Source organism: Quercus robur, chromosome 8, assembly GCF_932294415.1.
Source record: "Quercus robur chromosome 8, dhQueRobu3.1, whole genome shotgun sequence".
In the NCBI taxonomy this organism is placed as follows: Eukaryota; Viridiplantae; Streptophyta; class Magnoliopsida; order Fagales; family Fagaceae; genus Quercus; species Quercus robur.
This window is the reverse complement of record NC_065541.1, coordinates 2,891,973-2,964,061: the sequence shown is the minus strand read 5'-3', so window position 1 is coordinate 2,964,061 and position 72,089 is coordinate 2,891,973. Positions and strand designations below refer to the sequence as shown.

The window sequence follows — 72,089 nt, the reverse complement described above, 5'->3', positions numbered from 1 at the left end:
GTCAATCAAGCTTTTTGATTTTCTAATTTTTTATGTGATTTTTGGATTTTTGACACAAGAAACAAAAAGATTGATAAAACCAAATTAAAAATATTCACAAGTAGACAAGCAAACAACCAACATCAAAAACAGCAAGCAAACCAAACAAACATTGTCACAAAGCATAGGAAGTATTAATGCATGGACATGCTGTAATGCTTATGCATGAGTACCCTTTTTCACCCACACGTCACTTGCGTTTGGGGTGATTTCCTTATAGGATTGGGTACGGGAGTTAGGGCTTTCAAACTTTCGTGAGAAGCTTTCCATGCAGTTGGTGAATGCACCAATCATCTTCATCACGTTCATCATTCCGGGATCTCCATTTTGATCCCTAGATTGATCACCTGCCCAAGTTCTCCTATCATTTCTGGGTCCTCCTGACCTTTGAGGAGTTGCACTGTTCTTTGCTCTCAGCTTTTGGCAATTTGGTCGAGTATGCCCTTGAAGTCCGTAATAATGGCACACATAAATTCCTCTAGGACCTCTTTGTGGTCATGGACGTGACTTGGCACGAGATTCAGACCTGCCCACAGACTGATTACGGGGATTCAGCATCCGTTGGTTCACCACATTCTTCTTCTCCTCCACCTCGAGCTTCTCACCAGTAAGGTCAGCTACAACTGGATCTTTGGCCTTTACAAACTTCACTTCTTTAGTGACATTTCCAGATGAACTACTTCCTCCGGTATATCCCAATCCGGATTTGTCTGAAAAGCTCTTTTGAGATGATATAACATCATCTAGCTTCTTGGTGGTGACCCTATCTATTTTAGCATTCGCTTGCACAACCTCATTCTCAAGAAATCTCACTTTTGTGTAAGTTTCGGACAACTCACCATTCAGTGTTTCTATCTCACATTTGGCCTCCCTGTATCGAATTAGGAGACTTTTGTAGTCCTCCTCAGCCTTCTTCATTTTTCTCACAGCAGCCTTGGCCACCCTTGTGTACTCACCCGACTTCTCCAAGAGTGAGTTATAATTCTCTTGAAGATTTGTTGTGCTTTCATCTTCTTCAGCATCTGATTCTTCAACAATTCCTAGTGATTCATCATCACTATGTTCTCCAAGGTCTCGTACAAGCAGATTCAACTCATCTGAAGACTCAACATGAGCAATAGTCATAAAAGCCGAATAGTTCCCCTCTCCATCACAGCTCTCTTCAGATTCTGAGTCAGACGAATCCGAGTCACTCAAGGTCGTGGCATACACTTTACCTTTCGATTTCAGATAATTCGGACATTCCTTCTTAAAGTGTCCATGCCCGTTACATTCGAAACAAGTGGCACCTTGTGTGGGTTGGGATTCTTTTCCATCTTTCGTTTTGAATTCTCTCTTCTCCCTTCCAGAACTTTGGAATTTTCTTTTATCATCAAATTTGCCATTATTTTTGAATTTCAAGAACTTTATGAAATTTTTGACAAGGTATGCAACATCTTTGTCAACCACATCTTCTCCCGATGAGTCTTGATCTTCTACCTTCTCATTAATGGTCTTTAGAGTAAGAGATTTACTCTTCCGTTGATTGGGCAGTGACATCTCATAAGTTTGCAGAGAAACAACCAGCTCCTGTACTTTGATGTCATCAAGGTCCTTGCTCTCTTCAATTGCTGTCACTTTAGCACAAAAACTTTCCGGCAATGATCGAAGGATCTTCCTTACAATTTTTGAGTCCTCCGTTTTCTCCCCCAAGTTGAACTTACTGACCACCACCTCATTTAGCTTCCCATAGAAAGAGTCAAAAGACTCATCTTCACTCATTTTGAGCTCCTCAAACCGAGTGGTCAGCATTTGCAACTTGGTGTCTTTCACTTTCTTCGTGCCTTCATAGGTGGTTTCCAAAATCTCCCATGCTTCTTTGGTAACGGTAATATGAGAAATCCTGTGAAATTCATCTGGAGACACACCACAGAAAATAGCATTGAGTGATTTATTGTTAGCATTAGATGCAGCAAGTGCTGCCTTATCCCATGTGGATTTGGCTGCCTCAGGTTTGGTCCAACCAATCTCAACAGCATCCCAAACGGATTCATCAATAGAACACAGAAAAGCTCTCATGCGAACCTTCCAAAAAGCATAATTACTACCATCAAAATATGGAGGTGCATTTAGGGATTGAGACCTATCCATCTCAAAAGGGAGTCAAGGATCACACAATGGTAATGAAACCAATAGCAGTGTACCCACTCTGATACCAATTGAAAGTTCAAAAACGTGTACAAAACACCTTTGAACGTTTAGACCCCCAAATTACAACTTAACCAATACAAGCAATATGTCAAACAACTAGTGTGCGGAAACTTAACACATGCTATAATACGAAATTGGTTAAAGACTATCTAAGCCATAACAAAATAAAACCACAGCAGATAATAAAAAGGCAAAGATAGAGAGGAAGGAAGATGCAAACACAAAGACAATACGCGATGTGTTATCGAAGAGGAAACCGAAGTCCTCGGCGAAAAACCTCTCCGCCGCCCTCCAAGCGGTAAACAATCCACTAGAAAATACAGTTGGGATACAAGGACAGCAATAGACCCTCCAAGCCTAATCTACCCAGTGCACCTAAGCCCTCCAAGCTTCTTGCTCCAACGAGGTTGCGCCGATCCTTTTTCTTTTCTAGCTTCCCGGATTTCGCTACTAGACCGTAGCATCAACCAATGAAGATTGGTTCCTTCCTAACTGCTTCCTAGAAACCCAAACAACTGTCTCACAATGATGATGATGGTGAGAACCAGGTTTGGTATAATGCCTCTCAAGGATTTGACAATGGAGAGGAAGAGAGTTGAGGAATTTGAAGAGACTCTAAGGTATAGATTGTGGGTGAAACAATCTGGTTTTTCTTTAGGGTTTCTCTCTCAAAATTCTCTCTGGAAGCTCACTTTCAATCGTGGGTAAAAATGGTATTTATACTGGAGTGGGAGAGGAATGTGAAACGTCAGGTTTTACAAAACAGGGGTGGCTCGCAGCTTGACCTCGCGGCTTGACTAAGTCGCGAGATCCAGTCGCGAGTTAACCGTATGGCCAGTTGTCCTGTTTTGTCCTGTAGTGCTCCAACTAGCATGACTGTTCATCTTCCAGCATGCTTGGCACGTGTGCTGCTTCTGACGGCTTGCAGCCGCGAGTCACCCGCGAGTCCCAGCCTCGAGTCTCTGTTTTCTTGCACACTCTTGAGCAATCTTCACTCTATCTCACTCACTACCCTTACAACAAACCCACCTAAATACAGGGTTACTAAATGCTGAATTACAAGCAAATTTGGTACGGAATAAAGCCAATTAGATGGTTGAATAAATTCAACCTTACAATATTTATTTCAACAACACATTTATAAAAAATCGATCCATACATTCCACAAGTTAAAATTAAAACAATTATCCAATTCAAACTCCTTCCATACAATAATTGTTTGCAACACATACAATAACTTAAGATGTTTTATAACAATACAAAAAATGTAGCATAATATAATTAGAACCAATGGAAGATGTCCTCATATGTCTTCAAATAATGCCTAAAGGAAATCCCCTAAAGCCACCAATAAGAAATCTGCACAAATATAAAAACACTACTACATTAAAATCGTAAAGTAAAAACATTAACTATATTATAAGAAACATTTCTGACAATGAATTAAGAGTAGCCACACCAATAAATTAAAATCACAACTCTTAATGTATAAGTTGTAGAAAGCAAATATAAATTTTCAAGTGTAATATAATACAATTAGTTTCAAATGATACATAAAAAATGAAGTGTTTTAACTTAAAGATAAAGTACTTACCAATAAGTGATTTAACTTGAAGATGAACCACCCCCATAGGTAAAAGCGTCATCATAACCCTTGCTCCTCAAAAAATTAAGAATATTCTTTTGGACCTCATCTTGCTTAGCTCGCACCTCTTGCTCCTTAGCTCACTCCTCTTCATCCCTAGCTCTTGCCTCTTTGAGCTCAATTATTTCACTTTCTAACCGATGAATATACTCCACCGGGGAACTAGATGAGGCAGTGGTTACTAGAGAAGAGGAAGGTCTCATGCCAAGTCCTTTTACAATACCGGATTTCTTCTTAAAAACCAAGTTTAAGATCTCCTCTTGTGTAGGGGGAATTGCATTAGGATCTTGACAATGATCCTCTTGCACTTTGAGAATAGTTTCCTACCATGCAAGCCACCCGCTTGCTCCAACACAACAACCCACCACAAAACCAATCACAAACATCACAAATACAATGCTTACAAGTATTGAAATTGAATAAAGTAATATTCATCACATCTAATTAACAATATTCATTCACATTTGTAAGAATTGAAAAACACTCCCAATATATATTTAAATCACCTTATAACACTATGCAAGCCATCCGTTTGCTCCAACACAACAATCCACCACAAAACCAATCACAAATATCACTAGTACAATGCTTACAAGTATTGAAATCGAATAAAGTAATATTCATCACATCTAATTAACAATATTCATTCACATTTGCAAGAATTGAAAAACACTCTCAATATGTATTTAAACCACCTTATAACACCATGCAAGCCACCCACTTGCTCCAACACAACAACCCACCACAAAACCAATCACAAACATCACAACTATATGCTTACAAGTATTGAAACCAAAATGCTTACAAGTATTGAAATCAAATAAAATACTATTCATCACATCTAATCAATAAGGTCCATTCACATTTGCAAGAAATTAAAAACACTCACAATATGAATTTAAACCACGTTATAACACCATGCAAGCCACCCGCTTGCTCCAACACAACAGCCCACCTCAAATCCAATTTCCAACATCACAAGTATAAAGTTTTATAAGTTTTTAACTAGAATTTACTTACTTTGCTCAAGCTAAGTTTATAACTTTCAGAAAAAAAATCCAAAGTTAACTTGTGTTCTTCACCTTGTTCCTCACAATTTCTTCAGCCACAAAAGAGAGAGAGCTAGAGATAAAAGAAAGATAACTTTTAGTTAGCTTTAGCCCACATACAAAAGAAAGAAAGAAAATTTAATCCTAGTATCATACAAACCCAATGGTGGTAATAAAACTGGTTGTGAAGGACAGAAAAGCACAAAAGCAAACAACTCTTGCCCACACCTGCAGAGATTTGATAAGAATGTCAAATAACCAAGACCAAAAAAAAAATAAGAATAATATATTCAAGGATGCTACTAGGCCATTGGCAATTTGAAGTGTTTTGTTGTAACATAATATTCAAGTGCCCATGACTAGCTTAAAAAGGAGGCATGTAGAACGGAGACCATCCTTAAATTTAAACACTAGCTAAAATCTTGTGTGCAGATATGATGCTAAGTCAAGGATGCATTGTTTAGAATGGTACAAATGTCAAGTAACATGACCTAAAGTCAAATACGTTTGATAAAAATGAATAATATATTTAGAGATTGTGTTACATTGGGTGAATCCATAATCAAAAGATCAAGACTTGGGATCCATGACACTCAGCCTGCAACCAAGTAACAAAAGTAAAAACCAAGAACCCACAAAACAAGATTTGGTAATTTAACAAGAGAAGGCTTTTGCATGATTTAGGAGTTTAAAAAGAAGAAGACAATACAAACAAACCATCCTCAAGCTTTTAACATCACTAATATCCACTAGAAATGAAAAGTAAAGATATGAAAACAAACATGGAGCTGATCATATTTTCCAATTCTGCAGTAGAAGATATCATACACATGATGCCAACAAACTTGTACATAACTCATCATACATCACATTTGGCTGCACAACACAATAGAGATGTTCATAGCAATCTCTCTCTCTTTCTTTCTCTCAACCAAAAAAAATTGTCCAGAGCAAACCCATCAAAATTTAGCAAGCCTTGCCTCCATTATGATTTCACCTCCATTTATAAAGCATGTAGGAAATTATAGCACAAAGCTGGAGAAAACCAAAAATCAAGAAAACCCATTTCTCAACCATAAAAAAAAATCCTATAAAAATCACAACCATCTCATTGAAACCAATAGCCTAAAACCAATCAAATAGAAAATGAGATCAAATACCCATTTGTTGACAGACCAAATTTAAAATCTATAAGAACAAAAAGATTATAAAAAGAAAAAAAAAAGATCTCAAAGTTTCTATCTCACCATCACCGGCGCGAAGGGGAGGCGAAGCGTCGCCGACTCGAAGGGGAGGCAAAGCGTCGCCGGCACGGGGGAAATCAAAGCATCGCCAAGATTGAAGCGTCGCCGAAGCGGAGAGATTGAAGCGTCGCCAATGCGGAGAGATCGAAGCGTCGCTAATGCGAAGAGATCGAAGGTGAAGCATCACAGGAGGAAGGAAAACCGTCGTCGGTGCGAAGGTTGAGTTCATTTATCGGCAATGGTTGGGCTTATCAGTGACGGTTAAGTTCGTTGGGGTTATTGGCGACGGTGGGCTATTGGCGATGGTTGGGTTATTGGCAACGGTGAGTGGGCTTATTGGCGACAGTGAATGGCTTATCAGCAACGGTTCATCGGCGTCGCTTTGTCGAGCTCCACTTCAGGTATTTTTTGTTTTGGTTTCTCTTTTTTTGACCGAAAACTCTAGAAGAATGGTTTTTTTTTTTTTTTTTTTTTTTTTTTTTTTTTTTTTGCTGAGTGGGTGAATGGTTTTTTGTTTTGCTGAGTGGGTGAATGGTTTTTTTTTTTGTGTGGGAATATTTATAGTGGTCTTTAGCGACAAAATGTTTTCGTCGCTATTGCCCACTTCTAGTGACGAATTTCTGTTTCGTCACAAAAGGAGCTAGAATTTGTTACACTTTTAGAAACATATTTTGTTAAGATTTTTATTTTCGTCACTAAAGAAACCATATTTTGTTATGATTTTTAGCGACGAAATTCAAATTTTTTCGCTGCAGCATACTTTTAGTGATGAATTGTGATTTCATCACTAAAAACATATAAGTGCAAAACTATTATTGTTTTTAGTGATGAATATTTTTTGTCACTAATTCTTCCTTATAGCAACAAAAGGATTTTCGTCACTAATACTGTTAGGTTCTAAAGTTTAGGATTTTATGTATTTAGAACTCTAATGTGTATTGTTGGCAAACCATGATCAAAACAATGTGTTTAGAAGTGTTTGAAGCTAGCTCAAAGTTGTATGTCAATGTAAAGTTGGAATCGAGTTTAAAGCAGGAAGCACTGTGGCTTTCGGCCTGGCTCGATCGATCGAAGCTTAGGCTCGACCAATTGAAGCTCAAGCAGATCGCTTTTCTACAGAATTTTCCAACTCAGCCCTATTTGTTTTAAAACGTTTTTAGGGTTTCTTATTTGTCCTAAGTATAAAAGGCAAACCTTAGCCACGTTTTAGTGTTGCTCATATTGCGGTTTGTGTAAATCTCTTGTAAGATCTAGAGGAGCTTTCCTTTACACAAACTTAGGGTTTTCAAGGAGGAGATATTTTCTACACCTTGATGATCAATTCAGTTGCTGCCATTAAAGCTTAAAGAATACACAAGCGGGGGTGCTTGTAGCTGGTGGGAATCTAAGAAAGAAGGAGTCCGTGGATTCGGAGCTTGCACGTGGTCGTGTCAGTAAGTTCTACTGGTTGGTAGCATTCGGAAGTCGAGCGGGGGTGCTTGTAAGTCCTTTTGTATGAACTTCGATTCTTTCAAGATAGTGGATTCAAGTTTACCTTGAGGATAGTTAGGTCAAATCATCCCCAGGTTTTCACCGGTTTAGTTTCCTAGGTGATCATATCGTGTGTTATTTATTTTCCGCTACTTTGCATGATTTGATCTTTATTATTGTGATAACCTAGACTTGTTTAATTGGACTAAGTAACAACTTGGCTAATTACCTAGGTTTAATCAATTGTTTAAGAGGTCTAAAAACCAACAAGTGGTATCATAGCGGGTTGTTCTTTTGTTTTAGATCTTTTGATCTAAGAGCTGATCCTTGACCCCTGTTGTCATGGATAATTTGAAGTGTCTTTCTGATCATGTTTCTGCTCATGCTTCTGCTGATTTTATTGATGCCTGTGAAACTCTTCGTAAGGAATTATTGAAATCTATGAAAATTGCTAAGAAATTCAAGGAAGAGTCAAAATTGGCTAATCTTGAAAAAGAGGAATTGGTTGTTAGATTAGATGAATCTAATAAAAAGAATGAATTTTTGAGAAATCAAATTTCCTCTCAAGATGAGAAGATGAAAAGCTTGGAACAAGAGTTAGTTGAATCTAAAGCTAAAATTGAAAATTTGACTTGTACCAAGTCTGCTGTTGATAACAGAAGTATTTCTGTTTCTCTTAAGCCTAAAACTGAGAAAGTTTATATCCCTCCTTTCAAGAGGAATAATAAAGAAAAGGCTTATTTTGCTAGGTTAGACAAAGGTAATAGTTCTGATGTTGACGCTGATGTTTCTAAACCTATGTCTAAACCTACTGTTAGAGAGCATAATAAATCTGTTTTTGTGCCTACTTGTCACCTTTGTGGTGTTGTTGGTCATATTAGACCAAGTTGTTCTTTGTTGAGGCAAAAACCAAAATCTGAGACTAGACTTGTTGTTAGGAATACTGATGTTCCTAAATTTGTTCCTATTTGTCACTTTTGTGGTGTCTCCGGTCACATTCATCCTAATTGTCATAAACTGAAATTTAAGCAATCTGTGTTTCAATCTAGGATATGTGATGATATTTCTCCTGCCATAAGTCCATATAAATTGTTTCATATTATTTTGAAAAATTTAAGCTTGTTGGCTTGTGAAAGGAATTTGCAGGATTTCAATCTGTCTCAGAAAATTGGTGTAATCCCTCAAATACACTCTGCTTCACATGGATTTTCACCTACAAAGCCGAAGACTCGTGCTAGATGGGTGAGAAAAGATTCTCTAAAGTGAGTGTTGCTGACTTGTCCCTGATTTAATTCTTTCAATTGTTTATGGACATGTCTTGTTTTTGTTTTTTTGGTCGTTTTGTTTCTTTTAGAATATTTTTTTTATTTAATAAAAAAAAATCCAAAAACATTGAAAAAATTTCAAAAAGACAAAAATATTTTATTTTTTGTCTTGTTTTATTTGTTTTGAGGATTACATGAATTATGATATCTCTCTTGATTTAGAACATGCTTGACATTGTGGAGAAACTTGAAAGCTATTTTTGATTTTATGTGAGTATGTACTAGTTTGTACATATACTCAAGGGTTAATTAAGAAATTGATATTTCTTGTTTGTGTACCCTCTATAGCTTAGTTAAGCACTGTTATGTATTGCATTTGCATTGATCATTTAGCATAATGTGTGTTTTTTGTTTTTGGTCATAAATTTTTTTAAAACCAAAAAGATTTTTGTGTTTTGTATTTCACATCTTGGATTTATAATCAAGGATTGGCCATATTATCTTTACATAACAAGTTTATGTATCTTGTTTAGCTTTGATGAGCTTACTTATTGCACTTTACTAGTTGAAGCTTTGTAGTGCATGTTGTGTGGGAGATGTTTATAGTTTTTGATCACTTTGTCTTGATCTTGAAGTCACATGTCTTTGACTGTCAGACTTGAACCTTTTGAGAAAGGCATAAATAACCATCTCACCACTGTTCACTAGCCAATCATGAACACCTTAGTGCATATCATAAGATTTTGTGCTCAAGAAAGTGTAGCACATGCACAAAAAAACATAAGGTGAAGCCTCGGTTTAAATTGCTTAATACTTAAAATTGGTGTGTACTATTAGGCTTGATGCCAAACTCACATGACTTAAAATTGGTATGTATATTATGAGGCATAAATACAAGAAACTTACATGATTGCAAGCTTATGATCTAGGAGATGTGGGAGTTATATGATGTAACTCTTTAGGTGATAGTCTCTTTTAAATTCTATGTGATAAATTTTGTAGACTTTGTGATTGATTGCTATTCACATATCACCTCACATGTATCTCAAGCTTTTGCTAGTTGCACACACTACACAAGTTACTCTTTGCTAAACTTGGTACATTATATTGTGTGTGATCTTGTTATGGCCATCCAAGATTAAAGTTCCTTGATTTTGATGCAAAATGTGCTTATTGTTTGCGTTTTTGAGACAAATTGGTTGAAAAACTTGTTTTTGGAAGATCTGGGTTGAATTCAAATGTTTTTTTGAAAAAATTTTAATCTCATACTCATGCATTTCATTCATGAAATATTGTGCTTTGAGGAGTTTCTGCATTTAATTACTCTGTTTTTCAAAAAATTTGATTTTTCCATGCATCATTTATGTTTAGGATTCACATGCATTGCATTGTTTTTGTATCCATCTTGCAGTTTTGCAGTCATATCTCTCATTGTTTCACACATAACATGCATGCGCTTTGCTAAATTGGGTACTCAACTTGATTTAAAAAATCGATTGATTAATTTTTGAGTTATGTACTTTTTAGTATATGCTATTTTTATGTGTGAACTGTAGAAAATATTTTTCTTAAGAGATATGATGGATAATTAATGTGCAAATATTTTCTTTACTCATGCAATTGTTTATGGGTCACATAGTGCCATGTTTGCATTTTTATTGAAAGAGAGAATATTTTTCTTCATGTGTATCCTCAACTTAGTTTTTTTAAACTTGGTTTGTGTCTTTTTCTTTATCCCCACTCCCTTTATTTTTCCCTAAAACTGTTTTTTCCAAAACTTGTTTTGTTTTTCCTATTTTTATAGAGGGAGAAATTTTTTTTAACCCTTGTTGTTCATAGGGGGAGTTGTTGCTCTTCGTAGGGAGAGTTGTCTCTATTTTTTATAGAGTTTAATTGTTTTGTGTTCCTTTGATTGTCTTTTTTCTCTTGACCTTTGTTACTCTTTGTTTGAGTTATCTTTGTCAATACATGACAAAAAGGGGGAGAAATAAATGAATTGTGGGTTACCTGTTTGTTTTGTTTAGGGGGAGTTAACATTGTTTTTGATGTATCTAACTTAGGGGGAGAGTTAGTTTGCATATTTGTTGATTTACTATTTTTTTTTTCTGTCACACATGCGTTTTTGCGTTTGTTGAGTGTTTCAGGAAATATACAAGTTGATTCAGTTGTGCTGCTGTCTACACTTGCAACTGATGGATAGTAGTTAGGATTGAATTTGGTTTATGAGCATTATTTTGTAAAGGACTTTTCATTTTGTAAACTTTGAGCTTCTAAGTTGTGTTTTGTCACGGATTGCCAAAGGGGGAGTTTGTTAGGTTCTAAAGTTTAGGATTTTATGTATTTAGAACTCTAATGTGTATTGTTGGCAAACCATGATCAAAACAATGTGTTTAGAAGTGTTTGAAGCTAGCTCAAAGTTGTATGTCAATGTAAAGTTGGAATCGAGTTTAAAGCAGGAAGCACTGTGGCTTTCAGCCTGGCTCGATCGATCGAAGCTTAGGCTCGACTGATCGAAGCTCGGGCAGATCGCTTTTCTGCAGAATTTTCCAACTCAGCCCTATTTGTTTTAAAACGTTTTTAGGGTTTCTTATTTGTCCTAAGTATAAAAGGCAAACCCTAGCCACGTTTTAGTGTTGCTCATTGTAAGCGACTAAATTTCTCAGTTTGAAATGAATCAAACAAGTAAAATAGTTTCACAAATGCGAATTTGTATTGATGATTGTGTGGTACAATTCTCTGTAATTACAAAAGAGTGATCCTCTGATTCGATCTCCTTAAAAGATTTGTTGATTGGATTTGTAGTAATGTGATTTTGACTTGAACACCCAATGTACTTCAATTTGGCTGAAGAATGGTTCGAAGATCTTTGGAACAGAATTACAATGAATTTCTGGCTATGAGCTTGTTGGAAATCCTTTGTTCTTCACGTTCTTCATGTTCTTCGTGTGTTCTTCGTCTTCGAAGGTTTGTGGTGGAAGTTCTTCGGGGTTTTAGAGGTTTGAATCCGTTGAGCTTCACTGATTTGTGATTTCTTGAGGTTTCTAGAGGCTTTTGAGCTTGATTCCAGTGAACTTTGAGATTTAGGAATATGATTTGGATGATTCCTCTTCGAATGTTCTTTGTATTTGAAGGTTTGTGGTGGAAGTTCTTCGGGGGCTTTGGAGGCTTGAATCCATAGAGCTTCACTGATTTGTGATTTGTTGATATTTTCGGACACTTTAGGCTTGATTCCCGCAAACTTTAAGACCTAGGCAGATAGTCTGGATGATTCTGCTTCGAATGTTCTTCGTATTTGAAGGTTTGTGGTGGAAGTTCTTCGAGGCTTTGGAGGCTTGAATCCGTAGAACTTCACTAATTTGTGATTTGTTGATGTTTCTGGAGGCTTTCGAGCTTGATTCCAGTGAACTTTGAGATCTAGGCAGGTAGTTTGGATGATTCTGCTTCGAATGTTCTTCGTATTTGAAGGTTTGTGGCGGAAGTTCTTCGGGGCTTTGGAGGCTTGAATCCGTTGAGCTTTACCAATTTGTGGTTTTTTTTGGAGTTTTTGGAGGCTTTTGAGCTTGATTCTAGTGAACTTTGAGATCTAGGCAGGTAGTTTGGATGAAATCTCTTCGAATGTTCCTTGCATTTGAGGTCGAAGTTCTTGAAGTTGCTGGAGGCTTCAAGGCTTGATTCCAGCAGAGCTTCAGGACTTCTCCATCTTGGCCCCTTCTGAATCTTGGTCCCTTCTGAATCTTAGTCCCTTCCAGAGATCTCCTCCAGCTCTTCGTCTCTTCCTGAGATCTCCTCCAGCTCTCTCCAAATGCCTTAGGAAGGCTTCTATTTATAGGAGTTTGGGGGTGGGTGAGCGACACGTGGCGGAGTCTGATTGGTGACACATGTCACAGCTTGATTAGTCCGCTTATGTCATCGCTTACACGTGCGAGGTTGCTTGTGTCATCGCTTACACGTGCGAAGCTGTTTGTGTCATTGCTTACACGTGTGAAGCTATTTGTGTCATCGCTTACACGTGCGCTGATGTGTGATTGGTTTTTGCATGACACTTGGCAAATTTCTTTTGGCTTCTGAATAGTGATAGCAAAACCTAGCAGCAGTACGTGGTGCTTTGTAATTGGCTGTATTTTGTGGACTTGGTAATGTGACGTGTTAGCTTGTGATAGGTCGGGAATTTTCCTTCTTTACAAATGCCCTCTCGAGACTCGTTCACGCACACAGTCTCGGAGTGTGGTGTGGGAATGAGTTTCGAAAAATGGATCTTTGGTACTTGACTTTTTAAGTGAAGTAGTTGAAGGTGGTGGAACTTTCAGAAGGATGAGATAATTTCCGAAGAGTAGACCCACCTATATGAAAGGCTTTGATGAGACTGAAAAGGGGTCTGCAAGTATTTGAACGTACTTGCGTGATGGAGCCTTCCCGGTAGAGGTTAAGTGAAAGTAATTTCAGGAGAGTATTTTGGATTGTTGGCGGCGATCACAGGGTGTAGAAGATGGGGAAGATGAGAGAATGGTGGCTGGGTACAGCATGCAGAGTCATGAGGCTAACCTCGTGTTTTTAAGAAGTCCAGGTGAAGTAATTTTTGAAGAATATACCTTGAATTACGGCGAGGACATGTGGGAAAGTGGTTGAATGTGCATGCGTAATTGTTTCACTCAGTTTAAGTTGAGGTAATTTCAGAAGATTATGGATTCTGGGTATGCTAGTGGTGGCGGTGATGAAGATGAAGCAAATGAGTGAAACATATGACACCTTGGTGCTGGCCCCGTATGTTGGGGATCCTCTGGTGTAGATGTTTATGGGAAGTACACCTTTGGATATGGGACTGACTGCATGCTGAATGAGGTCTGACGGTAAGTAGTAGAATGTGCATGCGTGATGGGACCATGCCGACGGATGTTAAGTTGAAGTAATTTCAAAAGAGTACTTTCTAAAATACTCCAAGCTGAATTTAAGTTGGAGTAATTCCAGAAAATGTGTTTTGAGGTACCAGCAACGATGACCTTTGGATCCCACAGTGGTAGGGACATGGAATAAGGCTTTGGTGACCATTTACCGGCACCAAAGGCTGAATTCTGATGAGCTGGTGCCTTAGAGGTTGTTTCAAGTGTTGGATGGAAGACAATTTGTAGGATACCCCAACACTTTTTACCATCTTCACCTACTGTGACTTGTTGGAAAAGCACAGAAAAATGAAAGATGGAGCTAACTTGTGATTCTGGTCTTAGAAACCAGCCAAGTTGCTGTTTGTTCCGAACCATTGCTTCTGCTGGAAGACCAAGCAATTGGAAAGAGACTACAGGAGCCCTGAGGTTAGGAACAGGTGTGTCCGCCGGACTTGGATTTCCTGGCCAACCAAGTCCGAGGAAGCATGGAACCACAATGCAGACCTTGTTATGACTAATTTTATGGGCAAATGCGGTCATTAAGGGGAGAAACAAAATTTGTTTGGATCTCAAAACTGCAATGATGTTGTTAATAGGGTTTCGGCCGAACCATGAGAGGGTTATGAAGCAAAATCGGTTGCTAGATATTGAGAATGATGAGGCCATAGTTAGAAATGGCTGTGAAAAGGAGGATTTGAAAATCTGAAAGAAGCAAATCTTCATTTCATGATTCAGTGTTTTTGTGTGTGTTTTTTTTTTTTTTTTTTTTTTTATGATGAGTTCTTGGTGAACCCGGCCCTCCTATTTATAGTAGAGAGATGAAGAATGGTAGATAGGTAGTTGAGAATGGTAGTTGAGAATTTTTGGTGAGAACGGTAGGTGGGAACGGTAGGTGGGAATGGTAGGCACCGAACGAAAATGGTAAGTTGGAGACTGGTAGGCATCGAATAAGAATGGTAGGTTGAATTAATGACCCAATGTAATTTCAAGTTCCAACACACTTGTGAGAGTTCATTTGTACTTTGAAAGAGAAGTCTTGATGAAGTCTGGAGAATAACCCTGAGGAGATCCCAATTAAATGAATGAATCTCAAATTTTGATGTCAGGAGCTTAAGTTTTGGACACCGTCAATACTTCAAAGATGTGGGTTTGATTGGTGATCACCAAGTCCAAAACAAATAAGTGGATTTCAAAATCAGAATCTTTGTGAAAGTCCGAATAGGACAAGCTTTGCTCGAACGTCTTGATTCTTGGTCAAAGTTCACTTTAAAGCCAACAGTTGTAGAATCACACTATTTGAGCAATTTTGGATTCTCAAATGAAGAAATAGACCCCAAATTTGGAATGTACACGCAAAATTGAGCAAGACAAGTGTGGCTTGAAAATTTTGACTTTAGGTTGATTTCAACATAAAAGTCAACTATCTTGGAATCGAGTCATTTGTACAATTTTCGAGTCTCAAATGACGGAACAGACTCCAAAATCGGAATGTACGCAAAAAATTGAGCAACATAGGTCCATCTTAAAAATTTTGACATTTGGTCAACATTTGCACAAAAGTCAACTTTTTGGAAATTGGACGTTTGCACAATTTTCGAGCCTCGAATGAAGAAATGGGTCCCAAAATCGGAATGTACTCGAAAAATTGAGTGAGAGAGGTCCGTTCTGAAATTTTTGACTTTTTGGTCATGGTCAAAGGTCCGCTTGGTTAAAGCACTTTTTCTTTCTTTTCTTTTTTTTTTTTTTTTTTTTTTTGGGTAGGCGGTTCGGATCCGGGTCAAACCGGGTCGGTCCGGGTCAAACGGGTCAGACCGTAGTGGGTAGTGACGTCATCCATGACGTCATGGCGCTGAAGCGCGCGTCAGCGCTTGGAGCGTGAACGCGCGTGAGAGTAGGGTCGGCGCGTGTGAGCGCGTGAGTACTGATGGAGGCACGTGTTCGTTGAGGCAGCCTTTCTCGGACCTTCCAGAGGCGCGTGGTGGCGCGTGGCTTATCGTTTGGGCCTGGAATTTTGGGGTTTTGTAGATCGGGGCACGCTGGATCTCCTGGTGTTGTCCATTTTTTGAAATTACGAGCATATTTGCGTAGGATTGAAGGACTAAGCCACGGATCCTCGTGAGCTCGTGGCTGCGTGTGGGGGCGCGTGGAAACTCATTGGAGGATGATCTTTCTGGGTTTTGTAGATCGTAGTCCATTTAACAACCCTGTGGTATTGGTTTTGTGAAATGAAGGTCGGATTTGCGCAGATTTTGAAAGACTATTCCCTTGGTCACTGTGTGTTCGTGGCCGCGCATGAGAGCGTGTGGATAATCTACTGAGTCTGATTTTCTCTGGGTCTTTGTAACTTGAAGTCCCTAGAAGATTTCTGTGGGTTGATTTTTGTTAAATCTTGTCAGAAGTTTGAGAAATGCAGAAGAGGAGGCGGCAGGCATTGTTAAACTTGTTACCATTTTAGTCCACTCTACGCTGGCTGCTCTGTCAGAGGGGTGACTGCGTTTAGACTTGAGAGTCAAAAGGTAGGTGGTGAGCCACCATTTTTTTGTTTCTCTGCATTGAATGCCATCTTTTATTTTTAAAATTTGGTGCAGACTTCCCTGACCTTGAGTGCATTTGAGTTACAAAGTTTGACTTTGAACATTTTGGTGACAGCATTTCTCCTCTCTTTTTTTTTTTTTTTTTTTTTTTTTTTGTCTGTTATGACAAAAATTTTCTATATAAAGCCACTCGGGTATGCATTAAGCTGTGCAAGCAATCTCTAGTAGGTAGCATGATACTTTTGAGTGAAGAGAAATTATGCAGAAAAATTATGCCTTTTTTTTTTTTTTTTTTTTTTTTTTTTTTTTTAACTAACCCTTTTCTTTTAACAGGCTAGTGATTAAAAATGGAGTTCTCTCTCTTTGTTGAAATTTTTTTTTTTGGTTAGACGTGCCATGAGATTTTCTTCTGACAAGCTCTTTGTTGTTGCTTGTTTTTGTTATGCAGCACGCTTTCCTTGGCAATTAAGCTGCACCAACACTTGTCTTTTTAATGCAACCATCTCAAGAGTCTTTGCAACGTAACCACATCAAGAGTCTTTACCATGAAGTCGTGCCAGCATTTGTCCTTGTACTGAAGCAATATTTGCACTTGCATCTACTATGAAGTCGCACCATTATTTGCACTGAAATCATGCCAACGTTCATCTTTGTCACGAACCCACAACAACACTTTATCTTTGCCATGAAGCAATATTTGCACCGAAGCCGTGCCAACGTTCATATTTGTCATGAAGCAATATTTGCATCAAAGCCGTGCCAACGTTCATCTTTGTCACGAAGCCACAACAACACTCCACATCAGCACTTGCACCTACATTGGTATTGCACCAATATTCAGAGGCAACATAGCTCAGACATCGAAGATGCATAGCACTGTAGCCAGACATCAAGATTTTGGCGATGCCAACAAGACGTTGAAGATGCAAGGAGTTGCTAACAAAATCTTGAAGATGCAAGGAAATGCCAACAAAATCTTAAAGATGCAAGGAGTTGCCAACAAAATCTTGAAGATGCAAGGAAATGCCAACAAAACCTTGAAGTTTCAAGAAGAACGCCACCAAGACTTTGACATTGCATAGACATGCCCTTGAAGGAGAAATGATGCAACACCAACTTCAGATGCTGGAGGAAGGTGACATTGTCCAACTTTTGGAGACATGATGTGAAACTGCACCACTCAGAAGGGAGATGATGTGGTTCAAATTTCAAAGTTGTGAAGTGGCACAACCTAGAAGAGAGACGATGTAGCTTAGACTTGTAAGGTAGAAGAAGATGCCCCCAGGAGATAAGTGATGCAAAGCATACTTCAGAGATGTGGGAGGATGTCCACATAAGATGAGTAATGCCATGAAGACTTCATTTCTTGCAAAAGAAGTTGGAGATTTTATTTTTCTCCACAACCAAGCATCAACTTACTTTCATCATCATTTCAAGGAAAGTTAAGCAACATCAACTCCTTACAGTCTTCATTTTCTACTTCAATGATTTTTTATCATCCTATTGAGCAGTCGACTGTCTTTAAGTAATGTTTTGCCAACCAAAGGGACCTCAAAAGCATATTGATGACCGTTGGAAAACTCTTCAAGCTAGACTAGCAATCCTTTTTCTTTTCATGTGACTGAACTTAGTGACAAGTACTAAGCTGCCTACGTACCCCGGAGAGGGATCAAGTCATCACGTAGTTCAAAAGATTTTTTTTTTATTATTAATTTTTTATTATAATTTTTTTTCTTTTCTTATGTGTTTTTGCAAAAAGGGGGGCGCAGTGTGTAATAGTGGGTATCATCACTAATCGAACCCGAGACCTTGGCCTCAAGGGAGACGCGGGCGTCCAACCGCTACGCTACACTCGCAATTGGTGACATGGAGTGAGATTAATTTCTCCTTATTGGTACGCTTTCAAGGGTAATGGAAAGACATCATGTACTCTTGTAGCGCTACAGTGGGTAGTTTAAGCTCTTTCCGAGGAGCAATCCTTGATGTTCAAGCATAGAAGTGTTTAAGGAACTTCCCATTGATGGGGCCGATCTTTGCATCATCATTGTTGATCAACTTGTGAGCTTGGTTAGTGTTTGCCCCTTGCTTGAGAGTTGGAAGTACATCGCAAGCAACGGTCACATTGTTTGACCCGACAACTTCATCAAAGTCTAAATCAATCTTGTTTTCTTTGGCAAGCTTTATGATTTGTTCTTTGAAGATGAAGCACTTTTGGATTGGGTGGCCAATGATGCGCTTTGTGTAGGGTTTTGAATATGTGAGAGAACTTGTAGAAGAACCTCTATATTGTGCTCGGATGGTATTTGTTATCATGTCTTGTAATTGTTGGACTGACAACGAAGCAACTGAAGTAGATTGTTCTCGTCGGGGAGTGTTTTCAATTTCTCTCCCTTCGTCATCTTTCGCAGATGTGAATTTATGACCATGGCTTGATTCACCAAGATCTTGTATTTCGAGTTTGTTCATTAAAGTTGCAATTTGAAGGTCCTTATCTTCAAGTGCTTTTGTGAGAAGGACGACCCTTTGTTCCATTTCGGCCATCTTTTCTTCCATGGTAAAGGTGTTAGTCATCATGACTGACACAACTTCCCAAGATGATGGAGAAGGAAGTGAATTGAAGTGAGCACGTGAAATCTCATCTTTTGGGTTCCCTTCGGTGGGAGAGAAATCGTGCGACCAACTTTCTGTGAAGGAAGAAGGGGATTTGCCCTTATACTTGAGGTGTTCCAAGGTGGAGATATCCTTATTGATGACCTTGTTTCTTGTAAGAGGGTCTAAGGAGATGATTGTCTGGACCTTGGCTTCCTTGGTTGATTGAGATTGAAGTTGATTATGAGCTTTAGGTTGGCTACAATTGATTGCACCAATGCAGTTGTTGGTGGTAGCCATACCAAGTCTAATTGAAGTAGCTATTGTTGAAGCTTGAATGTTCTTGCTAGAGGCCATTGAAGTTGGTAGCAAGACGATGTAAATTTCTTTTAAAGGAGAGTGAGATGAGAGGCAGAGATGTCCCACCGGGCGTGCCAGAATTTGTAAGCGACTAAATTTCTCGGTTTGAAATGAATCAAACAAGTAAAATAGTTTCACAAATGCGAATTTGTATTGATGATTGTGTGGTACAATTTTCTGTAATTACAAAAGAGTGATCCTCTGATTCGATCTCCTTAAAAGATTTGTTGATTGGATTTGTAGTAATGTGATTTTGACTTGAACACCCAATGTACTTCAATTTGGCTGAAGAATGGTTCGAAGATCTTTGGAACAGAATTACAATAAATTTCTGGCTATGAGCTTGTTGGAAATCCTTTGTTCTTCACGTTCTTCGTGTTCTTCGTGTGTTCTTCGTCTTCGAAGGTTTGTGGTGGAAGTTCTTCGGGGCTTTAGAGGTTTGAATCCTTTGAGCTTCACTGATTTGTGATTTCTTGAGGTTTCTAGAGGCTTTTGAGCTTGATTCCAGTGAACTTTGAGATTTAGGAATATGATTTGGATGATTCCTCTTCGAATGTTCTTTGTATTTGAAGGTTTGTGGTGGAAGTTCTTCGGGGGCTTTGGAGGCTTGAATCCATAGAGCTTCACTGATTTGTGATTTGTTGATATTTTCGGACACTTTAGGCTTGATTCCCGTAAACTTTAAGATCTAGGCAAATAGTCTAGATGATTCTGCTTCGAATGTTCTTCGTATTTGAAGGTTTGTGGTGGAAGTTCTTCGAGGCTTTGGAGGCTTGAATCCGTAGAACTTCACTGATTTGTGATTTGTTGATGTTTCTGGAGGCTTTCGAGCTTGATTCCAGTGAACTTTGAGATCTAGGCAGGTAGTTTGGATGATTCTGCTTCGAATGTTCTTCGTATTTGAAGGTTTGTGGCGGAAGTTCTTCGGGGCTTTGGAGGCTTGAATCCGTTGAGCTTTACCAATTTGTGGTTTTTTTTGGAGTTTTTGGAGGCTTTTGAGCTTGATTCTAGTGAACTTTGAGATCTAGGCAGGTAGTTTGGATGAAATCTCTTCGAATGTTCCTTGCATTTGAGGTCGAAGTTCTTGAAGTTGCTGGAGGCTTCAAGGCTTGATTCCAGCAGAGCTTCAGGACTTCTCCATCTTGGCCCCTTCTGAATCTTGGTCCCTTCTGAATCTTGGTCCCTTCCAGAGATCTCCTCCAGCTCTTCGTCTCCTCCTGAGATCTCCTCCAACTCTCTCCAAATGCCTTAGGAAGGCTTCTATTTATAGGAGTTTGGGGGTGGGTGAGCGACACGTGGCGGAGTCTGATTGGTGACACATGTCACAGCCTGATTAGTCCGCTTATGTCATCGCTTACACGTGCGAGGTTGCTTGTGTCATCGCTTACACGTGTGAAGCTGTTTGTGTCATCGCTTACACGTGCGAGGTTGCTTGTGTCATCGCTTACACGTGTGAAGCTGTTTGTGTCATTGCTTACACGTGCGCTGATGTGTGATTGGTTTTTGCATGACACTTGGCAAATTTCTTTTGGCTTCTAAATAGTGATAGCAAAACCTAGCAGCAGTACGTGGTGCTTTGTAATTGGCTGTATTTTGTGGACTTGGTAATGTGACGTGTCAGCTTGTGATAGGTCGGGAATTTTCCTTCTCTACACTCATATTGCGGTTTGTGTAAATCTCTTGTGAGATCTAGAGGAGCTTTCCTTTACACAAACTTAGGGTTTTCAAGGAGGAGATGTTTTCTACACCTTGATGATCAATTCAGTTGCTGCCATTAAAGCTTAAAGAATACACAAGCGGGGGTGCTTGTAGCTGGTGGGAATCCAAGAAAGAAGGAGTCCGTGGATTCGGAGCTTGCACGTGGTCGTGTCAGTAAGTTCTACTGGTTGGTAGCATTAGGAAGTCGAGCAGGGGTGCTTATAAGTCCTTTTGTATGAACTTCGATTCTTTCAATATAGTGGATTCAAGTTTACCTTGAGGATAGCTAGGTCAAATCCTCCCTAGGTTTTTACCGGTTTAGTTTCCTGGGTGATCATATTGTGTGTTATTTATTTTCCGCTGCTTTGCATGATTTGATCTTTATTATTGTGATAATCTAGACTTGTTTAATTGGACTAAGTAACAACTTGGCTAATTACCTAGGTTTAATCAATTGTTTAAGGGGTCTAAAAACCAACAAATACTATCATAGCAATACTTAAAGTGACGAAATATTTCGTCACTAAAAATTTCAACTTTTAGTGACGAAATATTTCATAGTTATAGATTAATTAAACTCATGCCAAAATTTCCCTCCACTAGCGCCCATTTTTCAGATCACAATAGCGAGAAATGTATTTTTCGTCGCTAAATGTTATAATATTTTTCACTATTAGTGACGAAATTCATATTTTGTCACTAAAGCTGTATTTTTAGCGACGAAAAATATTTCCTCACTAATTTTCGTCTGTAAAAATACATTTTGTTGCAGTGATACTCTCTTAATGCCTCAACCGCATGTGCTATACTAACCCATTTCCATTCCACGTATTTGTAGATCAACAAACCTTTAGACAATTCAAAGAGTACAACCACTCAATCATCTGTAACCAAATCAATACTGGTCATGCCCCAAGCCGCGTAGTCAACTAATCTAAGAAGGGTGGAGAAATGGCAGAAAGTGCAGTCAAGCTACTTATACAAAATTTGATCCCATTGTTAGCCCAAGAAGCGTCATTGTTGGAGGGTATCCAAAGCAAAGTTGCTAACATCAAAGATGAACTTGAAAGTATTCAATCATTCCTTAAAGATGCAGATGCAAGGGCCAAGATAGGAGGCATGAGCAACGTTGCAATAGCATGGGTCAAGCAGGTAAGGGAAAAAGCTTATCACATTGAAGATGTCATTGATGAATACATGCTTCATTTTGAAAAACATCCTCAAGGTCAAAGGCAATGCTTCCATTTACTATTGAAGGTTTTTCACTTTACTATAAAATTGAAACCAAGACATGTGATTGCCTCTAAGATTCAAAATATCAACAAAGTTCTCAAGGAAATTAGGGAGAGAGGTGAAAGATATGGCTTCATGAACTTGGAAGGAGCATTTAGCAATGACACAAGATGTGACACATGGCATGACCCTTGAGTAGCATCCCTTTTCATTGAGGAAATAGAGGTTGTGGGGATTCAGTCTCCCAGAGACAAACTGATAGGTTGGTTGGTAAAAGGGCCATCTAATCTAATGGTGATATCAGTGGTCGGCATTGGTGGCCTTGGCAAGACCACCCTTGTCAAGAAAGTGTATGACAATGAGAATACCACACTTCAATTTTTGTGTTTGGATAATTGTGTCTCAATCATACAAGATTGAGGAGCTATTAAGGGACATGATAAAGCAAGTTTTCAAGGCAAGGAATGAGTTTGCTCCGAGGGAAATAAACATAATGAAACAGACATCACTGATTGAAGAATTGAAGCAATACTTAGGTGACCAAAGGAATGTAGTAATTTTTTATGATTTATGGGTTGTAGAATTTTGGAGACATGTAAAGTATGCTTTCCCAAAGAATGGAAAAGGTTGTAGAATAGTGATCACAACCCGGAGTGAGGATGTAGCTCCTTCTGACAAAGAATCTCCATATTATCATGTGTACAAGCTACCACTTCTACCTTTAAATATGGCCTTGGAGCTCTTTTGCAAAAAGGTGTTCCAATATGAAAGGGGGAAATGTCCTGATGATTTTGTTGAGTTGTTGCGTGCCATTATTAAGAGATGCGGAGGGTTGCCACTAGCAATTGTGGCTATAGGTGGTTTTTTGTCAACCAGGGACAAAATTCTAAATGAGTGGCGCAAATTGCATGATAGTCTCAGTTCAGAACTAGAAAGTAACCCTTATCTCATAAATATCACCAAAATTCTATCCCTTAGTTATCACTATCTATCTTACAACCTCAAAGCTTTTTCCCTATATTTTGGCATATTTCCAGAGGATCACCCAATTAATTGTGCGAGACTAATTCGACTTTGGATAGCTGAAAGCTTAATAAAAGAAAGGCAAGGAATAATGTTGGAAGAAGTTGCAAAAGATTACTTGAACCAGCTTATTCGTTGAAGCTTGGTTGAAGTGGCATGGAGTGATTTTGCTAGCAAAACTAGAAGTTGTCGAGTTCATGATATGATTCGTGAGCTTATTCTTTGAAGGTCAGGGGAATTAAGTTTTCGTTTGGTCTCAATACAAAAATACACAAATTTTGAGAGAATTGCTCGATGCCTCTCAATGCAGAACAACGTAAATATTCCTTTGGAAAGTATCACTAGTTCCCAAACTTGTTCTATTCTTATTTTTGGGGTAGACGAACTGCCCAATTCATTTTTTATTACTTGGTTTACAAACTTCAAGCTCATGAAAATAATGGATTTTGAAGGTGCTCCTATAAATTATGTGCATTTTTAGACCCCTTAAACCACAAGTTGTTTAACTTAGTTATTTAGCCAAGTGATTACTTAGGTAAATTATTCAGATCTAGGTTAACACAAGAAATCATATCATGTAAATAATGCGGAACTATAAAGAACACAACGATATGATAACCCAGGAAAACCAAACCAGTAAAAAACTTGGGGAGGATTTAACCTAACTATCCTCAAGGTAAAACAGATCTACTATGAAAAAATTGAAGTTTGTACAATAGAACTTAGACCACTAATATCTTATTGCTACCTCAAGTAGAAAACTTACTACCATGACCACATGATAGCTCTAAGTCTACGGCCTACTTCTTTCTTTGATCCACAGCAACCACAAGCACTCCCACTTGTGTTTTTCTTTAAGCTCTTGAAAACAGCAACCAAAGAGATCACCAAGCTCTTGACATTAATCTTGATCTTGATAACCCTAAGTGTGTATAAAGGTAAACATCTCTAGATCTCACTAGAGATTCACACACACAGCATATCAACAACATCTAAAACGTGGCTAGAGTTTTTCCTTTTATACTTGAAGCAATATATAAAACCCTACACGTCATATGGGCTTGGGCTAAGTTGGAAATTCTGCAGAAAAAAACAATCTGCACAAGCTTAGAATGATCGAGTCTAATTTTTAATCGATCAAGCCTTGCAGAAATTGAATAGTAATTTCCTGCAATTACTCGATTCCAACTTTACACATAACCACACTTTGAGCAGCTCAAATCTAGACTTAATGTATTGATCATGGTTTGCCAACATTACACATTAAAGTTTTAATACATTTAGATCCTAAAGTCTTAGAACCTAACAGATTACATTCCTAGAGAAGTGGGTAATCTATTCCACCTAAGATATTTAAGCCTTAAAGATACAAAAGTACATATGCTTCCAAAGTCCATAGGTAAACTGCACAACATAGAGACTTTGGATTTGAAGCGTTCCCTGAGCTACCAGCAGAGATCAATGGGCTCCTAAAGCTACGATATCTTTTGGCATATTTTGAAAGCTATGATATTGGAGAGAGTATTGATTCTCGACAAGCAGTAAAGATACATGGTGGCATTGGGTGTTTACAATCCTTACAGAATCTTTGCAAAATTGAAACCAACAACGCTTCCCTTATTGAAGAATTGAGAAGTTTGAGTTAATTGAGGAAACTAGTAATCTCTAATTTGAAGAGAGAAATGGGGTGGCTTTGTGCACTGTGCTAGAGAAAATGAGCCACCTTCGGTCGTTGGATATCAACGCAACAAGTGAAGAAGAAGTTCTTGAATTGCAGTCAATGTCTTTTCGTCCAACCCTTCTACAAACTCTTGTCCTATCTGGGCAACTAGAAAAGTTGCCAGAATGGATTCTCAAAATCAAGAGTATAGTTAGAATTGCATTATGCTGGTCAAGATTGTTGGATGATCCATTAAAGGACCTTCAAGCTCTGCCTAATTTGATGTGTCTTCGGCTTTATAGTGCCTATAGGGGTGAGGAATTACATATTGAGTGCGGAGGCTTCCAGAAGCTAAACAGTCTAGGGCTACGAAATTTGGGAGGATTGAATAGGTTGATAATAGATGAAGGTGCCCTGCCTTTTCTTGTAACGCTTCGAATTGGACCTTGCCCACAGCTGAAAGAGGTGCCCTCTGGCATCCATCATTTGAAATGCCTCAAATATTTGCAATTTGAAGAAATCCCAACCAAATTTGTGCTTAGTATGCAACCAGACGAAGGCCCTGATTTTTGGAAGGTCAAGCATGTCCCTTTTGTTCGTTTTTGGTATAGGATTCAAGGGGTACGCTACAAATGCTACAAGCTCGGTGATTCTGAGTCGTTGGAGCTTCTTTGAAGGTAATTCAAAACATGGAGAACCAAAGTTCTCTTACCACGTATGGGAAATTATAGGTACAATCCTTTATGCCATTACACTATTATATTTACAGTGTTACCAATGGTTCATGCCTGAAATAAATTTTTTTTTTCTTTTATTTTATTTTATCCCTCTGTTGCTATACAATGAATGATCCAAGTGGTGAGAGCCAGGAAGGAGACAATTATGGTGCGCATGGTTTGTCCTTTATGCCTTTTCATGTATGAGTCTCTCTAATATGTGTTTCTCTACAATGAAAAATTTAGAGGCAGAAGCTCATTTGCTAAATTGGACGAATATTGTATCAACACAAAACAAAGCAAGTGACAGAGGGAAGTGACCATTGATAAAACATTTGCTCTTAGGATTTTAAAAAGTTGCACTTCTACCCCTAATTCAAAGTGTGTTAGTAGAATATCTTTTTAGATAGAGTGATTAAACAGAATTTGTTGAATCATTTAATTTGAGATTTCAACTTCTACTTAGTGATGCTAATTTAAATCTGTAAGTACGCTTTTCCCCATGACGATGTTTTAATAGTTTGAATCCTCAATAGTCCTATTGGATTCTTTTCTTTTTGATAAACAATAGTCCTATTAAACCATTTTTTATATGAAACCTTGACACTGGAATTGTTGGGCTTTGTCTACAGACTTGGTTGAGGAGGTGATTATAATTGTTGCTGCTGGGACACGTTATTAGGCTTATTTTTTAAGAGAATCAAGTAGGAAATCATGTGGTTTTCTTTTACATGTTTGTCGTTTACTCCTCTATTGTCATGCTTATTGTGTCAGCCCAATAAGTGGTTGTTAACTTTTTTTTGCAACAATCATGGGTTTGTTGGTGTAATTATTTTCCTTGTTAGAATTTCAGTCACCCCGTAATTGTTTATTTGTGAGAGGATGTGAACCTCTTTGAAATGAGACATAATGACTGAGTTGTGGAAATAATAATAAGAGTTTTTTTTTTTTTTTGAGTAAATAATAATACTTATTAGACCGCACACGAAAAGAACAATACTAGTGTTTTAAACCAGTTTTATAATACACTAGTCGCTAACTTGTGCGATGCATGGAAAAAAAAAAAAAAAATCATCCAGCACTGTCATTTCCACCTTCATGTATGTATACTAAATTGATATTAGTTGCATTGAAAAATACAAATAAAATATAAAATAAAATACTAATTGTACAAATACAAACCCATAAACCTTTTTCTTTTCTTTCTAAACTAAAAACAGTATCAACCCAAAATAATTGAATCATGGATTCCATAACATCCAAATTTTGAGCAGCACAGAAACGTCGAATCAAAGAACACTAAGAAAAGTGTCAAGTGGACTGTGCATTAAAATCACAATTACTTGTAATTACTTGAATAAACAATTACTTTGAATCATTATCCAAAAGAGGAGAGACATAAAAACTTGAAAAGTCTCAAAGATGAAGTTCCTTGGATATATTTCAGCATCAATGTCCAAGTTCAGCCCCATGTATAGCAAGTATCAACAAAGTATCCACAACCTTTCTCCTTCAGAATTCACAAAGCTACTCCAAAGAAAAATTGTTAAACAATGGTATACCACCTTACACAAGTATTTACTTTCTTAAAAAAAGAAAAAAAAAAAAGAAAAAGAGGAGAAGAAGCATAAGACAACAAAAAGAAATAAAATCTAACTTATATAATTGAATAGTTAAGTCAATAAATTTGTTTGGATCATTAAAATTCACCTTCATATTTACCCTAGAAGACCACATGTGAAGGATCTGACAATATCAATGATATTCATTCACCAAAAAGAACAATAACTCAAGGAACTATAGATTGGAGAGGGGAAAAAGTAGGAGACTACTATGCTGCAATGAATATGAACAAAAATCATGTACCAAAAACATGCAATTATATGGAACACAACCTCCAATGCATGCTTAAATATTGCAAGAGGCACATAACCCCATTTTCGCTTCCTATCATCTCATGAGAAAAAGATTAACAAATGTAAATGTAACCAAGTCTAAACCAACAAATTCTAGCCCAATATTAATGATAGACTATGAACTGAAAAACGCAAGATGAAGATAGGGTGTTTTACATTTTCAAACAGGAGAAAATGTATGCACAAAATTCAATGATGCTATTAGTTAAGAATTATGACCAAAAAAAAAAGAAAAAACAATTAACCAAAGTAAAAGCTTAGATTTCACAAAAGGTGCTCATCAAAATTGTAGAAATCATTGGCAACTTAGGGCCCTACATCATTCAAATTAAAAAACCCAAAATTGTCCCCACATAAAAAGACTAAACACGGTCACAAAATAAAAACTCATAAACAATTTCATTTAGAATAAGGATTTTTTTTTTTTCAATTTCAACTGACAAATTAAACAGTAAAACTATATTAGAGGAAGGAAAAGGATTGAAACAAAAACATGCAAAGAGACTACCTAGCTGTTCATGGCCTTATTGCTGGACTCAAGTTGGCTTCCTGCACAGTGAAGTTTCTAAAATTTTCACACTATTCCGTTACCATAAATTTGCCAAATTCAACAGACTATTCTAGCTTCAAAATTTATGTATTAAACCCCGAATAAGTTGCTCACAATACATCAAAATTCTTTCATTAAACCAAATTATACCTTTTGGTAATGTACATACATAATAGTACATTCTTTTGGTGCTAATTAAAAACAACATATAAAATAAAAATTAATAAAAACAAAGGAGAAAAAAAAATTCATATACAGGAATTAAATTAAGCTTATTACCAAAAAAAAAAAAAAAAAATCAATAAAGCAAAAATAGTACGTAACCCCATATTCATCATGTACAACCACAAACATGAAAAAATAAATATAGCAAGTACATGCAATGAATAGATAGATGGCCTCTATATTTTATTTTTTGTCCAATACATTTATCACTTTTATGGTAATTAAATTTTTATATAAAATAAAATGGCATTCAAGATGATCAATGTTAGATTGCTAAAACATAAACACAATTTAACATCTACCTCTCAAAACTGAATAGAACCAAAAATTGGAATGTTTAACACATCAAAACACACATATACACATAACCAAATTAAAAAAAAAAAAAAAAAAAAAAAAAAAAAAAAAAAAAAAAAAAAAAAAAAACCAATAGATCCTTTACTCAAGAACCTCAAAAATGTACAATTTTCCAAAAGCGAAAGCACATAGACATGCTTAAGTGCATGTCTACATAAATATCACAATCAACATATATGTATATATCTCACGAAGAGCAAAGAGCATATTTGTTAATGTTCTAATTGTCAAGCCAAACAGTCCCAAGTTTACTACCAAAATAGGTGCCATAGGAATAGCAGGAGATTTACATTTTAGAACAAATTCATTGAAATTGTAGCCTCTCTCACTTGTAAGCAATTGGCTGCCGACATCTAATAAATTATTTTGTAAACTTTTTGGATGCCTTTGCCAAATTGTAACTTCAATATATATCTATGCCTTCATCTTAAAAAAAAAAAAAAAAAAGGAAGCAACTTGTTTATCTTAGATTACCTCTATTCAGCTTTGTAGTGGCTTTGGTGAGAGATGATGATGAGTTCACCTTGGGCCTAGGATTAAATGGCAAATCACAAAATGCATTGAACACAACCCAATAAGTAGCAACGATTTATAATTTTAATAAATACAAAGTTGTATTCTTTAATAGATAAACCAAAATAATAATTTCAAATCTCATCAACAATAACAAAATACATAGATGAAACACACATTAATAAGAAACCCCCAAAATGATGGAGAGAGATTGCTATGGAGAGGTGAAGGCTGCATCCGAACTCGCCAAAAGAGAAAGATTCTTTTTAGTGTTTGAACTCATTCTAAAGACTCTAATAGTTTGGAGAAGATTAAATTTGAATAGCGAAAAGTTATTCAAAAAAATATATTAAAGAAATATGTAAATTTCTAGCATATGAAAATAAAAACTGATTGAAATAAGAGGGGCTAACTGTGTGGGTTTTTTGGCATGGGCTAAAGGAGACCAATAAAAATGTCTATGTTTCATTCTTTGGTGTTTCAGAGCCCTCCAATGGTGCCCTTCTCTTTCTCATCTCTCTAACTATCTCAAACCAATTCTAAATTTTAAACTTTAATCAAAACCAAATCGAGGCCTGCTATGTAATCAAAACTAAGTAGTCCATAACAATCAAACCTAAATCATAATTATTGCCCAAATTTGTATATATAAGAAAATAGCTTTATCAATGTGGTGCCAATGGTGTTATGATGGTGGAATGCCGTTGAAGGTGGGCTCTAGCTTGACAACATTCTAGCTTTTGGGCTTTGCTTGCAAATAACTTGTATGGAAAATTTGTCTCAAAGTTGTTGTAGTAAATAGAGTAAAGAGAGCAGAGGAGAGAGAGAGAATAATGTACAGAGAGAAGAAAGAAGTGGTTTAATGGAAATGTGGGGAAAGGGAAGGGGAAGGAATCTGAAACTGTGCGGAAAATGTGAAACCTTAGAATAGAAACGTGGGGAGGAAAAAAAACATGGAGAAAGAAAATGTGGGGAAGGGGAAGGAAAGGGTTTTGTATGAAAAGTTTGTAACTATGTTTCAGAGGAACAAAAAGTGGAGAAAGAAAACGTGAGAAGGGGAAGGAAATTTTATAACCATGTTTCAAAAAGGTTTCACAAAGGTCTAGGTTGAAAAGGCTTTGGATTTGGGCTTTATGGTGGAATTAAATGTATAAGTAGTGTGCTTTATGGTGGAAATGGAGCTTTATGATGGAGATTATTATTATTTTAAAATGTATCAAATCTATTTTAAATTTTTGGTGGAGATTATTAGTATTTTAAAAGGTGTAAAAACTTTTATAATTTGTAGAAAAAACACAAAAAAGAGGATGGAAATGACATAGCTGCTGACGTGGCTCAACGTGAGCGTAGCAATATTAAATACTACGCTTCAGCTTAATAATATATAGATTACATAACCAAAGTACAATGAGGGATCACAAATTAATACTCTGCCTTTGTGGCAAAGGAAATAAAAGAAGTATCAGAGGATTCACATTAGCTCATGTAAAAATTTATTTTATTATTATTCTAAATTTAATTTTATTTAAATAATCATTTTTTATTATTTTTGTCTTATATATATTAACTATATTTCCTCACTACAAGAAAATGTACTTTTAGTGACGAAAAAATTCGTCACTAAAAGTCCAGTTTTTCGTCACTAAGAACCTTTAGTGACGAAATTGGACTTTTAGTGACGAAATTCGTTTCGTCGCTGTAGCCCCGTCGCTAAAAGTCCTGGCGACGAAAAATTTCGTCACTAAAAGTCCAATTTGTTTTTTTTTTTTTTTTAAACTTTTATCGACGAAAATGTTTCGTCGATAAAAGTTTTCCTCGCTAAAAACAGTATTTAGTGACGAAAAATTTCGTCACTAAAACTTTTTTCAAGAAAATCCAGGCACATATAGCGACGAAAGTTTTTGTCACTAAAACTATTTCTTACAAAATTCCACTGCATTTAGTGATGAAATATTTCGTCGCTAAAACAATTTTTTGTTGCCATATTTGTAACGAAAAAATTCGTCACTAAAACTTGTTTTTTGTTTTTATTATTTTTATGACGTTGATATTAACCTGTAACCTGTCATCACATTATTAAAACCTCACATTTGATTAACACATTTATTTCAACAACACATTTATAAAAAATCTATCCATACATTCCACAAGTTAAAATTAAAACAAGTATCCAATTCAAACTCCTTCCATACAATAATTGTTTGCAACACATACAATAACTTAAGATGTTTTATAGTAATACAAAAAATGTAGCATAATATAATTAGAACTAACAGAAGATGTCCTCATATGTCTTCAAATAATGCCTAAAGGAGATCCCCTAAAGCCACCAATAAGAAATCTGCACAAATATAAAAACACTACTACATTAAAATCGTAAAGTAAAAATATTAACTATGTTATAAGAAATATTTCTGATAATGAATTAAGAGTAACCACACCAATAAATTAAAATCACAACTCCTAATGTATAAGTTTTAGAAAGCAAATATAAATTTTCAAGTGTAATATAATACAATTAGTTTCAAATGATACATAAAAAATTAACTTGAAGATAAAGTACTAACCAATAAAATACTATTCATCACATCTAATCAACAATACTCATTCACAATTGCACACTCAAACACTCCCAATATGAATTTAAACCACCTTATAACACCATGCAAGCCACCTGCTTGCTCCAACACAACAACCCACCACAAAACCAATTTCCAACATCACAAATATAGTCTTACAAGAATTTAAATCATATAAAATACTATTCATCACATCTAATCAACAATACTCATTCAAACCAACAATCCACAAGAAAATCAAACACAAACATCACAACTATAATGCTTACAAGTATTGAAATCTACTATTCATCACATCTAATCAACAATACCTAATCATAATTCAAAAGAATGTAAAACACTCCCAATATGTATTTAAACCACCTTATAACATCATGCAAGCCACCTGCTTGCTCCAACACAACATACCACCACAAATCCAATTTCCAACATCACGAGAATAAAATTTTATAAGTTTTTAACTGGAATTTACTTACTTTGCTCAAGCCAAGCTTACAACTTTCAAAAAAAAAAAATCCAAAATTATTGCAAATAATGTGTATTTAGCCTGCAAAAGAAAACTTAAATTTATAAGTCCTTTAGTCTTGAAAATGATACAACTACTAGAAACAATAAAAAAGAAAAAATTATACCTGTGAAAATTAATGAAGATAAGTTAGGAGCTTAGTTGATGACTGTAAGGAATACATGGGTATCAACATGGAATTAAACTATTAATTATTACAAGGAATGCCCAACATTTCTACTCATTTTTTGATAATCAAGAGAATTTTATCGTAAACAAGTTGGAAAACTAGAAATAAGGCCAAAGGCCACACAATTAGAGCACACTACCAAAGACCAAAAACAACAGTAACTAGTATGCCCTTACTCATGGCAGCAAACACACAAAGCCAATACAATATCTATTCACCATACAACATTCCCTAAAGGGATTGACATTTCACAGGTTCAAGACTTCAAGCTCCAAATATACCAGCTTGTCCACATGACAGCTCATTTTGCATATTTATGATTTTATTTGACCATTAGTATCAAATACCATAAGATTCAAATGTATATGAACATCTCACTGCTTAGTATGTTAGGAATTCTCAAGTATAAAAAAATTCCAAGCAGCCCAATTACAAAGAATCAGGAATATTCTAACTATCTAGGGTCAAATGCAAAGAATCATAAATACAATAGTAAAAATCCATCAATGAAGTCTATCTTGGGCCATAAAATTAGTACACAAATATTTGAAACAATTCTAAAAAGAAGTCATGGAAGATATGATGCATATTAAAAAAATTCTTGTTAAAATCAACTCGTAAAGATGTTTGTGAGAACCATAATAACAATAATAAGAACCTTGCATTCCAACTGGCCCGGCCTTCTTTTTCCTTCACCTTGTCCTTAATAACAATAAAAAGAAGTCTGCGGGTTCTTCTTTTTCCTTCACCTTGTCCTTAATAGCCTTCAAATTGATAAAATAAAAAACACCCAAAAACAAAAAATCAGCACTATAGAAAAATAGAAAAAGAAAAGTGCCACTTGAAAGTTAAAACCCTAATATACACTACCATTAATTTTGATAAATATTCCATCCATTGAAAAAAAAAAAGGTCATTCTATTAATTCCCTCCATTAAATTTCAATAAAGAAGAAAATGCAATCCTATAAAAAATATTCAGAAACAAAACAAAACAAATTTTCCTTAAAACTAACTCAGCCCCCTAAAAAGCACTGTCATACAAAAATCCAACCCACCAGAATCCCCAATATCACAACAACAACAAATTAGCAACCAAAAAATATATATCACAACCACCCCCCACTTCTCCTCTCAAACATTAATAGAACTCCCTATCTCCAAACCAATACACATTCCTCCTCATAACTTAACACACCATCTAACACTTGCCCACAAACAAACACAACACAAACCCTTTTGCAAAAACAACAATTTAGACAAATAAACACAATCAAAGAAATATATGCATTCCTGTATGTGTGTGTGTGAAGTATTGCAGACTATAGAAAAGCAATAAATAAATATAATTTTAGGAAAAAAAAAATTTTTTGAAGGGAAGGCGAAGGGTCACCGGTTGAAGTGGAAGCCTAAAGGTCGCGGGAGCTGAATCGGCGAAAGGAAGCTTCAGCGACGACGGCGAGCTTCAGCGTCGACGGCAAGCTTCAACGACGACCGCAAGCAAATGCGACGACGGCAAATGCAACGACGACAATCAAAAGTGACGACGAGCAAGCAAAAGCAACAAGTATGGCGAACGATTTGGCGGCGACGGCGAACGATTCGGCGAGATCGTCGCGAACTGGTTCGGTGTTGGGATCGTTTGGGTGTTGTCAATGGATTTGGGATGTTGCGAATGGGCTGTGAGGGAGAGAGTGAGCGAAAGAGAGAAGTGAAACAAAAAAAAACAAAAAAAAAAGTGCTGAAGGTCATATTAGTATAAGAGCTTTAGTGAGGAACTCCAATTCGTCGCTATTGACTACTATTAGCGACGAAATAATTTTCGTCACTAATAGTGTTCTCATTAACACCTTTAGCGACGAAATTTTTCGTCACAAAAAACCTAAACTTTTAGCGACGAATCGGTTCGTCACTATAGCTGAATTTAGTTTGGCACCAAAATTTTCTGCTTGGCGCCTGAGTCCATATTAGTATAAAACTTTTAGTGAGGAACTAAACTTCGTCGCTATTGGCTGGCTTTAGCGACAAACATGGATTCGTCGCTAATAGTGTTCTCATTAACACCTTTAGCGACGAAATTTTTCGTCACAAAAAACCTAAACTTTTAGCGACGAATCGGTTCGTCACTGTAGCTGAATTTAGTTTGGCACCAAAATTTTCTGCTTGGCGCCTGAGTCCATATTAGTATAAAACTTTTAGTGAGGAACTAAACTTCGTCGCTATTGGCTGGCTTTAGCGACGAACATGGATTCGTCGCTAATAATATACTGATATTTATGTTTTTGTTTTCAGTGACGACTTATTTTCGTCACTATATGTGATATTCAGTGACGAAATAGTTTTTGTCACTAATAGTGTTCTCACTAACTCCTTTAGCGATGAAATTTTTCGTCGGAAAAAACTTAATCTTTTAGTGACGAAAAATTTCACCGCTGTAGCTAAATTTAGTTTCGCGCTAGCATTTTTCGCTTGGCGCCTGAGTTCAACACAACATATAGCGACGAAATCTAATTTTCGTCGCTAAATATTACTTATTTTTTTATAAATAGCGACGAAATATATATTTCGTCGCTATATAGTACTTTTTTGTGAGGAAAAAATTTTCCTCACTAAAATTCGTCACTGAAACTACATTTTCTTGTAGTGCCTTTACTCTCTCTCTCTCTCTCTCTCTCTCTCTCTCTATATATATATATATATATATATATATAATTTTTTATAAAAAAAACATCAACTCAACCCAAATCCCCATCCAAATCAACCTAAACCATGTCCGTAACAACTTTCTACTCTTTCTTTTAATATTCTTCCAAATGAACTTGGCAAGTCCCATTCTTCACTTTTCCATTATAGACAGACATGGCAAAATAGGCAGGTCAAGTCGGGTCAATCGGGTTACGGGTCAAACAGGTCATTTTAAGTGGGTTAAAAATGTGTTCGGGTCAATGGGGTTGCGGGTCGGGTTAGGTTGACCCGTATTTTTCACACGAATTTTTTTACTTTTATAAAGAAAATAACATGTATTTGCCATTGGGAAAGTTATGCAACAAATTACTTGATATAAAATGCATTATTTTGAATTCACAACTTATATCAAGAATGAACTCAGTTAAACTTATTAATACTTATTCAATAATTTTAAAATTATAAAATTCCTAACATTCCTATCTAAAACAAAATAACACAAAGATAAGTAAAACAAATACACAAATTTTATTTCTACACAATATCAACATCCCAAAACATAAAACAAAATTACAAATGACTTATTGGATAACTCATTTGATAAAAAATAAAAACATATAAGAAATTTACAATCTTGAAAATTAATTTTATAATCTATTTATCAATTGTGATTGACACACTATTTCAATTTGAGATATACATTAAAGTTTGATTGTTTACTTATTTATCCATGGTCTTTTTTATAAATATCATATCATTGTTAAGCAACACATACTTTAGGAAATATCATAATTTATTTTGAAAAGCCGCTTATTTTGGACATAAATTGTTAAAAAATAGGTCTAAGCATTGATAATTTATGCTAATTTGATACTTTGGCTTCACTATTTTCACACTTGTGAATGTTTCTCACACATGTCTACAATTTTAAATCTATATTTTTAACTCTACAGATTATCTTGGCATGTACTTTACTGTTTAATATTTAAAAATCTTTACTCATTACAGAATGCTCAACCACATGCATTTATCTTTCAATTAATTTGCATGCAGTTATGTAAATGTATCAATTGTTTCCTTAAAGCTCACAATAAACAATTAAACCAATATTGTCTTAATTTTACTCTTTTTTTTTACCCAAAAAAAAAAATGGTTTGGGTTCGGGTCGGGTCGAGTCATGGGTCAACTCGTTTTTCTTCGAGTCAAAAAAATCGGTTCGGGTCAAGTATTTTCGGGTCAGGTTGGGTCAGAATATTCTGACCCATTTTGCCATGTCTATTTGCAGACCCAAGCTCTATCAGGTCAGCTGATGAGATTGTAGATAAAGCCTAACAATTACCTAGCTAGCCAGGTACTTTAAATCCTAGCATGGTATGGGTATTATAATGAGGTTGAGGGATCAGGTGAACCAAAGCACAACTCATTAGTTCAAATTAAAGAAGACCCACTGGAGGAAAACCAAGTGTTAGCTAGAGCAATTGCACCAATCCTTGAAAATAGAAAAAGTGTTCATTTTACACATTTTTGCTCAAAAACCTAATGTGTCTATAATACTGTTCATATGCAAAATTACTATAGTAACCATGTAAATATATACGGTTACTGTAGCTGTGTAAATTAATATTTTATTTTATTTTCTTTCTCACATGTTAGACCTATCTTCTTCTTCTTTCTTCTTCATATCACTATATACACGGTTACTGTAGCTATGTAAATCAATATTTTATTTTATTTTCATTCTCACCCGTTAGACCTATCTTCTTCTTCTTTCTTCTTCATCTCACTATCTCTCTCTTGGTTTCTTCATCTAAAAGCACAGCCGATCAATCTCCACCCACAACCATGACCCAACGTCACCCAACCACCACCATCACAACACATAATAATCCAACCAAAAAATAAAGGGAGGATCAAAGAAAAAATCAATGAAAAATCAAACCCAAAATCAATAGGAAATCAAACTAAAAATCAATGAAAATCAAAGCCTAAATCAATCAAATATCAACCCAAGCCTATAAACAGTATATCCAAAAACAACCTCAATGAAAAACCATCAACCTAAACCCAAATCGTTAGAGGCTCGTGTATGTTGTTGCCAATGAAGATGGAGTAGCCCCATTGCCATCATCACGTATAGAGGTTGGTAACAGAGTGAGAGCAAGCGTGGAGGAAATATGTGCGTGTGTGTGTGAGTTTTGAATGAAAGAAAACTGAGAAGGGAAAGATAAGAGAGAGATAAGGGATCTGAGAGGGAGAGAGATGAAGGATTTGAGATGCAAAGAGTTCAGTTTATGGGTTAGGGATAAGAGAGAGGCAAAGGGTTTGAGGGATGAGTTTATGGGTTAGGGACAAGAGAAACGCGGAGAGTTTGAGGGAGGAGAGGAGATGTGTCAGATAAGAGATATCTAATTATTTTAATAAATAATAATAATAAAAGAAGAATAAAAGAATATTATTTATATAAATTAAAATAGAGTCTATAATAGATGAACTGATTTGGATGCTCTGTAAAAGTGATGGTGTAAAGAAAAAGTAGGTTCTTTTTGTAAAATAGACAAAAAAATTTAGAAGCACTGAAGCAATTGCTCTTATAGGCTTGAAGATTAGTTAGAACTAGGTACAATCTTATGCTTTGGGATGATTGCAAACTAAGAATTGAGATAGCTTGCCCCAACTAGGGATGACTAAACCCAATAGGTAACAGGTACCTGACCTGACTTGAAATTGTTAGGTCCTATCAAATATGTCATGGGTAAAAATAATCGAACCAGGTATTAGCTAAAACCCAAATTTATGGGACCAGGTTCAGGATTCCCAACACAAAAGGAGAGAGTTGCCTAAGGCAACGAGTTTGTGGAAGATTTTATCAAACATATGTATACTAATAGAATCTGTTAGTAGCAACCATTTCTCCACCAATATGACACTTAATTTGTTTGAATTTCTCTATGTTTGTATTGGAACATTCTCATGTGGGCATGTTTGGCAAACTATAATAAATATTGTAAAGTAATAGTTATAAATTCATATGGTTTAGCTATTATTTAGTTTGATAATTTTTTTATTACAAGGAATAGTCATTCCTTATGAATAGCTACTCTTCAAAATGAGGAATAACTATTCATCTCTAAAAGGATTGTAATAGTTATTCCTTAGTAAGTGCAATAATTTCTAAAATTAATATATTTCTAAATAAACAAACTTTTCATATATACGCAACAATTATAAAATTAAAAAATCATAAAAACAACTCATCTCTCTTTCAAATTTAAAAAATATTATTTTTAAGGAAATATAATTGTATGAGTAAGATATTTTCTAAAATAAATCTTAATTTTTGTTCTAATGCTACAACTCACAACCAAACTTATGAATAGGTTTAATTATTCAATTACAACATATTTTATTTTTAGTAATATAGATTACAATTCTTGCTGTAATTCCTATTCACCATACCAAATGTGCCTCTTAGTTTTGGAATTATTAGGCTTTGTCTACCAACTGGACAGAGAATGGAAACATAAATGTTGCTATTGGCTGCATTTATGTTCTAACAATCAACCCAAAAAATCAGCGGCATTTCTTCTTGTATTTGTATCTTTTGGTCAGATAATTGTTCCCCCCACACATATGTAATTGTCTTTGACATAGTTAAGGACTTGCTCATTACCCCCACATAAGTAGCATTTAAGGATATGTATCTAAGTTTTACCCAAAATAAAACCTAAAAAAAAAAAAAAAATGGAATCCAATTGAAGAGCTATGCGATGTTGGAGGAAATTGAAACCCATTTCAACGACAATATTATAACTTTTGCCGGAACATTATTTTATAATATATTAAGAGCATGGTTTTCAAACCCATATTGGACTAGCTAGTCCAACTGGGTTAATCGAGAACCGTTCATCAAATTGAATTTTTTGTGTGAAAATTGGTTATTTGATTTTGAAGAATCTAACAGAACCCCTTGAATCATGGTTTGAGCCAAAAAACCGTTTGAATCGTGAGCTGGTTCAACTGGGTCAAAGAGTTAACTCTATTTTTAAAAATAGAGAAGTGGGTGATGTAACCAAGACTTGCATCGTAACTAACACACCACTTGGATTCCTTGTGTTTAACTATGATCTATTATTATATTTATTTTATAATTACATGGTTTACAATTTCTCAACTTATTATATCTCCTCTTTCAATTTATTAAATATTACTAAATTTGTTTTCTTTGCTAAATTTACTTGTGATTTAATAATAATTCATTTTCATGGGAGTTTACTAAATTAATTAAAAGTGATTTTTTTATTTAATAAACATGATTTATACTTGAAGGATAATTATACAAGCTTATTTTCATGCTTATTTAAGTTGTATTATTTTCTATTAACCTTATAATATCATGAAAATTTATTTGAAAGTATGTTTCAATTTTTTTTACAGATATTTTTAGTCAATTTTGCTAATATTTACAAATTTAATACAATTATTTTTATTTTTACTAACTTCTAAATTAATTATGACATCATCACGGTTCGACCTCAATCGAACCTCGGTTCAACTTTAAAAACCTTGAACCTCTCTCTTTACCAATTCTTTGAACAGTCTGTGTCTGAAAACCATGATTAAAAGCATTCGCATAAGTAACTGAAAAATAGCACAAGCCCCTAATTTTTCCAACAAATCCCAAAAATCACTACATTAGCTTATGCATCCATTGTGCAATATGCATTTTTGTTGCAATAATTGGGCAAATATATACAAGCACTATTGTGGTGCATTTTTTTTTTTTTTTTTTTTTTTAGGTTTCTTCAAGATGAAGAAAGATACTGGATAATTGTTATAGTGTGTGAACAGAGAAAAAAAATTAGAAAAATAGTTTGATATTTTAATGAAATAAAGGAAAAATATATATAATTTGATGTGTGTGTGTTTTGGAAAAGTGGTTAGGTGAAATAAGAAATGTAAATTTTTATGTTAAAATAAATATAATTTTTTTCTCAAGCAAATCTGAATGCTATAATTGACTATGAATAGTAAAGTAGTCGAGTAAGCAAATTTTTATTTTGATTTAGAGACAGAAAGTAGATGAATGGTTGTTAGAATATGTAAAGATTTTTTTTTTTCTATAGAAGCTGGATGAAAATTTTAATATTTTTATATATTTAGTATTCACTACAACAAAAGTGGACTATGGTGACAAAACCTTTGGTCACAATATGTCCTTATTTCGCCATTGAATACATATGGTGACGAAATGGTGACGAAACAGCACTCGTCACCTAAGCTCCATCACAAAATGTATTGGTGACAAAAATATTTCATCACCAATAAAAAATGATAGGTGATGAAAGTTTTTCGTCACCTAATATTTTCGTCACTAAACCTTATTTTCAATGACGAAATATTTTGTCACCAAATGTTTTTTTTTTTTTTTTTTTTTCCAATTTCAATAGATTAGGTGATGAAGTTTTGCGTCACCGATTTTTTTTATTTATTTTTAATTTCAATAGATCAGGTGACAAATTATTTCGTTACCAATTTCTGCTTATAGTCAGATATGGCGACGAAAATTATCGGCACCAATTTTATTTTTTTATTAATATTCTTTACATTTACTTGCCATTACATTAACCTGTTCATTTCTAACCAAATCCATAAAAAAATAAATAAATAAAATCCATTCATTTCTAACCAAATCCATAAAAAAAAAAAAAAAAACATCCATACAATCTAAAAATGCAATAAAGATGTTCACAAAGTTACAACCATTTATATACAAATGATGTCTTAGCTTCCAAACTTTACATAAAATTATTTCAGTTCAAGTAGTCCCACAAAAGTTATCTTTCTGCCACCAATCCCATATCTGCACAAGTATAAACGAAAAGACATTAATAACAAACTAGATTGCAAACCTATATTCTGGATAAGATGTACTACAAAAAAGAAAAAGAAAAAAAGATTATTATTAGTAAGACAATGCAGAAAATGTCCACAGAATACCTAATAACAAACTAGACAAAATAATCATAATGCAACATCATATGAAGCCAAATTGTCAAAGAAAGAAGACCCACAACATTCTCATCAAATAAAAACCAAACCTACATTACAAACAATGGAGAAATCATAAAGAATGCAGAAAAATCCCAATTTAAAACAAAACAAATAAAGTGAAATCCAAAACAAAAACACAGACACCATCATAAACACAAACCCACCCACCATAACGAATAAAAAATCTACCCAACACTATTATTAAAAAAAAAAAAAAAAAAAAAAAAAAAAAAAAAAAAAAAAAAACTAGCCACCATCATTAAACAAAAACCACTGCCACCAACATAAACAAAAAACACAATCACCACCATTAACATAAAAACTCAACTACTGCATAAACAAAAAACCCAACCATCACAATAAACAAAAAACTCACCATCAACATTAAACAAAAAACTCAACCACCACCATAAACAAAAAACCCGCAACCACCATTAAACAAAAAACACAGTCACCACCATTAACACAAAAACACAGTCACTACCATAAACAAAAAACCCAACCATCACAATAAACAAATAACCCACCACCAACATTAAATAAAAAACCCAACCACCACCATAAACACAAAAACCCAACCACACAATAAACAAAAAATTCAGCCACCATCATTAACACAAAACCCACCACCACCATTAAACAAAAAATCCAACTACCACCACAAACAAAAAACCCACCACCACCATTAAACAAAAAACTCAATTGTAGCACAATTGTGCTACAGTACCCTCATACATATAAGATGTTATTATAGCACAATTGTAAAAATGTTTACAATTGATTGAGAGACTAGGTAATGCTTGTTTTTATGTTTTTATGCAAGAATATAGCAACATATACCATATACAAGCCCCAATACTAATGCTCTTAGGCAGGAAAATAAAACACTAACCAAGGTGTGTTCTAGTTAGTAGATGAGCTCCCCCCACTGCCACAAATGTCACTGTCACCCTTGCTCCTCAAATATTGTATGATGCAATCCATCTTCTCCTCCAGCCTGAAGTTTGCATCCTGGAGCCCTTTTACTCAACCCTCCAGCTCGTAGTTTGCATCTTGGAGCTCTTCTACTCGACCCTCAAGTTGTTGAGTATACTGAGCTGAGGAAGATGAGGCAGGAGTCCTAAGAGATGAGGAAGGCCTCATGCCAAGTCCCTTTACATAGCCAAATCTCGGCTTAAGAACCATCATAGATATCTCCTCTTTGGTCAAAGGCTGTGCTTCAAGAGTGCTACAATGCTCATCTTGTACTCTCAACATCTCTTGTTGTCATTTCAAATAATAGAAACCATCAGAAATATATATGTTCTAGTTGTGCAAAAATATATAGAATAAAAATACATATATTATAGTTTTGCAAACTCAAGGCATGTACTGATATACATACATATGTATGTTCACAATCAAGGTGTATCCACTGTTTTGTCTTTGAATTGAAGTGGGTATCATGGTAGACATGATAATTGAACCCTTGAGGGAGTGTTACTCCACAAAGAAGTGCTACCAATAGACTACTAAACAACATGTTATTTGTATGTGGAACTAAATTAATGTATTCTAACACTATAGATATTTAAAGTTTTCAAGAACAAAAAAAGAAAAAAAAAAACACACACACATTTTTTTAATATGCTTTCCAAAAATTGATAGTTATGATAACAAAAATAGTAAATTCAAATTATAGTTTTGAGGTCAAATTATAGTTTAAATTAATTAATACTAGTATGTAACCTAGGGGTGGCAAAATTGGACACGACCCACAAACCCGACACGACATGACACGAAATTAGCGGGTTATAGGTTGAGGCTTAATGGGTTCGTGTCATACTCAGGTTGGCACGACTAACCCATTTAATAAACAGGTTGGGTTAGTGTTCAACATATGAAACCCATTTAACCTGTTTAACCTATTTAATTAAATGGCATTTTACCATTATACCCTTCAAACCCTTAGTATATAAACTTATTATTTGTTGTGGTTTATTTTCTTTAACATATTGTCATTGATTATTTGCGATATTGAGATATGTGTTTAGTTTTGAATGATTATTTACGATGCAGTTATTCGTTAGTTTTGAATTTCATATTAAAAACATTTATTTGCTTGTTATATATATATATATATATATATATATATTTTTTTTTTTTTGATAAAATATGATAAACAGGTAGACACGATTGACCTGTTTAATAAATGGGTTATGTTAGGGTTGAGGAATCTTGATTCGTTTAATAAACATGTCGGGTTAGCATTGACCCATATAGTCAGATACTCATGAGCTGACACAACATGAATTCGACACGCAAACTTGAATTGCCACCCCTAATGTAACCCGTGTTTACGCACGGGATTGATCAATTGAAGTGGTACTATTAATGTTAGCTTGAGTTATTAAACATATAAGACATTAGTTCAATTAGGATATTTAGATGTGCAAAAATGGTTTTTCTTCAATTTTCATGATATTAGTTACATCAAGTTTCTCATTACATTGCTATTATGTGTATAACTAGTTTGTAACCCCGTACATAAGCATATGTACATTTAAAACTAATTACAGTCACACACACACACACACGATTTAGGCATAAAAATTTAAAAATTTAGATTAGATGAGACCGTGATACAAAATTAAACTCTAATTTTTAGCTTTTGGAGGTATTTTGCTCAATTTTTAGGTTTTTGCAGTATTTTGGTAAATTTTTACATTCAAGGGTGTTTTGGTCAATTTTTAAGGTTTGGACGATATTTTGATCATTTTCTTGGTTTTAGGGATATATTTTGGTAATTTTCTGGTTTATGGGATATTTCGGTCATTTTTTAGGTTTTATGGGTATTTTGATTAGGGGTGGCGAAATCAACCCAAACCAATTTGCCCACCCAAACCCACCCACTTAAATGAGACCTAAACCCACCCAATTAATATTAATGTTTATTGGGTTCTAATTGGGTATCCAATTAGACCCAATTATGATCCAAGTATCATTTCTACAAATCACCCAACTCTAAAATACTCCAAAACCACTGGAAATGACCAAAATACCCCCTAAACCTCTAAAAATGACCAAAATACCTCAAAACCTTAAAATTACCAAAGTACCCCCTGAAACTTGAAAATGACCAAAATGCCCCCAAAACCCAAAAAAATGACCAAAATACCACTGAAACTTGAAAATTATTAAAATACCCTTGAAACCTAAAAAATGACCAAAATACCCCCAAAACCCTAAAAATGACTAAAATACCTTTGAAACCCAAAAAAATAACCAAAACACCCCTGAAACCTTTAAAAAAAAGACCAAAATACCCCCAAAACCTAAAAATGACCAAAATACCCTCAAAACCCAAAAATGACCAAAATACTCCCAAAACTTTAAAATTACCAAAATACCCCCAAAATCCAAAAAATAACCAAAATATTCCCGAAACCTAAAAATTACCAAAATACCCCCTAAATCCAAAAAATGACCAAAATACCCTCCAAAACCCAAAAATGACCAAAATACCCCTAAAACCCAAACAAATGATCAAAATACCCCCGAAACCTAAAAAATTTCCAAAAAACACCGAATCCTAAAATTGACCAAAGTAACCGAGAAGCCTAAAAATGACCAAAATACCGCCTAGAACATAAAAAATTACCAAAATAACCCCAAAACTTAGAAATTGACAAAAATAACCCTAAAACCTAAAAATGACCAAAATACCCCTAAAACCTAGAAAATGACCAAAATACCCCCCAGACCTAGAAAAGACCAAAATACCCTCTAACCTATAAAGTAACAAAAATACCCCTAAACTTTTAAAATGACCCAAATAAACCCAAAACCTCTAAAATGGCCACAAACAACCCAAAACCTCTAAAATTACAAAAAAATACCTTGAAACCTCTTAAACGACCAAAATAGCTCTAAAACTATAAAACGACCAAAATAGCCCATTTTTTTGGTTATTTTGGTAATTTTTTAGGTTTATGGGGTATTTCTGTCAATTTTTAGGTTTAGGGGGTAATTTGGTCATTTTTAGGTTTCTAGGTTAATTTGGTCAATTTTTAGGCTTTGGGGTTATTTTGGTCATTTTTTAGGTTTTGAGGGGTAATTTGGTCAATTTTTAGACTTCGGGGGTATTTCGGTTAATTTTTAAGTTTTGAGAGTATTTTGATCATTTTTTAGGTTTAAAGGGTATTTTGGTCAATTATTAGATTTAGGGGGTAATTTGGTCATTTTTAGGTTTAGGGGGTTATTTGGTCATTTTTAGGTTCAGGGGGTATTTTGTTCATTTTTAGGTTTCTAGGTAATTTTGGTCAATTTTTAGGCTTCGGGGTTGGTCATTTTTTTAGGTTTCGGGAGTATTTTGGTTATTTTTTTGGGTTTTGGGGGGTATTTTGGTCATTTTCTAGGTTTTAGGAGGTATTTCGGTCATTTTTTAGGTTTTGGGGATATTTTGGTAATTTTTATGTTTTGGGGCTATTTTGATCATTTCTTGGGTTTCGGGGAGTACTTTGGTCATTTTTTGTGTTTCCAGAGTATTTTTGTCATTTTGTAGGTTTTGAGGTTATTTTGGTAATTTTTAGGTTTTTGGGGTATTTTGGTTATTTTTGAAGATTTTAGAGTACTTTTGTCATATTCACTTTAATGGGTCAATAGGTTTTATATACCCAACCCAATTATGCCCACCCCAAACCCACCCATATTTTGGTCATTTTTTAGGTTTTGGGGGTATTTGGTCATTTTTTTTTTAATTTTTTATTATTACACTTGAAATATCTACTAGTTTTAGAATAAATAATTTTATATTTATATAAATAAAACACACTGTGCAACAATCTACTGGTTGGGTCTTAGGTGGAATAACCCTTGCTCATGGGTTCAATCCCCCTTGTCGTGCTTAACTCTTTTTAAAATAAAAAGAAACCTCATTATTTGTAGTAATAGGTGACAAAAATATATTGTCATTGAAAACACCTAAATCTTAATATTGGGTGACGAATATAGAATTTCATCACCCAAGATAGGCCTTTGGTGATGCAAATATTTTGTCTCCTTACATTTTTTTTTTTTTTTTTTTTTTTTTTTTTTTTTTTATGACCTATAGTGAGGAAATAAATATTTCGTCACCAATTTGAACATCTTTAGTAACGAAATATTGATTTCATCACCAATTTGAACATCTATAGTGACGAAATATTGATTTCGTCACCCATTTTTAATTTTTGGTGACGAAATCTTCTTTTCCTCACCGAATGCTAACATTCAGTGACAAAATTGTTTATCCTCACTAGATTTCATCACTATAGCACACTTTTATTGTAGTGATTGTCAAAAAAAAAAAAAATGATGTGACCTGTAAGCGGCAACAAAGATATTGTAACAATAAATGTATAACCCAGTGGGGTTAGCTGAGTGGTTGGGCACTCGGTCTCAAAGTGGTTGTCTTGGGTTTGTCTAGAAACTCTCTAGTTTAAGTCCGGGCACCGACATTTTGAAACAACTCCCTAGGCTTGTGATTTATTCTACTATGGGCCTACCCGTCGTGAACAGTGATTAGTCTCTGGTTGAAAACTTTGAGGAAAAAAAAAAAAACAATAAATGTATACTTCTAATATGACAAACTATTTCGAGGTTGAAAAGAGAAAAGACCTTTCCTCTAATGAGAGAATTAACTATTAAAATATTACTTGGCTATTTACAATGGCCAGGAAAGTCAAAAAGTCCTACACGTTAATGAGTTGAGAAAACCTTCAGTTAGGTCCTGGCGTAAAGAAGGCATTTTCCGCCACCAATGATGTGCCGTCACATCATATTTCCATTGATCTTACAATACACTCTTATACACACAAGTATAACTCAATTAAACACAAAATTCTCAAACACCTATCAAACCTGAGAAGCTCCAACGCCTCTCATCTCCTCCCCTCCTCGTACCACTGGACCTCAACCCCGCTGTTGGAGCCGCCGCACACATCGGTCAAGAGCTAGCGTCGCCGCACCGGATTCTCATCAAGGTATCACAAATTTAATGGAATTTTGGGTCCGGCTTCCTTCTCATTCTCTCCCAATTTTTTTGAGACATGGGTTTTTGATTTTAAGCTCAAAAGAGAGAGTCTTTAAGGTTTTTCCGATAAACCCATTTGATTTTAAGCACAAGGAAAAAAGAGAAAGTCTTTCTTTGTTGTGTCCGCAAAAGTCTTTGAAGCTTTTGAAACAAGCCCATTAGATTTTTATCAATCTTAAGCTGATTCCCACCTCAAAATTTTGATCTTTAATTTTTTTTTCTCTTTCTTTATTGTTTCCACAGAACTTTTAAGACATGGGTTTTGTGATTTTAATCACAAAAAACAAAGTTCTTGAAGCTTTTGCTGCAAACCCACCTTTGTGTCATTTTTTTTCTTAATCTTCTTTTCCTTAAATGTGATAGTCATTATCATTAATACGTATTTGAAACCCAATGTTTTAGTGTTCTTGCTCTTCAATTTAACACCCAATGTTTCACTATCCTTCATCAAACACATCCCTACAGAACTATCAGCCACTAAAGAACCATCTCCAGCAAGCACTCTTTTAGGAGCTCAAACATTTGACGAGGAGTGGAAAAATGAATTGGGTCAAAGCTCAAACCTTGAACGACGGGAAGGAACCGGTGCAACGATGCCAACTCTTGACCAATGTGTGCGGCAGCTCCAGCAGTGGGGTGGAGGTCCGGTGGTACGAGGAGATGAGAGGCTTTGGAGTTTCTCAGGTCTAATAGGTGTTTGAGAATTTTGTGTTTAATTGAGTTATACTTGTGAGTGCAAAGTGTATTGTAAGATCAATGAAAATATGACGTGGCGGCACATCATTGGTGGTGTAAAATGCCTTCTTTACGCCAGGACCTGACTGAAGGTTCTCCCTAATGAGTTAGCTAAAACCCGATTGATGTTTCCGATAAACGTGACCAAAGGCTAAAGCAGAGGAAGCTTAGGGAAAGTGGGATCATAATTCATAGAGAAAAGCCAAATTCAGAATAAATAGCATATATAGGTTTGGTTGGAGCAAGAAGCATAGCGTCATGGCGGAGATGGTACTTGTTGAAGTAGGGCCCGTGTGTGGCTTGAATTGCCACAAGCCCACCTTATTTGACCAAGTCCTATTTGGAATAGTAACCCACTTTGGCCGACTTTGACATATATATATATATATATATATATTAGGTTTTGTGAAGAAAAAGGTAGCCGTGAGATTAAAAGAGAGAAATCCTAATTAACCTAGTGAGCAAGCCGCATGAGAGAAAATAGAGAAAAGAGAGGCAGTCAGCTTCTATTCTTATTTTTTTCTGTGAGAGAGTGCTAGGGTGTAATTGGGATTTGGGTTTCTTGAGAGTGTTCTTGTGCACTATTGTATTTTCCTTGATAATAGTGAAATCCCTGCAACTCCGTGGACGTAGGCAAATTGCCGAACCACGTAAATATTGTCTTGTGCGTGTGATTATTTTCTTTGACGTGTGTTTTCTCTATTTGTTTTGTTTCTCACAGGTTGGGAATTTTGGTTAAATTCCCTTCAACTGGTATCAGAGCCTAGGGTTAGGTTTGAGTGGGAGCAATGGCAGAGGAAGCAGGAAAGGCGTCTGGAATAGAAAAGTTTGATGGCACAGACTTCGCGTATTGGAGGATGCAGATTGAAGATTATCTCTATGGGAGGAAATTGCATCTGCCTCTTTTAGGGACAAAACCTGAGGCTATGAAGGCTGATGAATGGGCTCTTCTTGACAGACAGGTACTAGGAGTTATCAGGTTAACTCTGTCTAGGTCTGTTGCACACAATATTGTAAAGGAGAAGACCACAGCAGATCTGATGAAGGCTTTGTCTGGTATGTATGAAAAGCCGTCAGCAAACAATAAGGTGCACTTGATGAAGAAACTGTTCAATCTGAAGATGGCAGAGAATGCATCAGTAGCACAACATCTGAATGAATTTAATACTATCACAAATCAATTGTCGTCTGTAGAAATTGATTTTGATGATGAGATTCGTGCTCTGATCGTCTTGGCTTCTTTGCCAAACAGTTGGGAGGCAATGAGGATGGCAGTAAGCAATTCTACAGGAAAGGAAAAACTCAAGTACAATGATATACGAGATTTAATTCTGGCCGAGGAGATTCGCAGAAGAGATGCTGGTGAATCCTCAGGATCTGGTTCTGCCCTAAATCTTGAGACAAGAGGCAGAGGTAATAACAGAAATTCAAATCGGGGCAGATCAAAATCCAGAAATTCTAATCGGAACAGAAGTAAATCTAGATCAGGCCAACAAGTACAATGCTGGAATTGTGGGAAAACAGGTCACTTTAGGAATCAATGCAAAAGTCCTAAGAAGAAGAATGAAGATGATTCTGCTAATGCTGTAACAGAAGAGGTACAGGATGCATTACTTCTTGCAGTAGACAGTCCACTTGATGATTGGGTTTTGGATTCAGGAGCTTCGTTTCATACCACTCCACACCGAGAAATCATACAGAATTATGTTGCAGGTGATTTTGGTAAGGTGTATTTGGCTGATGGTTCAGCCTTGGATGTTGTGGGTATGGGAGATGTTCGAATATTGTTGCCCAATGGGTCTGTTTGGTTACTGGAGAAGGTTCGACATATTCCTGACCTGAGGAGGAATCTGATTTCTGTTGGACAACTTGATGATGAAGGACATGCAATACTTTTTGTTGGTGGTACTTGGAAGGTTACAAAGGGAGCTAGGGTATTGGCTCGTGGAAAGAAAACTGGTACTCTGTACATGACCTCAAGTCCAAGAGACACAATTGCAGTTGCTGATGCAAGTACTGATACAAGCCTATGGCACCGAAGACTTGGTCACATGAGTGAGAAAGGGATGAAGATGCTGCTGTCAAAAGGAAAATTACCAGAATTAAAGTCCATTGATTTTGACATGTGTGAAAGTTGCATCTTAGGAAAGCAGAAAAAGGTGAGCTTCTTGAAAACTGGCAGGACACCGAAGGCTGAAAAATTGGAGTTAGTACACACTGATTTGTGGGGGCCTTCTCCGGTTGCATCCCTTGGAGGTTCAAGGTACTACATCACTTTCATTGATGACTCAAGTAGAAAGGTATGGGTTTATTTTCTGAAAAATAAATCAGATGTATTTGAAACCTTTAAGAAGTGGAAGGCCATGGTTGAGACAGAAACAGGTTTAAAAGTAAAATGTTTGAGGTCAGATAATGGAGGAGAGTACATAGATGGAGGGTTCAGTGAGTTTTGTGCTGCACAGGGAATTAGGATGGAGAAGACCATTCCTGGGACACCACAGCAGAATGGTGTGGCTGAGCGCATGAATAGAACTCTCAATGAGCGTGCTAGGAGTATGAGGTTGCATGCTGGACTACCAAAAACTTTTTGGGCTGATGCTGTTAGCACTGCAGCTTACCTGATAAACCGAGGACCTTCAGTTCCCATGGAGTTCAGACTTCCTGAGGAGGTTTGGAGCGGTAAAGAGGTAAAGTTTTCACACTTAAAAGTTTTTGGTTGTGTTTCCTATGTTCATATTGATTCTGATGCTCGTAGTAAACTTGATGCAAAGTCTAAAATATGTTTTTTCATTGGCTATGGTGATGAGAAATTTGGCTATAGGTTTTGGGATGAACAAAACAGGAAAATCATCAGAAGTAGAAATGTGATATTTAATGAACAGGTTATGTACAAGGACAGGTCAACTGTAGTGCCAAATGTTACAGGGATAGATCAAAAGAAATCTGAGTTTGTCAACTTAGATGAATTGACTGAAGGTACTGTCCAGAAAAGGGGTGAGGAAGATAAGGAGAATGTAAATTCACAGGTAGATTTGAGTACACCTGTAGCTGAAGTCCGCAGATCTTCCAGAAACATTAGACCTCCACAGCGTTATTCACCCACTCTAAATTATCTCCTGTTGACTGATGGTGGTGAGCCAGAGTGTTATAATGAAGCCTTGCAAGATGAAAACTCAAGCAAGTGGGAGTTAGCCATGAAGGATGAGATGGATTCCTTGTTGGGGAATCAAACATGGGAACTGACTGAATTGCCAGTAGGAAAGAAGGCTTTGCACAACAAGTGGGTATACAGAATAAAAAATGAGCATGATGGTAGCAAACGTTACAAGGCCAGATTAGTTGTTAAAGGATTCCAGCAGAAGGAAGGCATTGACTACACAGAGATATTTTCTCCAGTTGTGAAGATGTCAACAATCAGACTAGTACTGGGAATGGTGGCTGCAGAAAACTTACATCTTGAGCAGTTAGATGTGAAGACAGCATTCCTTCATGGTGACTTGGAGGAAGACCTTTACATGATTCAGCCAGAAGGGTTCATTGCTCAAGGACAAGAGAATTTAATCTGCAAACTGAGAAAGAGCTTGTATGGCCTAAAACAAGCTCCAAGACAGTGGTACAAGAAATTTGACAGTTTTATGCATAGAATTGGGTTCAAGAGATGTGAAGCTGATCATTGTTGCTATGTTAAGTCTTTTGACAATTCTTACATCATATTACTGTTGTATGTGGATGATATGCTTATTGCAGGGTCTAGCATTGAGGAGATTAATAATCTAAAGAAGCAATTGTCCAAACAGTTTGCAATGAAGGATTTGGGAGCTGCAAAGCAAATCCTTGGTATGAGAATCATTAGAGACAAGGCTAATGGTACATTGAAGCTTTCACAGTCAGAGTATGTGAAGAAAGTTCTCAGCAGGTTCAACATGAATGAAGCTAAACCAGTGAGCACACCCTTGGGTAGTCATTTCAAACTAAGCAAAGAACAGTCACCGAAGACAGAAGAAGAAAGGGACCACATGAGCAAGGTGCCCTATGCCTCAGCTATTGGCAGCTTGATGTATGCTATGGTGTGTACAAGGCCAGACATTGCACATGCAGTGGGAGTTGTGAGTAGATTCATGAGTAGGCCTGGAAAGCAGCATTGGGAGGCAGTCAAGTGGATTCTGAGATATCTGAAGGGTTCATCAGATACATGTCTTTGCTTCACAGGTGCAAGTTTGAAACTGCAGGGTTATGTAGATGCTGATTTTGTTGGTGATATTGATAGTAGAAAGAGTACTACAGGGTTTGTTTTCACTCTAGGTGGTACAGCTATATCATGGGCTTCAAATCTACAGAAGATTGTTACTTTGTCTACTACAGAAGCTGAGTATGTTGCAGCAACTGAAGCTGGAAAGGAGATGATTTGGCTACATGGTTTCTTAGAAGAATTGGGTAAGAAGCAGGAGATGGGCATTCTACACAGTGACAGTCAGAGTGCAATCTTTCTTGCCAAGAATTCGGCTTTTCATTCAAAGTCGAAGCACATACAGACAAAATACCACTTTATCCGTTATCTTGTTGAAGATAAGCTGGTAATGCTTGAGAAAATTTGTGGATCTAAGAACCCGGCAGACATGTTGACTAAGGGTGTCACTATTGAGAAGTTGAAGCTGTGCGCAGCTTCAATTGGTCTTCTAGCTTGAGGACAGGAGGATGAGTTGCAGGGATGAGGGATTGTGTTATGGAGGATTGTGGCTGATGTTTGCAGCTTGTGAGCCCTTAAGGGCTAAGGTGGAGCTGATGGAGGAGTTTGCTAGTGTAGCTTGATCAATTCAAGCCAAGGTGGAGATTTGTTGAAGTAGGGCCCGTGTGTGGCTTGAATTGCCACAAGCCCACCTTATTTGACCAAGTCCTATTTGGAATAGTAACCCACTTTGGCCGACTTTGACATATATATATATATATATATATATATATATATATATATATTAGGTTTTGTGAAGAAAAAGGTAGCCGTGAGATTAAAAGAGAGAAATCCTAATTAACCTAGTGAGCAAGCCGCATGAGAGAAAATAGAGAAAAGAGAGGCAGTCAGCTTCTATTCTTATTTTTTTCTGTGAGAGAGTGCTAGGGTGTAATTGGGATTTGGGTTTCTTGAGAGTGTTCTTGTGCACTATTGTATTTTCCTTGATAATAGTGAAATCCCTGCAACTCCGTGGACGTAGGCAAATTGCCGAACCACGTAAATATTGTCTTGTGCGTGTGATTATTTTCTTTGACGTGTGTTTTCTCTATTTGTTTTGTTTCTCACAGGTTGGGAATTTTGGTTAAATTCCCTACAGTACTATTTCGTCTTATCAATAGGTTGATTTTCTTATTGACCCAGGAAGCAAAACTGCTAGGAGGCATCCATGGAAAAGTAGCTGACATCAGAGATGAACTGATTTTCTTAATCAACATGTCTCACGGCCATGATAGTCCAATTCGTGAAGAAACAAGTCCATATTTTAGTCCGTCACTGGTGGAGTCAATTTTCCCATCACCTATGTTGTCACACTCGGACTCAAGAGTCTCCATTATTCTTCCCTGACAACTCTCCAAAATTCTCTCATTCCAATTCCATAGGGTTACTCTTCCCATCAGCCAGGTCTGAAACAACATACAGTTCCCAAAATGATGAAGAAATAATTCAAAATCCCTCGGTACCCTCATTTTCGCATTTATTTCCACCATCCGGTACCACGTCGGACTCAGAGACTGCCAGTTCAATATGTGATTATGGACCAACAACTCTTTCCATTTCATTACTCTTTCCTGCCAACAAGTCTGAGACTGAGAATGAGACTGAGACCGAGGCCGAGCCTGAGACAAGTAGTCTATCATTCATTGGCGATGCTCTAAGATAGTACATTCTAAATGAGCAATTTTTAAATATAAGTATGATTTCAATTGTCTCATTACATGATGCAGTTCTGTCTCATTCCATAATGCAATTCTTCCCACCAGCCAAAACATTGGTGAAACAAGTAAGAGAAGTAGCATTCTGCATAGACGTTGCCATTGACCAATACTTGCTTCACATGGCACAACATGATCCACACCCACATGGCTTCACTGGTTTTGTCCATAGAACAGCTCACTATCTCAAAACATTGAAACCCCGCCATAAGATAGCATATGAGATTCAAAAGATCAAAGCATCAATTCTAAAAATCAAGGAAAGGACTGAAAGATATCACTTCAAATCCATTGTTCATGGATTGAGTAGCCGTGCTCCAAATGTTAGGTGGCACAATCCTCGAAAAGCTTCCCTTTATCTTGATGATACTGACATTGTGGGAATTGAATTTCATAGAGATAATTTGATTAGCTGGTTGGTAAAAGGACTGCCGCATCGCATTATGCTCTCAATATTGGGAATGGGGGGACTGGGCAAGACCACTCTTGCTAAGAAAGTCTACAACTACCAAACTGTGAGAGGACACATTGATTGCTAGGCTGGGATCTCAGTTTCTCAATCACACAATATTGAAGATCTACTAAGGAGCATGATAAAGCAATTTTGTGAGGTCAAAATGAAGAGTCCTCTTCCGGGAATGGACTCAATGGATGAGGAGTTCTTAATATTAAGCTTAAGGAATTACTTGCAGCAAAAGAGGTATGTGGTTGTATTTGATGACATACGAAAAATAGATTTTTTGGGAGGATATAAAACATGTTTTACCCGATAATAACAAAGCTTCTAGAATAATTATCACAACACGTAAGTGTGAAGTTGTAAATTTCTTGTTCTATCTATGTTCATCAGTTACAACCACTGCCTCCTAAGAAGGCATGGGAGCTCTTTTGCAAAAGAGCATTCCGAAATGACTTTGGAGGACATTGCCCCTTAGAGTTAGAGGAATTGTCTCAAGAAATTGTTGAGAAATGCCAAGATTACAACTAGCAATTACTTCTATAGCTGGTCTATTATCAACCAAACACAAAACCTTGTCTAAATGGAGAAACTTGCATGACAACCTTGCCTATGAGTCGGGAACAAATCCCCATCATGTCGGTGTCCACAAAGTTCTATCTTTAAGTTATGAAGACTTACCATGCCATCTAAAATCTTGTCTCTTATACTTTTGCATGTATCTAGAGAATTTTCGCATTTCATGTAGAACATTGATTCGACAATGGATAGCTGAAGGCTTTGTCAACGAAATAAAGGATAAAACATTGGAAGAGATTGGTCAAGAATACTTGACTGAGCTTATTGACAAAAGCTTGGTTCAAGTATTAGAGGTTGATGTTGGTGGAGAAGTTATAGTGTGTGGAATCCATGACCTATTAATTGCATGAGATCATCTTAAAAAGGATGGAAGATTTAGGTTTTTGTCATGTTTTGTCAAAAGGGGAGTCAAGTTATGAAGAACCAACTCGACGTATGTCAGTCCATAGAGTTTCATATGGCATATTGTAGAGCTTTAAGAAATCTCCTATACATTCTCTTTTATTCTTCAATATTGATGAACTGCTTGAGTCCTTTATGAGTTCATTTTTAAAAAATTTCAAGCTTATGAAAGTGTTGGATTTTGAGAGTACTCCATTGGATCATCTTCCTGAAGATGTGGGGAATTTATTTCATTTAAAGTATTTAAACTTGAATGGTACAAAAGTAAAGACTCTTCCAAAATCCATTGTAAAGCTGCAGAATCTGGAGACTTCGTCTTTAGAACAAACCCTAATATAGGAGGTACCTTTTGCAATCAACAAGCTTCATAAGCTACGTTGTCTTTTAGCCTACTATTTTGATGACAACATGGATATCAGTCTTAATATTTTAAGAGGAGTTAAAATACATGGGAGCATTGGATGCTTAAAGGCACTGGGAAACCTACGATACGTGGACGCAAATCTTGGAGGGGTCAAATTGGTTGAAGATTTGAGAAAGTTGAGCCAATTGAAGGATCTAGGCTTGGTAAACCTGACTAGGGAGACTGGAAGGGCCTTACGTACCTCTATTGAGAACATGAACAGCTTAACAGATCTATATGTAAGCTGGATCAACAAAGATGAGGTTGTTGATTTACAGCCGATTTCATCTCCACCTAAATGTCTTCGAAAGCTCTCTAGAAAAGGGCATTTAGCCAAGTTGCCGGACTGGATTTCAAAACTTCAACACCGAGTCTCAATAAACTTTTATTGGACAAGGTTAAGTGATGATCCACTCAAAGCCTTTCAAAATCTTCCTAATCTAGCGAAGCTCATACTGGAAATGGAAGCATACAATGGAGAGCAATTGCAAATTAGGAAAGGAGGATTTCCAAAACTATGTGCTAGTGCTCATAGATTTGACACAATTGATTTCATTGAATATATACAAAGAAGCATTACCCGTTCTTGAAAAATTGAGCATTGAACATTGTCCACAACTAATGGAGGTACCCTCTAGTGTCCAACACCTGAGAAACCAAAGCGAACTGATTTTTACAGATATGCCTAGCGAATTCGAACAAAGTTTGGATCCAAAGCAAGGGTCACATTATTGGATCATTGAGCATGTACCATTCATCTTCCTGCGTCACAAGGTTCGCAAAGGTATTTTTGGCTATGAGACCCACATTCTCAGTTCTAAGTATTTGGAGAGATCAAAAGGGACAACAATCAACCAGGCTGATGATACCAACAACAATAATGGCGATGATATCAATGCTTCAGACGATAAAGGTTAGTGAAATGTAGCTAAAATCAGTTTTTGAATTTTAGTGAGATTTACGCTTTCTTTTTTCTTTGAAGGAAAAAAAATATTGGGAACAATGCTTTAAGGATACTTCCTTTTTTGTTGCATTAACTTATTCCAATACTAATTAAACTTTTTTCATTTGTGTAGGTAAACAAATAATTTCTACATAGTGATGCGAATTGGTAAATCTGTTGGTAGCGCCATTTTTTCTTGTGATCCTCTTTAATTTGTTTGAATCTTTCTATATCAATTCCTAGCGACTGGAGTGAACGGAGAGTGGAAACATAAAGCTGCTGTTGGATGGATTTGTGGCTTTTGTTCTGCCACAATTAAGGACTTCCTTGTTACCCTCCCCCCTTCCCCTACTATTGTAGTAGCTTGTAACTGTTTGTTTATCCTGTGAAAGGATATGAACATCTTTGAATTATGCCTTTCTGGTTTTGCTATCTCTCATTATTTAGTTATTACTGAGCCAACAAAATAATAATAATAATAATCAATAATTGGTTTGTTGTCAAAAAAGAAAATAATATCATCAATTCGTTTGGATTTCGGTACTATGATTTAATTTCTTCTATGTTTTTTTTTTTTTTTGCTAAACTAATTTCTTCTATGATATTTGTAATATGTTTGGATTTTGATACCCACCATTAATTATTGCTTTGTTATTATTTGTTTCTTTTTTTGATGAGTTATTACTTGGTATATTTTTTTTTTTCTTCATTTTTTGGCTTGTGTTTTCTACTTTTCTTGATGAATAATGTCATGAGAGTTGAGTCGAAGATTTGTATCGTAAAAAGCATGTTGTCCTTTTTATTTTGCATTTGTTGAAATATGTAATTCACCACCAACCGCTATATGGTATGTTAATTTGGATTTTGCTGGTTCTTCATATTACGCTTGTATTGCACTATGTGAAAATTTGAAGAATCCACTTTGAGATTCACTTTTGAGATTTTTAGTGATATATATATATATATATATATAATTATTTTTATGGTGGGTGTAAACTTCTTCATTACTAACCAAAGTTTGACAAAGTTGTGGTAGGTAAACAATCAATTGTTGTTGTTGGGACAAGTTGGGCTAAATTTTTTATTTTTTACTCCATGGATTTACTTTGCAGTTGTCTCTTCTAGTGTGATGCTCATTGTTGCAGCCCAAATATGTGGTTGTTTTGTCACAATCATGGGTTCATTGGTGTTGCTATTTTCCTAAGTACGATTGCAGTTGCAGTCACCTGTAATTGTTTTGTTTATTTTGTACAACGATTTGAAAATCTTTGAATTGTTATCTATGTGGTTTTGATCTCTTTCTTCAATCAACTATTGCTCTTTAAATTCCCATGTGTTGGGCCTCACCTGTTAAAAGGTAGTTTTGGACTACAAGTGAGGGGGAGTGTTAGAAATATGTGTTTAATGATTAAATTTACCATATCCCAATAGTTTAAGCTTTTGGGACAATCGGTAATTTAACATGGTATCATTTAAAAGTGTTAGTTAAATGATTAAATTTTCCATATCCCAATAGCTTAAACATTTGAGACAATCGGTAATTTAACATGGTATTAAAATATGAAATCCTGAGTTTGATCCTTATCTCCTTCACTCTACCTCCCATATAAATTCACAAAACTAGAGAAATCATGGGTTGGTTGGTGTTACTATTTTTCTAATTACGAATGGAATCACCTCGTAAATTTATTTTGTAATAGTATCAATTATATTCACTTCCCCCTTTTCGCAACTTGCGAGAAGGTATTATATGTTCTAAGTAATGCCTGAAGACAAAGTCCAAGACCAATTGTTACCTCTTTGATTTGAAATTTTATTAGACAACTCCCACAGGGTATCAGAAGGGCAAGTCTAATGTTGCAAGCTAAGATGAACAAGCACTGAGATATAGAGAAACAAACTTTCAGGCAGAGAGGCAGGGGTCCAAAACAGAGGAGTGGAAGATTGCATCAGTTATAGCAATACGACAGTCCTGCAGTGCAGAACAGCAGCTTGTGCGACTTGTAGTTTAGGATTATTTCATTTCTGTAGTTTAGTAGTTATTTATACATGTACACGTGTAATGATTTGGTTGGTTATACAACTTAGATCCGTATAATGTGGAGTTCGTTAGTAGTTTGTTTTTGCTTCAGCTCTTGTATAAAATAACTCTTGTACAATCATTTTCTAATTAATGCAATCAGAGTTTTCTTTCACAAATTCTCACACAGGGCAAGATTGACTTTTACACTGTAATTGTAATCTCTTGCAAGATTCCTACACATCACATTTGCAATGTTCAAGACTTGTTCCTCATATTACTCCATAATATTTCATAAAATAACCACACTTGATGAAAAAGACAAATGGAGTAGTTATATATGGTAAATTTTTTATCTTTCCCTGGTCGCTCACGTTAAATTCAGTGGGTAGAAGGAGGAGAACCACAAGAAAAGAGCATGGTTTATTAAACATTGCCTCGCTGGCCCGCATGTACATGATTAACATACTTAAATGGTAAGTGGTTCAACGTGACTTTTTGAAAGTTAGATTAAATTTGCTAATTTTGAAAATTGGGGGTTTAATTAATATATTATATTAAAAAAGAAATATCTTATTTTTTGTTCAATGTATTTTTTTTTTTTTTTTTTTTATATATATAGGAAATGTTCAATGTATTAATTTTGAAAATATAAAATTTAATTTGTTACAACCCTAACTTATAGGGTTTAAAAAGATAGTTTTTCTGTGTTAATTTAATTTAATTTTATTATTATTTTAAGTTCGTGGCATTAATTTTCAAATTTCAAGATCTAAACCATAAGCCTAATCGTGGTCAATCTTTCATCAAAGAGAAGAATAAAGAAGAGATGCAATATGGGGGAAACTACAATACCCACACTTAATAAGGGGAAAAAATGGAGTAATTATAACTGATAGACCAAATAATAACCCTCGTCCAGAGGAGTCAACTTGGACGAGAATAGAGGGTCATAAAGACTGCAATTTAATGCCCCGACGGTTATATATTAGAGATAAGCCCGAATTGAGTAGGCCTGAGACGTTATCAAACCAGCTTTCAAGTCACCATTCAAGGGGGACAACGGTTAGCAAGGTGAGCCTATTTATAGGATCTACCAAATCCTAGACAAGGTACATACACATTGATCACCTCTCACTCTAATCATAGAATTCTTTTTATTCCCTGAGTTCTGTTCGCTGACTTTACCATTGGAGACTTTGGGGCCGACACCACACTGATGACCACCTACGAGGATCTCCTTTCTTTTTATTGATCATGCAAGAGGTTGGACGGGCTCGTATTGGTTTAATTTGGATGAACCCAACTACTGACGATCTCAATATCATCAAAAACAATCATATGGACAAACAATATTATGGGACTTTCTCCAAAAAAAAAAAAATTTATGGGATTGACATTAATTTCACATGGTCAACCTTACCACAAACACTTAACATATTGTGAACCCCAATCACGGTTGAAAACATTCATTGTGTGAAGTTAATTATGTCTCTAGATGTATTGGGTGGTTACAACTTTCAAGTGATTATAGACTTATAGTGACACTCATTTATTAATCCTAGAAATAGAGGTGAGAGAAGAAAAATATTACAGTATTGGCATAAATAAAAGACCTACAATGATCCATTTTCTTTTCTTGGATAAAGTCTCACAATAGCATTTTTGATAAAATGAAGAATGGTTAGTGGATTGTAGGTTGATTTTTGTGTGTGAATGGAAAAATTCTTATTTTAATAAAATGAAGAATGGTTAGTGGATGGTAGGTTGATTTTTGTGTGTGAAAGGAAAAATTTTCCCTTTTATTTTTTTTGTTATTTTTTCTCTTGCACAAGCCACCCATTAATTTAGAAGGAGTTTTGTCCAATTTAGAAACAGAAGAGGTTGCTTCCTAGATTAAACCAAGAACAAGTCCGCAAGCCCAAATCGACAGCTAGCTTTGCCGAGCTCCATAGTCCATACCAGCAGCATGTTGAATTTGGAAACTGAGCAGAACAAGTTGATCGTTGCAGATCTCAAGGTGCTGGCTCACACTGAGATGTAGTTAGTGAACTTCAAATTTCAAAGATCTACAAAATACACGAGCCCAATACCAACATTCAGAAGCAATGATATAAGGTCGCAAGGAGTAAGGAGAAACAATATGGCGGAAACTATAGTATTCTCCATTATCGACAAGCTAAAACCCTTGGTGAACGAAGAAGCCAAACTTCTACGTGGCGTCCATGGAGAAGTTGCTGACATCAAATATGAACTGGAGAGCATTCAGTCCTTCCTCAAGGATGCAGATGCAAGGGCGGCAGCAGAAGAAGACATGAGCGAGGGTGTCAAAACATGGGTGAAACAACTAACAGAAGTCGCTTTCCGCATAGACGTTGCCATCGACCAATACTTGCTTCAGGTGGCACATGGTCCTCATCGGCGTGGTTTTACTGGTTTTGTCCATAAAACAACTCATTCACTCAAAACATTAATACCCCGCCATAAGATAGCAAGTGAGATTCAAGAGATCAAAGCATCAGTGCAGAAAATCAAGGCAAGAAGTGAAAGATACGGCTTCCAATCCACTGGTCAAGGATCAAGCAGTGGTGCTCGGAATGTTAGGTGGCAAGACCCTCGAATGGCTTCTCTTTTTCTTGAAGATGTTGATGTTGTGGGCATTGAATCTCCTAAAGATGAATTAATCGGTTGGCTCATAAAAGGACACTCTTACCGTACTGTAGTTTCAGTGGTGGGAATGGGGGGACTGGGCAAGACCACTCTTGCCAAGAAAGTTTATGATCACCATATGATGAGAGAAAATTTTGATTGTCATGCTTGGATCTCAGTGTCTCAATCACACAACATGATGGATCTAGTAAGGAGCATGGTAAAGCAATTTTGCAAGGCAAGAAAGGAGTTTCCTCCTGAGGGAATTGACTCAGCAGACAAGACGTCACTAATTAGCAAAGCAAGAGAATATTTACAAGAAAAAAGGTACGTAGTTGTATTTGATGATGTATGGGAAATTGATTTTTGGGGGGAAATAGAACATGCTTTACCTGATAATACAAAAGGTCCAAGGATATTGATCACAACACGAAAGTTGGATGTTGCTAATTTTTGCAAAAAATCTTCACATGTTAAAGTTCACAACTTGCAACCACTACTACCTAATAAGGCATGGGAGCTCTTTTGCAAAAGGGCATTCCAATTTGAACTTGGAGGACACTGTCCCCCAATGTTGGAGAAATCATCTCATGAAATTCTTGAGAAGTGTGAAGGATTACCGCTGGCCATTGTTGCTATAGGCGGTCTTTTGTCAACCAAGGACAAAACTCTCTTTGAATGGCAAAAATTGCATGATAGCCTTGGCTTTGAGTTAGGAATAAATCCACATCTTGCAGGTGTTAGTAAAATTCTATCCCTAAGTTTTGAAGACCTGCCTTACAACCTCAAATCTTGCTTCTTATACCTTGGTATGTATCCAGAGGACTATTCTATTAGCTGCGTAAGATTGATTCGACAATGGATAGCTGAAGGTTTTGTGAAAGCAAAGGAGGGTAAAACATTTGAGGAGGTTGCACAAGAATACTTGACTGAATTAATCCACAGAAGCTTGGTTCAAGTATCAAAGGTCAATTTTGATGGAAAAGTTAGACAATGCCGACTCCATGATCTTTTTCGCGAGATCGTCCTTCAAAAGATGAAAGATTTGAGTTTTTGTCATATTTTGTCAAAACAAGAGTCAAACTTTGAAGAACTAACTCGACGTATGTCAGTAGATGGAGTTTCATATAGTGTATTGAAGGGATTTGAGGATGCACACATTCATTCTCTTTTATTGTTCAATCTTGATGAATTGCCAAAGTCCTTTATGAGTACTTTTTTTGTTGATTTCAAGCTTCTAAAAATAATGGATTTTGAAGATGCTCCATTGGATTGCATTCCTGAAGATGTGGGAGGTTTATTTCACTTAAGGTATTTAAGTTTCAGAAATACCAAAGTAAAAATGCTTCCAAAATCCGTAGGAAAGTTGCAAAATTTGGAGACTTTAGATCTAAAACAATCCCTAGTGTGTGATATACCAATAGAGATCAACAAGCTTCGTAAGTTGCGACATTTTATAGCCTACCATCGCAACTATCGAATAACATTCAGTTTGGCTCAGGAAAAAGGGGTAAAAATACCAAAAGGGGTTGGGTCTTTAATGGACTTGCAAAAGTTGTATCATGTTGAGTTGAATCATGGAGGGGTTGATTTCGTTAAAGAGTTGGGACAATTGAGCCAATTGAGAAAGCTAGGAGTGAAAAACCTCTCAAAGGAAACTATGAGTAGTTTGTGTATCTCTATTGAAAGGATGAGCCACCTTCAATCTCTAGATATAACCTCAATAAGCGAAGATGAAATAATTGATTTACAAACTATTTCATCTCCACCTCAATGTCTTCAGCGCATCTACTTAAAGGCGTGTTTAGAGAAGTTACCGGGATGGATTCCAAGACTTCAAAATCTTGTCAGATTAAGGATTTTTTGGTCAAGGTTGAATGAAGACCCATTGAAAGGCCTTCAAGATCTACCTAACTTATTGGAGCTTGACATCTCACAGCAGGCATATAGTGGAGAGCAATTGCATTTTAGGACTGGAGGGTTTCCAAAACTTCGGAAACTATCGCTTAGGTGCTTGGATGAATTGAATTCGTTGATTATAGATGAAGGAGCATTACCCCTTCTTGAAAACCTTGAGTTTGGGCCTAGTCCAAAATTAAAGGAGGTGCCCTTTGGAATTCACCATCTAAGAAACCTCAAAAGGCTGCGATTTTATGATATGTCCAAAGAATTCGAAGATAGTTTAAATTATGAGGTGGGACCCTGTTACTGGATCGTTGAACATATACCAGCCATTTTTCTATCTTACAAGGTTGGCACACAACATGGCAGCTATGACTCACGCCGCCTCCGTTCCAAGTATTTGGAGAGGTTAAGAACACAAATAATCAACCAAAATGATGATCACAACACCAACGATAGCTGCAATATCGATGCTTCCATTGAGAAAGGTTAGTGAAATTTTGCTAAAATTTTGCTTTTTAGAGTGGGTTGAATTTTTAATTTATTTATTGGTAGCGTATGTATTGTTTTTCTTCCTGGTGAACAACGCTACAAGAGTTGCGATGTTGAGTCGTAGCATAAAATGAAATGGTTGCCGTTTATTATCATCTTATGCTGAAATTGCACTTATGTTTTTGACAAGCATTGGATAGGTGCTGGAAATATTTCCATACAATAACTATACCAAAACGAAACAAGTGTTAAAGAAGTAAATTCCGTCAAAAAAAAAAAAAAAAAGTTTGAGATTTCAATCTAGAGATTCTACAGTTATCATACTTCTTGTTTGGTACTGTAAGCTTCTACATTGCTAATCAAAGTTTGTCCATTTTTGGTAGGTAAACAATCAAGTTCTACTCATTGATGATAATCCATATCCGTAAGTATGCTTTTTCCCTAATATGACCCTTTAATCGTTTGAATCTCTCAATATTCCTATTATATCATTTTTATGTGCAACTTAGTTGTGGAATTGTTGGGCTTTTTCTATAGGGTACAAACTTGAATGGAGGGTGAAGATGTAATTGTCGCTGCAAGGACAAGTTGGATTTATTTTCTCCAGACTATCTAGAGAATCAGTGGTTTTTCTTGTAACATGTTTGTAATTGTGTCCAATAGTTTACTTTCGTAAGTTTCGTTGTTGTTCCTATTTTCCTCAGTATGATTGCAATCGCCACGTAATTGATTATTATTAGAAATATATGAACCTCCTTGAATTGTTCTCTCTGTGGATTTGATCTCTCCCTTTTTATGAGCTACTAGCTTGTAATCTCATGTATATGCATGAATATACTTATAGATATACAATAAGATGCATAATATAATTCTTATATATATAATTTAAATACTATTGATAATCATTTTTATATTTTGCTAACTCTCTAAAAAAATTTGTAAGGATATTATTAGGTATAAAATGTAAATTGTCCATGTTTATTTATTATTGTGAAGCACTTTTTTTTTTTTTAATGATTCATTTATTCTAGACTCTTTAGTTTTTGTATTTAATAACTCATTTAAATGAATATTTATGATGTGATCCCACATTTCATTCTAAAATTAAGAAATAAAACTCTTTAAAAATAAATAATCTAGGACATATGACATAAAATTGGAACTCTAATTTGAAATTCTAATTTGAGTTTCTCTTAATTTCATCTATTATTATATATATAGATTATTTTTATTGGGAATTATAGAATTGGGGATAGATCCCCTTTGATCAGGTGCTTTAGGTTATACCAGTTTTAGGAACTCTAGGCTCAACTTTGGTACCAGTGACAGAGAATGCTCTAGGATTTGCCGATTTAAAGATATTGGTAAGATTTTATTTTTCGGAAGTGTTTATATAAACACATGGAAAAAAATTTTAAAAACATTTAGTAATTAAATGTTTAATTATCAGCAAGGTATTTCTATGCTCACTTTAACAATATGACACATTTAAGGTATCTGGAATTTACGTAGAAAGCATTATGAATACTTTTTTTTTTTTTTTTTAAATTTCTTTGACTAAACTAAATTGATCAACCAAGATGATATCAATGATTTATAGCATATTTCATCTACACCTAGATGCCTTCAAGTCTTTCACACCTAGTCAACTTATATATTTTCCTATTTAAAAAAAAAAAAAAAAACTAATATATTTATTAGACTGGGTTGAGTGATGATCCATTCTAAGCCTTCCAAAATCAACCTAATCTATTGGAGCTCATATTGGGAACGAAAGCGTAAAATGGAGTGCAATTGCGAATCAGACATTTGTATGGATCAAATTCATTGATTATAGGCAAAGAAGCATATTGTGCCTTCTTGAAAAATTGAACAATGAGCAACAACTGAAGAAGTTACCCTCTAGAGTCAAGCACCCAAGAAATAATAGAGGCTTCCCAGACCTAATATCAGTGAATTGTTTGCTTGGTCCAGGCCTAGGTGAATTGCTCCGTGGCGTAAATAACATTGATTTGTGTATATTATATCGAATCCAAAAACCAATTGATGAGCGTTTCAGTGGCCAAGAAAACTAGAGAAAAAAAAAATATATAGATTTAGTTTTTATTTTTTTAGTTTCATTTTTTTCTTCTACTCTAAAATTATGGAATTTTTTATGAAGATTTTTTTTATTCAAATGTTGATATGATTTTTAAAAAATTTTAATTAAATATTTTTATTTTTATTTCGTTAGTTATGTGTGTGTGTGTGTGTCAACTGTCAAGTGAGCATTCTATTAGCAATATCAACAAGTTCTTTTATTGAGATGATGGTAAGGACTAAAAAGAAATTTTTTAATTAAATCCAAGGACTAAATTGAAAGTTTTGAAAGCATAAGGTCTAAAGTAAAAAAAAAAAAAAAAAAAAAAAAATCTTAGATATAAAAATGAATAAGGTACTTTAACCAAAATCCTCACACATGAGTTAGGGCATATACAGGGATTACTTAAGCAATGAATCCAAGAGAAGTGAACAACTAGGAAAAAGTATTTTTTGTTAAATGATACCAAGTCATCTATATCAAAATCCAATAAATAAGAGTCATGTGTATAAAAATATTTACCTACTAACATATGGGTTATATGTCTTTCATTTTTTAGTATGGTAGTTATTTTTGACTGACATATTTCACAATTATTATATTTTGATATCGCTGACATTATATCATTTGATACCAAATACCTTCTCAAACAACTAGAGGGTATCATGAATACAAATTTCTTGTTCCACTTTTTGTGTTCACTTTATGCTTCCCACTAGAGTCCTAGACAGATGAGTTTCCTTTTTAAAACTCATCCAAAATGTAGACATTATTTTGAAAATTCAATGATTGAGCTAATGAAATCCACAGAGTTATTAGATAGTTAGATACTTTTTTTTTTTTTTTAAATAAAAAGTTGTTTTTAACTGACACATAAGATCAAACTTAAAAACTCAATTAAAGACCATAAAGTTAAGTTTTCATTTTTTTTTTTCTTTTTAATTTTTTCTTTTTTTGAGAAACAAACACACACAAGATAGAGAAAAAGATATATTCTAATATAAAGGTACACTACAAACTCCATTCAAAAGCTATAGTAACTTTTAAGGGAGTGTGAGTCAAATTATACTATATACAACACTCTCTTAAGTAATGTGAGAGTTTTTTTTTTTTTTTTTTCATAATTTAGAGAGAGGTGATTTACTTCCATAAGATGGAAGTTGTAATATTTGTGGCTTCTTGCGTGCAAACTGAGTTAAATACATTCTCGCTTTGTGATATAGTAACTTTTAAGGGAGTGTGAGTCAAATTATACTATATACAACACTCTCTTAAGTAATGTGATAGTTTTTTTTTTTTTTTTTTTCATAATTTAGAGAGAGGTGATTTACTTCCATAAGATGGAAGTTGTAATATTTGTGGCTTCTTGCGTGCAAACTGAGTTAAATACATTCTTGCTTTGTGATATGGTATCCTTTTTTCACAATGCCACACCATTTCTTAGAACCGTGGTTTGGTATCAATTCTTTGTCAGCCCAAAAAACATACGCATAACTTTAATTGGCTCTTAACATATTCTTAGAACTGTGGTTTAGTATCTATTATCCCCGCTTGAATCAGAGTACTAATTTGCCTAGTAACGCGCGAGACCAGGAGTGATCACGGTGACGAGATTATTTGTATTTTTCTTAAGCATGTACAATATATATATATATATATATATATACACACACACACAGCACTTAAGTTCGGATAATTTTTAATCATAATCTCGTATTTTATTAATTTTATTGACTTTCAGTGTAAATATTGCTATTTAAAAATTGATTTTACAAGAATTATATATAGAAAATTCAATTTTACGTTCTTTGTTCTTTTTTTGATGAACGAAAGGGGGAGGTCTATGATCATCTCGGCCTGCAGTAGTTATGCCTTATTCCAACATTCCCTAGTAGAGGTCTTATGATCATGCTCAGGGGGTGAGTTACGTTGTTTGTTCTAAGAAAAATAGAAAACATTATTCTCATCTTATTGGAAATCTAGTCTGGCCAAACCTTAACCTTTATGCAGTGAGTTTACAAGAAAAAGACAGGACAGGCTCCTCTTTATTCAGCTATTCTTCCCTTTTTCATTTTTATTTATTTATTTAATTAATTAAATTTTTTTAATGAAAAAAGATGGGCTCTACTTCTATACTTCTATCAGAAGAGAGAAGTAACGATTGATTCTTTTCTTGAGGACATCCTATACTAAAATTACGATGAAAGTAAAGCTAATAAAGTTCCATGTATGTATAAATTTACATCTGAGGTGTGGTTGAAAACGATTGATTTTTCCCAAAAATAGTTAGAAACAAAGAAAGAGGCCAATCTCAGGCAATATTTGACCATAGAGAAGAATTAGATTCAGAGACGACATGGCAGAGACGGCAGTATCCTCTCTTATCGACAGGCTGCTTCACTTGCTGACCCAAGAAGCAAAACTGTTAGCAGGCATACATGGAGAAGTTGCTGACATCAAAGATGAACTGGAGAGCATTCAGTCCTTCCTCAAGGATGCAGATGCAAAGGCCGCAGCTGAACAAGACATTGACGAGGGCGTCAAAACGTGGGTGAAACAAGTAAGAGAAGTAGCTTTCCACATAGACGTTGCAATCGATCAATACTTGCTTCAGGTGGCAATACATGATCCTCATCCAAGTGGCTTCCGTGGTACCCTCCAGAAAACCACTCACTTACTCAAAACAATAATACCTCGCCACAAGATCGCAGCTAAGATTCAAGAGATCAAGGCATCAGTTCAGAAAATCAATGAGAGAAGTAAAAGATATGGCTTCCAATCCACTGCTCAAGGATCGTGTTGTGGTGCTCGGAGTATAAGTTGGAATAATGACCCTCGAAATGATTCCCTTTATCTTGACGATGCAGATGTTGTAGGAATTGAATCTTCTATAGATGAATTGATTAGCTGGTTGGTAGGAGGATCTCCTCATCGTACTGTGGTTTCGGTGGTGGGAATGGGGGGACTAGGTAAAACCACTCTTACCAAGAAAGTCTATGACAACCAAATGCTAAAAGGGTACTTTGACTACCATGCTTGGATCTCAGTTTCTCAGTCTTACAAAATAGAAGATTTGCTAAGGAGCATAATAAAGCAGTTTTGCGAGGGCAGAAAGGAGCTCCCTTTGTCGGGAATTGATGCAATGGATGAACAATTGTTGGTCAATAAATTGAGAGATTACTTACCGCAAAAAAGGTATGTGGTTGTATTCGATGATGTATGGAAAATTGAATTTTGGGATAGCATAAAAAATTCTTTACCTAATAATCATGTAGGTGGTAGAATTATTATCACAACACGTAATAGTGAGGTTGCTAATTATTGTAAAAAATCTTCACCTGTTTGTGTTTACAAGTTGCAACCACTACCTAGGGACAAGGCATGGGAGCTCTTTTGCAAAAGGGCTTTCCAATTTGATTTTGAAGGACATTGTCCTGCAATTTTAGAGAAATTGTCTCATGACATTGTTGAGAAGTGCGGAGGATTGCCACTTGCAATTGTTGCTATAAGTGGTCTTTTGTCAACAAAAGAAAAAACTATGTTTGAATGGAAAAACTTGCATGATAGCCTTGGCTTTGAGTTTGGAAGAAATCCACATCTTTCAAGTGTGAACAAAATTTTATCCCTAAGTTTTGAAGACTTGCCTTATAACCTAAAATCCTGTTTCTTATACCTTGGTATGTATCCAGAGGATTACTCCATTAATTGTATAAGATTGATTCGACAATGGATAGCTGAAGGCTTTGTGAAAGAAATTGAAGGTAAAACATTAGAAGAGGTTGCACAAGAATACTTGATAGAATTAATCCATAGAAGTTTGGTTCAAGTATCAGAGGTCAAAATGGATGGAAAAGTTAGACGATGTCGACTCCATGATCTTTTGCATGAGATTGTCCTCCAAAAGATGAAGGATTTGAGTTTTTGTCATGTACTATTGAAACAAGAGTCAAGCTTTGAAGGACTAATTCAACGTATGTCAGTAAACAAAGTTTCATATAATGTTCTCAAAGGATTTAAGGACAAAAAAATTCATTCACTTTTATTGTTCAATCTTGATGAATTGCCGAAGTCTTTTATGAGTCCCTTTTTTTCAGATTTCAAGTTTTTGAAAGTAATAGATTTTGAAGAGGCTCCATTGGATCACATTCCTAAAGATGTTGGAAGTTTATTTCACTTAAGGTATTTAAGTTTGAGAAATACCAAAGTAAAAATGCTTCCAAAATCCATAGGAAAGTTGCAAAATTTGGAGACTCTAGATCTAAAGCAAACCCTAGTGTCTGAATTACCAATAGAGATTAACAGGCTTCATAAGTTGCGACATCTTTTAGCCTACTATCATGATTATGGACTAGATTTCAGTTTGGCTTCTCAAAAAGGGGTAAAGATACAAAAAGGGGTTGGATGTTTAGAGGAGTTACAAAAGTTGTATTTTGTGGATTTGAATCATGCAGGGGTTGATCTAGTTAAAGATATGGGAAAGTTGAGACAATTGAGGAAGCTTGGAGTGAAAAACCTGTCAAAGGAAACCATGAGGGCTTTATGTGCCTCTATTGCAACAATGAACCACCTTCAATCTCTTGATATAGCTTCAATAAGCGTAGATGAGATCATTGATTTACAATCCATTTCAACTCCACCTCAATGTCTTCAGCGCCTCTACATAAAGGGGCATTTAGAGAAGTTCCCAGATTGGATTCCTAAACTTCAACATCTAGTCAAATTAGGGATTTATTGGTCAAAGTTGAATGAGGACCCAATGAAAGCCCTTCAAAATCTACCCAATTTGTTGGAACTCGAAATCTCAAGACAGGCATACAATGGAGAGCAATTGCATATTAAGATAGGAGGGTTTCCAAAACTCAAAATTCTAAATCTCCAATTCTTCAATGCATTGCATTCATTGATGATAGATGAGGGAGCATTGCCTCTTCTTGAAAAATTTGTGATTGGGCGTAGTCCGCAACTAAAAGAGGTGCCGTGCGGAATCCTACATCTGAGAAACCTCAAAGAACTGAGATTTATTGATATGCACAAGGAATTCGAAGAAAGTTTGGATCCCGAGCTAGGATCACATTATTGGATTATTGAGCATGTACCCATCGTTTATCTCTTACACAAGGTTCGCACAGGATTTTACGACCTTGAGGCCCGCATTCTTCGTTCCAAACATTTGACAGGGTCATAAGGGAAAACAATAAATCAAAATGATGATCATAACGAGAATGATAGCAGCAATATCAATGCTTAGTTGAGAAAGGTTAGTGCCATTTTTAGCTTTGATTATAGTGCTTTTTTTTTTTTTTCTTTTTTCTTTTTTTTTTTTTAATTTGTGTTTTCTTCTTTCCTGGTGAATAATATGTCGTGGGAGTTGGGTTGTAAATTTGTATGGTAAAAAGCAACATTTGTCAATTTTATTTTGCATTTGATGAAATATGTGATTCACCAACCACCGCTTTCTTCTTTTTTGAATTTTGCTTATTTTTCATATTAAGCTAAAATTGCACTGTATGTAAAATGTAGAGGTAAAAACTACTTTACTAAATTGCGCGTGTGCTGAACATAGTAATGTACAATACCTGTATCAGAACAAAACAAAACAAGTAACAGAGAGAAGTGAACATTGTCAAAACATTGCTCTAAGGATTTTACAAAGTTGCACTTTACCCCTATTCAATGTGTGTTAGGCGAAGATCTGTTTAGATGGAGGGATTAAAAATAAAATATTGAAGCATTTAATTTGAGATTTTTACTTTTTTATATTTTTTAGTGTTAACTTCTTTACTAATCAAAGTTTGTTCATTTGTGGTAGGTAAACAATCAAGTTCAACTCAGCAATGCTAACTCAAATCAGTTAAGTAGACTTTTCCCCATATTGTGACACTTTAATAGCTCGAGTCCTCAATATTTTTATTGATTATTTTTTATGTGAACCTTTGTGTTAGAATTGCTAGGCTTTTTCTTCAGACTTGGATGGGAAGTGAATATAACTGCTGCAGCTGGGCACGTTTGGCTTATTTTTTTCAAGAGAATCAAATAGCAAATCTCAAGGTTTTGCTTTTACATGTCGGTAGTTGTCTCCTCTAGTGCGGTGCTCATTATTTCAGTCCAAATAATTGGTTGTTTTACCACAATCATGGGTTTGTTGGTGTTATTTTCCTCATTTGATTTGCAATCACCCTTTAATTTTTTATTTTGTAAAATGACTTGCACCTCTTTGAATTGTTTTATGTATGGTTTGCATCACTCTTTTATGATTTATTACTTAGAGTT

The 72,089-nt window shown here is 35.6% G+C and overlaps 4 protein-coding genes across 4 annotated transcripts; all 4 read left to right on the top strand.

Moving 5' to 3' along the window:
- Nucleotides 1-56,321: 56,321 nt before the first annotated feature.
- Nucleotides 56,322-57,130, top strand: LOC126697931 (uncharacterized). The gene is made up of 2 exons (XM_050395070.1): nt 56,322-56,646; nt 56,810-57,130. Exons 1-2 carry the CDS (start codon nt 56,355-56,357, stop codon nt 56,830-56,832), a joined length of 315 nt encoding a protein of 104 aa, XP_050251027.1. The 5' UTR covers nt 56,322-56,354; the 3' UTR covers nt 56,833-57,130.
- A 3,424-nt stretch (nt 57,131-60,554) lies between these two features.
- Nucleotides 60,555-64,508, top strand: LOC126694202 (disease resistance protein RPM1-like). The gene is made up of 3 exons (XM_050390277.1): nt 60,555-63,735; nt 64,123-64,163; nt 64,277-64,508. Exons 1-2 carry the CDS (start codon nt 60,840-60,842, stop codon nt 64,146-64,148), a joined length of 2,922 nt encoding a protein of 973 aa, XP_050246234.1. The 5' UTR covers nt 60,555-60,839; the 3' UTR covers nt 64,149-64,163; nt 64,277-64,508.
- Nucleotides 64,509-68,008: 3,500 nt separating this feature from the next.
- LOC126694094 (disease resistance protein RPM1-like) lies at nt 68,009-70,282 on the top strand. The gene is made up of 2 exons (XM_050390144.1): nt 68,009-70,197; nt 70,271-70,282. Exons 1-2 carry the CDS (start codon nt 68,176-68,178, stop codon nt 70,280-70,282), a joined length of 2,034 nt encoding a protein of 677 aa, XP_050246101.1. The 5' UTR covers nt 68,009-68,175.
- On the top strand, nt 70,278-71,751 carry LOC126694194 (disease resistance RPP8-like protein 3). The gene is made up of 2 exons (XM_050390272.1): nt 70,278-71,076; nt 71,629-71,751. Exon 1 carries the CDS (start codon nt 70,291-70,293, stop codon nt 71,002-71,004), a length of 714 nt encoding a protein of 237 aa, XP_050246229.1. The 5' UTR covers nt 70,278-70,290; the 3' UTR covers nt 71,005-71,076; nt 71,629-71,751.
- The last annotated feature ends 338 nt before the right edge of the window (nt 71,752-72,089 follow it).

What these genes read in the sequence shown, in the direction of transcription:
- LOC126694202 (XM_050390277.1), top strand. Translation starts at nt 60,840, where the DNA reads ATGGCGGAAACTATAGTATTCTCCATTATCGACAAGCTAAAACCCTTG. An exon ending in CGATGCTTCCATTGAGAAAG is followed by an intron (nt 63,736 to 64,122) that starts GTTAGTGAAATT and finishes CATTTTTGGTAG; the next exon opens with GTAAACAATCAAGTTCTACT.
- LOC126694094 (XM_050390144.1), top strand. Translation starts at nt 68,176, where the DNA reads ATGGCAGAGACGGCAGTATCCTCTCTTATCGACAGGCTGCTTCACTTG.
- LOC126694194 (XM_050390272.1), top strand. Translation starts at nt 70,291, where the DNA reads ATGGGAAAGTTGAGACAATTGAGGAAGCTTGGAGTGAAAAACCTGTCA.
- LOC126697931 (XM_050395070.1), top strand. Translation starts at nt 56,355, where the DNA reads ATGGAGGTACCCTCTAGTGTCCAACACCTGAGAAACCAAAGCGAACTG. An exon ending in CAATGCTTCAGACGATAAAG is followed by an intron (nt 56,647 to 56,809) that starts GTTAGTGAAATG and finishes TCATTTGTGTAG; the next exon opens with GTAAACAAATAATTTCTACA.